General features: G+C 38.5%; 2 protein-coding genes across 5 annotated transcripts in view; one reads left to right on the top strand and one right to left on the bottom strand.

The window, feature by feature from the left end:
* Positions 1–4144, top strand: part of LOC149957326 (sulfotransferase ssu-1-like) — a 6419-nt gene extending 2275 nt beyond the window's left edge. For 2 of the 4 annotated variants that reach the window (XM_090164782.1, XM_090164781.1), the window contains one exon: positions 3470–4144. In XM_090164782.1, coding sequence (XP_090020908.1) covers positions 3470–4071 — 602 coding nt within the window. In that variant the 3' untranslated portion in view covers positions 4072–4144. Of the gene's footprint in view, positions 324–941; positions 1267–3469 lie in introns of all 4 variants that reach the window. The other 2 variants (XM_090164785.1, XM_090164783.1) reach the window with 2 other exon arrangements.
* Positions 4145–19569: 15425 nt separating this feature from the next.
* On the bottom strand, positions 19570–26253 carry LOC149957325 (uncharacterized). Its single transcript, XM_090166969.1, has 7 exons — positions 26218–26253; positions 26027–26136; positions 25517–25622; positions 25036–25339; positions 23806–24017; positions 20818–21107; positions 19570–20302 (listed from the first exon to the last, which is right to left on the bottom strand). The coding sequence occupies exons 1-7, from the start codon at positions 26251–26253 to the stop codon at positions 19894–19896; spliced, it is 1467 nt and encodes a 488-aa protein (XP_090023095.1). The 3' UTR covers positions 19570–19893.
* Positions 26254–72089: the final 45836 nt, after the last annotated feature.

The raw sequence follows: 72089 nt of genomic DNA, 5'->3' as shown, positions 1-72089 counted from the left end.
TAAATCCAGTATATGATACGATGTACGCGAGTACAAAATACACGTAGATGAAACGAGCTAGATGACGGGAGAAAAACATTCATAGATATTTGTAACCTTGCTCTATTGTCAATAGTTAGACCACCTAAATATTTCTAAACTTTAAATCTCAGGTAGCGTTTAACTATAGCCTACCTTGTTTACCTTCGTTTTACGCCAGTGAGTTAATGGGACACACCTTTTTCGCGTATTGGAGCCACAGAACCGGAACGCAAATTTCAACCGTATATTCGCTTACATTCCACGTAGTTTTGACGCGTATATCGCCTAGTTCTTGGCTGTATGTGAGTATATCATCATGTATTAAATTTTATTCGTTAATACCAAGGCTTAGGATATAACGGAATTTCTTATTATTTTGAAATAGATTAATTTATAATAGTACAAATTTAGCTATTGGGCAGCTTTTTTCGAAAACAAAGTAAAAAGCAATTAAAATGTGACCGTTCAAAAAGACCCTTGAAAGAAATTAAATTAAGCGCTTGTTTTTCGTTTAATTTAAGCTAGCTTGACCATAAATTTTTCAATATTGGTCCTTACTGTTAATGTTTCAGCAATACCTTGTTTATTGGTGTTTTTACAATTCAAAATTCGAACAGATGATATACATGAAGATGGAGGAACATTTCCTGCGTCGGATTTTTAAATTCATATTATATTGAATTTTAAACCTTTTGGCGTTTAATTTTTAACATAAATTTAAATGACACTTTCGAACAAGGTAAATAGTAGAAAAATATAAATATTTCCAATATTTTTATTATGTATTTTTACCCCCAATATGGCCGCCCACTCCAAAATCAACTTTAATTAAAAAACAACAGTTCAACCTTAACTTTTGGCAAAATTTTAGTTTCTATTTTAAAATTAATTTAAAAATCTAAATCCGTTGTAATTCCCAGTAAGAGGCGCTATAGACGCGTCAAATAAAAATGTCGGACGATGGGCGATATCCTAAGTACCAAACAGTAGACGGCTTCATCCTGCCGCCACCCTTCCAAGCGGAGGTTTTCCGGGAGGCCCTCAAATACCAGGCCCAGGATGACGACGTGTTCGTAATAACGTTCCCCAAGAATGGAACCACGTGGGTCCAAATGGTTGTCTATTTGATGCACAGAGACGGGCAACCGCCCAATAGCGGCAAAGACTTGTACGAGTCCAGCCCCTTTATGGAATACGTCGGCAAGGAAAGGACGGAACTGAGGGTGCGCCCGGGGGCCATCAAAGGTATTACTTGCAACGATAATTCAATTGCTTCATTGTTTTTTAAATTCGGCCCTTTACTTTATATTTAATTAAATAAATAAATAATATCCTAATTGCATGAATCATTCAAAAATCCTACAACTAATAATTATCTTTATTGAAAATTTAATATAATAATATTAATTAATTGAAAATGAATTTTCGAAATTTTGCCTGTTTTATTTTAAAGTGTTGGTTGCCTGAAAAGTCGATAGTAATAAAATCGAACGAATGAGAGCTTGTTTTGAAGCCCTAGAAGTTCTTCTTCCGAAAATGTCATTGTCGAAACAAATTTCGAAGCTTAAGTGTACTCATTATTATTATTATTATTACCTTTTCGCTCCCCAAAATCCAGAAATATTTACCGAATTTTTCTCCTCCGTAGCACGAGCAAATCGAATCTGTAGAAGAAATGAATTGGAGGGATTCTGTTTACTTGTACATGTACAAGTTTGCAAACCCGAGACTTTTAATCATAAAATAAGGCTTATCATATAAATTTTTTTTTCGCGCCCGCTTGGCGAGGGACCTTCGGTTTCATATCATTTTTCTACTACGTAGCCTTGTCTTCAATTACTACCGCGTTGGATTTTGTCCTAGGTGTTATAACAACCTGCTTTTAATCCCAGATGTAAAGAAATGTATTACAGACAATTATCCAATGATTCGCTTCGCATTTTCTGACGTCACGTTTGCCGAAAATAATAATAATCAGCTAGGCTAATACCCAAGGCACCACCCTAGGCATCAAGCGACTTTTGAAGCCGTTAATTAAGGTGGCCGGGTTACAATGCGTAGGAGGGTGGTGGCAAGCCCTGCATGCCACGCGATCGAGCCAACAGCTCAGTACACTAACTATTACCGTTAACCTTGACAAGTTTTTATGGAAGGGGAAACCGAAGAACTCGGGGGAAACCCCCTTAAATAATTTTAGAAGTCCGGAAACTCGCCGAAAAACTCGATTTCCACCATTTTGACTTATTTTTATAATAATTCAAAGACCGCTTAACCGATTTTGATGTAATTTTCTGTACTTGCTATAAAATGTTTGCTCTTTCTAATGAATCATTTATTAGCCATAGCTAAAATTTCGTCCAACCAACACTTAAATATCCCATTCTTATGTTGTTAGTTTTAAACATTACTTCAAACATACAAGTATACTAAGTTTAAAATAATTTAATTATGTAATCATCAATTATTTCGATAAATTAATAAAGATATTTTGTTAAACATTTTTTAATAAACGACAATAAAAAGGGTTTTAATTAAATACTTTATATTCTTATATTCATTAATTAAAATAAATCAATTTTATTTAAACCTAAAAAACTGTACTCAAGAGCCCTAAGAGGGTGAATGCGATCTTACGATATTAATCATGGCTAATAGTTCACGGGTCTCTATGAGTAAAAAATGTCTAATAAACATGGGTCCTAAAGTGCTTCGTTTCAGAGATATGGGCTCTCAAGACACTACCCCAAACAACCGGACACAGCCTTAAATCTGGCAAACGATATTCTTCCTTGACCCAAATTGTTTTCATTAAACTATCAATTGTTTTTTTATCCGTGAGGCAAGAAACTTTAATAACAAGTGGCAAAAGTTCATTAATGTCCTTTTAGAAGACCAGGCCATTTTAATTTAGTGATACGATTTTAATTATTTAATTTAAAGATACAAATGTCATAAAAATTCTTAAGAAATAGTTTTAAAATTGTCTAATTCGTTTTATTCTTTTAGAAATCTTATGACATTATATCTTTAATTTTGATAATTAAAATCGTTCGTAACGACAAAATGTTTTTATTTTATTTTGAACCACGTGTCAATAAAATTAAAATGGCTTTGTCTTCAAACTGAATTTAATTCTAAAAGGACATTAATGAACTTTTGCCACTTGTTATTAAAGTTTCTCGCCTCACGGATAAAAAACAATTGATAGTTAATTGAAAACAATTTGGTTCAAGGAAGAATATTGTTTGCCAGATTTAAGGCTGTGTCCGCTTTTTGGGGTAGTTTTTGGGGAGCCCATATCTCTTTAGCACTTTAGGACCAATGTTTAGTACACATTTATTACTCATAGAGACCCCTAGAATGCATATAGAAAGTTTCGGTACTTTTATCCATAACACCCTGTATATATAAATCACTGTTATTTACAAATTTATTTATTTACCAACAGCCCATTTGCCTTACAATTTAACACCTCGATCGAACAAGGCCAAGTACATTTTTGTTCTTCGTAATCCAAAGGACACCGTGGTGTCCTTTTTCCATCATACGAAACTACGTCCTTACGGTTTCCAAAATGGCGACTTTAACACTTATTTCGATATCTTTATGAACGGTGAAAATGACGTAGGCGACTACTTTGATTTCATCCTGTCCTGGTACGAACACCGCAACGACCCGAATGTCCTTTGGGTTTACTACGAGGACATGAAAAAGGACGTCCGTAAAGAAATCGCCCGATTGGCTAACTTCATCGACCCCAAAATTGGACGCAAAATCGCGGACAACCCGGAGATACTAGAACGCATTGTACAAAACTCGAGCTTGCAAGCCATGAAATTTCTGAATAAGGGGTTTCAAAGTCCCTTTAAGCCCGAAGAAGGGGCGGGTGAGCAACCGGAAGAAAATAAGGACTTCGTTCGAAAGGGAATCGTGGGCGATTGGAGGAGTACCTTCTCCGACGACCAGAACGAACGAATGAACCAAAAAATTGATACGAAATTGAAAGGTACTGACATGTACACCTTTTGGAAAGATGGCGGTTATTTGTGAATTTTCAAAAAAAAAATTGCAATATGCTGTAAAATCCACTTGAAATTAAACGATTAAATATTTTGAAATCAAATTTATTTTATGAAATATTTATTGAACAGATCAAAAGTTTATGTATTCTTTTGTTAATGGAACCAATGTATATGAGTTATTTACTACAGATGTTCTGGAGTAGCACGTGGCCATCGGATATAAAACCAGGACTTAGACGGTTCTAAAAGAGATAACTTTGGTTGGGTAGCGGAGAACACGATCACCAGATACGAAGTGTCCGAAAGTCTCGAAGCTAAATATGGGACACATACCCAGTCCGGGTCGCACTGAGCGCTTTAAGCAAAAGGCATCAACCTTAGTTAGCGATAAAGAGCCAAAGTTAAATCTATGCGTGAGTGCGTGTCCTCCTTTACACGAGATCGTCAGTTCTGCGTCCGAGAAGCCTGCAGCAACCACTGCATCTTGACCATATCGTAAAACATTTTATCTTCCATATCATTTATTTTTTTTTCGTAATTGGCGCCTTAGGGCTCTTCTTCCCTTAAAACGACGTTATTATGCTTCGGTTATATCAATGTAATCTATTGCTTACTATGCACATAATGGTGCGCAATGGGTGCGTTTGAATGGCACCATTTTCGTGGTGAATAGCGAATGGGGGGGGGGGGGGGCAAGCTGGGGTTAAACTGGCCGTCCATTGAGTATTTTAGTTAATTCTAAAAAAATAAGATAATATTTTGGACCACATTTTTACACATTCGAATTTCTATCATAAAGGTGAATTTTGCGATTAATATTTCCCACGGAAGCAGTATTACAATTCAAATTTAACGAAAGAAAGGTTACTCTGACTTAGCAAGGTAAATGTTATAATTTTAATAGTTTCTTAGGTTGTTTCACCTGTTTGATGGGAACTCCTCCATTTTCCTTCTTTTTGTTTTGCTTTGGAGGCGTTTTCTTCTTCCTCAGTTATTATGGCTTTATTAAGAAACTTGACAGCGTAGCTTTATTTAGTCTATGTGTGGGACACAATAAAAGAATTTTATCGAGTCGATAGTGCAAAAGGTAACCTGAGAAAGTTGTATAAGATATCGGAGAAACATTTAGATGGGAAGAATCGAATGAAAGTAAAATATGCCACGCAAATATATTTTCCAAATACGTGTACGGAACTTATCCGTTTTCTAGAAATGTTCAATAAGTGGTTTGACCTCATGAATGTTGGTCATGTCTTGGAAGGTTACCACACAAGGAATCCAAATGTCAAACCCTTAAGGTCAAAGATTAAATGTAATTATTTAAATTAGTTGCATTAGTAATAAAAGCAAACTTAACCTATATAATTATTTTGATTTAGGGGCTGAAGAATGATTTTTTCCAATAAAAGAACAGGAGAAGAAGGCAATGCTATTACCTCGGTAGACTTTGCCAGTTTGAACACTTAATAATTTATCGTTGTCTAAATCGTGTTATAGCTAAATGCATAGTGGAATTGGTGCCCTTTTTATTAGAGAATGGTGCGGTTTGTTTTGACTAACGATATGAATCAAGACCCACTAGAGCAGTACTTTAGCAAGCAAAGACAAGCCTGCAAAGCGGGTTCCTTCCTACAGTGTATAAATATAGTTGCCTGCGCCCAAATTCCAGACCTTGTTAGAATAAATTAAAGACTGGAAGCGGAGGAAATACACAATACAAACCATTTACTATGGCAAGTTATAAATTTACAAATAAATCACAGCTGTCATGTTGAACGCTATATCATTAAGTTGTGCTTAACGCTCCTATTTTCACTTTCTTCAAAAATTATTTCAGGGTCATATTTTGATCCACTTCTGAGCACAGAAGCAATTCTTGGAGTGCAGCTTCTTTTCCTTTCATGAATGTTTCTTCAAAATGCATTGTGGTTTAATTATTAAAAGATTTACGATTAATGGAAAAAATCTTTATATGTATAATTTGCTAACCATTCACAGCTTTTTGTCTCAGTTGTGTATTTATTTTCGTACACTTCTTTGTATCAGCTTGGCAGATAGATACGTTTCTAGAAACAATAAAACGTAATTTCATTTCATTTACGTTTTTTTGGTCTTTTAATAATTATATAAACTTACTTATCTATATTTCTTAATCCTGTTAACCCTGAGGAACATGGTTTAGAAGGGCTATCTGGAGAAGGACCTTTCGTGGCATTTTCAGAATCTTCATCAGTTATTATACCAGAATATTTTTCCCATAATTCTCTATCACTGTAATCTGTTTATTATTAATGAACAGCTCATTTCCCCAACCGTTCATTTCACCAACTCCCCAAAATTAGCTCGGCAATTCCTACTTCTAGTAGAAAATTACAGAGGTAAAACGACTTCAGAGGAAATATTTAAAATATTACCTTTTCGGGCGGAAGATTTGAAAATATATCATGTGCTCTTTAACATAGGATGGTTAATTATATATCAAAAGATAGGAAATCACATTGCCTCAACAACCTTTGTATTGGTTTACCCACCCGTGTATCCTGAGGGTGGGCGGAACCCACTCTTTAACTTAGGATGGCAATTTATATATCAAACGATAAGAAATCACCTAGCCTCAACAGTTTTTGTATTAGTTTGCCTACCTGTGTCTACTAAGCGTGTATGGGTTTGCCCACTCGAATACACTGATGTGGAACTAATATTACGGGCTGGGCCGACTTGTTTCGTTTGGAAAGACGCTTTGCCCAACTACCTTTTACAAACATTTTAAATAGAGTGTACCTGGAACGTCTCCTGAGTTCTGACCAATTTATGTACAATGGCGCTAGCGATTGCCCCTCTATGGGTTTAACTTTCGGAAATAAGCGACAATAGGGGCACTCCTAGTTTTGCGCCGAATCCCATTAGACCGAATTCCGCCAATGTTTTTGATGAAATTAGCCCAAAGGCGGGTTTTTCAATTTTTCTAATCGACCGACGCAATATTCACAATTGAGCGACCGCAAAAAAAAATAGATTTTCTTTCTACTCCTTTTGATTTTTTATGGAAGCGTTTTAATATATTTTTAAGTCTGCTAGGTTAGGTTAGGTGAGGTTAGGTAACACTGCATGCTGTTCTGACAGATGCTGAAACGGATAAAACCAAATCCTAAACCCGGAGAAGTGCGGCTTTTTCGGTCGAATGGGATTGGGTTCGGTCGAATGGGATTCAGCGCAATGGAACAGATTAAAATATCCCAGGTTTACAACATTATTTACAATAGAAAATATTCGCGCGTTTTTTTAAAGAACTGTTATTTTATACACTTTTTACAGACTTATATTTATATACTTAAAAGTTTGACAAATTTAGTTTTATTTACACAATTATTTTATTTAATTTAGATATAAGATTGATTGATTATATTTTATTTTAATTAAGGTTCTAATGATGTTAAATTTAATAACATGACTTGGGCGCATAATTTTCCTTGCTTTTAGGTTTTCCTTAAAGCTTAAAAGTTTAAGCTCGGAAATGAAGTCCCTCGTAAAGCTGAATAATAGCTACGTCGGTGGTAGTACATATATCAATGAATTGTCGCACCAATAAACAAAGTTATCAATCATGAATTCTACTACATTTCAAGGAGTATTTACTGGACACCTTTAAATCAAAATCGTTACCTGCGTAAACATACTTTTTGCATTTTTAATATATGGGTTTTCTCAATAAGAAATATGTCCCAACAACCTTATACCCCGTTTTCAGTCGAAATTATATCAATAAAATTTGCCTTTGTAGGCCAAAGCGTCAGGGCTATCGGAGCCGTTTTTATAGACAGTGTGAAAAGGGAAAGCAGCGTCCGTGATAGATTGCGAGTTATTTCTCTAAAACCGTAATATCTTATCGCTCCGAATCATTGCCACTTGTTTGAATACCAATGCCTAACATTCATACATCGTGCTTTTGATTTCCATAAACGCGTAATATTAAAAGTATATTATTAGGTGATTCTAAAAAATATAGGTGGTCACATGATTTGGTTACTTTCTGTTGTATGGTTAAAGTATTAAGCGCAAGCTTCCCTTCAACGCACGTTCAAAATCACGTGAGCCACAATCTACAAATATATTAAGAGCGAGCCTAAAAAATTAACTCTTTTGTACATGTATTTTTTACGTTATATTTCAGAATCAGCTATTGTTTTTTACAGATTTAAAATTTGTGTTGAAAAGAATAAGAAGTTTTTGAAATACGTCACTTCAGCCAACATCCAGGTTTTTGACAGAAATTGACATCAAATTAAACCAATTTCAACCATAAGTAATTAAAAAAAATCCAAAATTTGCTTTCTAAGGTAAATTATGGTATGAAAACCATTAGTAATGCTGAAACACTTCTACAAATTTTAAAATATGTAACACAAGGTCACCAAATTTAGAACAATAAATATCACATCGTCACAATTAAAGATTTCTAGTGCTACCAAAAATGCTCTTTATATATGATGTTTCCATATTTTACAGAATAATTAAGGATTTTTAAAAATAATGTTATTCTCTAAATTCCGAGACCGTGTTGTATCAAAGACCATTTACACCTGGACCACAATGCCAACGTTATAACTCCGATTTCAAAGTGTGCGCTACAAAACACCACCAAGTGGAGAAAATCCGCGAAAATAATCCACAAACATGCAGCAACCATCCCCCCTTTTTTATCCCCCTTCTTTAGGAGGCGAACGGTTCGCGATCTCTTCCGCTGTTTTTCTCGGACTCGGGGCTCTTCATTTCTATTTTCTAACGGGTGGACGAGTATGTAACACCATGATAAAAATGATTAAAAACAATTCCTTAAAAATTAGAAAATTCATACTTAAACATACCTTCAACAAGTTCCAAAAACGTTTTAGGTGGAATCAGTGGTGTAGCCCTAAAATTAAAAAGAACCGGGGCGCTACCTGGGTACAGGCCACTTCGATTGCGCGCGAAAGCGAAGTTGGCTGTACCGGCCCCTATGAATGTACGTCCAACTTCGATTTTTAGCGTAATTGAGCTGACTGTACCTAGGTAACGATTTGAAATTGTTATGGTATTTTTCTACGGGCAAAATTTATCATAAATTCACACACCCTTTATTCCGGAAAAATGATATACGAAAAATAGGCAGGGCCCGCCCTGGCAAAATGTAAAAACCAAGGCGGGGCGGGGCCCTGCCTTTGAAAAAAGCACCGGGGCGACGCCCTGCCCCACCCTGGCCCGACTACACCACTGGGTGGAATTTCAGAAAACTTTGCCATGTGGTTTCCACTTAAGCCTCGGGGCGACCGAGTAAAATGTCGGGAGAGGAGGGCGACGCTATGAACGAAAGGAATCAAAGGAGCGCGAAGTGAACGCGTTTATTCAGCCCGAATTCCCTTGTGGACGAGAGTTGCCTCTAAATAACGATGATGGCGTTGGGGTAGCGGCGACACTAGCCTAACAACAACGCCTACCTTCATTGCAGTCCAGGTGTAAAAGGTCTTAGGTTGTATTTCTTAACAAAGTTGTATTTTTTCCCCAATTTGCATCCTGGGTACTTAAGACCCTAAAAACCGGCTATCTCGAAGCTCAACGTGCTGATCCGACGAACCACTAATTACGCCAGTAAATTCCTCAATGGCTTCACTTATTAAAATACACGTCTACATTGCATTAATCCAAGTCGATAGACTGCTATCATTGGTTCCTCTCCCATGAGTTAGCCCGCCTCTAATCTTCATAGGTCTCATTAGTGTTTGTTCAATAGTCATATCCGTCCAAACTCCAGACCAGAAACGGTCAGACCGGCGAACAGTGAAGAAGCCTTTTTGAACAACCTTTTCGAAATCTTCTTTCGACAGTATTTTCGGAAGATTTTCCATTGGTTCCAGTATATTTGGGCTGCTTTTGCATAAGGTATATGTGCGGCCGCATGAAAGTAAGGAAGCATTTCGCGAACACAGATTAAATGAAGCTTACAGTCACTTATACGTTCTGCTCGTACAAACTGCCTCATCAAAGATACGTGATCGTAGTACTGAAGCCAAAGCATAGCTGTTTTATTTCTCTTTTTCAATTCTGATATTACTTTGGCCAGTTGCAACTACGTAAATTGAAGAGATTCGGAATTTTCTGTATCTTCTAAGCTCGTCTTGTTTTCAAGGACATTCCTAAATAAAATTAAAATTTCTTCTTTGTCTTTTTCCGGGAACTGGATTTCTTCGAGAAGGAAAGTCGTAAGGGCGAGTTGAGTGAGGGAATGTGCTCTTAAAGCCCTTGCGTACGCGTGGCCTAAAATAATTCGATCGACACATGATTTAGCATACACCATGCACCAAATGTCGTAAAGACCACTTCCGGCCATAATATTTCCAACGGCTCCCATAAACAACATCAGTAAATGAAATCCCCCTAGTCGTGGCAGAACTTTCCTCAGATGACTATTATTTTCAGCAGCTTTGATAATTTCTACAGCTTTCATGTATAACGGTAAATCAAAAGTTACAATGCAATATGACTGGTTATGGTGTTGTGCTTCCGTGATGGCGTGTGAGCTAAGTATATTGTCGTGAGGTTACTCGGGTCCATAGTTATAAATGGGATTGGTAAAACCTTGGTAGTTTCATATTTATCTTCTAGCTGAAAGGCTTTTTGCATACATCCATTCCATGGTGGAGTGCATTTCACAAGTGTCGAACCTACTCCCCATAGAAGATCCATTTTGTTATTTAATATATTTTCGTCATGGAGAGATCCTTCTTTCTGGAGTAAATTTGCAGCTACTATATTTTTCAAGCCTGATATATTTGGCTTGGTAGAGACAACGGGTGTTATCTTGCCAAAATTTCTATGTAAGTGAATGGATAATCCAACTTGCAACTAACGAACGTGGTCGAACAGCTGTAATAATTGCATGCTCAATAGCAGCGCATTTTTCTCTGTGTAGATTTGGTAACTTTCTCAATGAACAAGCGTAATGTTTCAGGCACACAATTTTGACTTTCATTCAAAATACCGTTTTCGCTGGGATAAACTGTAGTATCATAGATTTGAGACCGTATATCTTCACGAATAATGCTAGCTGCTGCTTCAACGATCCGCTTTCGTTCCTCATTCACGTTCCCTTTCCTTTTTTTTGTACCAAGAGTCTAACAGAATTCTATCAGATCTTTCGATGAACGTTGCTATAGTTGCCTTAGGTGTACGGTTCGTGATGAAAACTTTATCTCCAAAACTTAGAATGAGCTTGCGCTTTAAATACTTCTCGTTATACAACGTTTATGAAAGGATAAAAACTTCGTTAGATTTGCATATTTAATAAAAACAATGATAAAATTTACAATGAGTCCGACTAGTTTCGTTCTGCTTAGCAAAACATCTTCTGTTTTGCTAAGCAGAACGAAATTAGTCGGAAATAAATCAAAATTGCAAAGAAGAATATTCTTAAATCCTCAAACTTTTATACATTATTTAACGAGGTTAGAAATTTCTCAAATATAACAGTTATTACTTAATTAACGTTATATATTTGAATTCCAGATATTTGTATATGCTACATATTAATATAAAAAATATCTTTAGGGTGGCTCGATTTGCTCTGACCAGGCTTTTTGATCAAAACTAATTGAGATATAATTTAGACATTTTCAGGGTATGCGTATTTAGTTAGGAACGCTTTGAATTGCAAATCGAAGAAAACTTGAATAAGTTTTCCCGTTTTCTTGTGTCCTACAGAACTGTACCTCAGCAACCATCTCGTTCAAAATATAATCTGCCTTATAGGAAAAACATAAATTTTAATTAATTTTTTAGAATTTTCCTGTAAAATCCATTAAAAAGTTATATTTTAACTTTTAAAATAAACGTCATTTTATCTTACTCTCGGCCTAAAATTTATTGATCAATTTACATAGGTTCAAGCTATTTCAGCCTAAAATATGATGGCGTGTACTTTTCTAATTGAAACCAACTTTCTAACTCGAACGGTTCTCGAGATAATTTTCGGATGAATTTAAAGACACTAGTCAAGGTCAATTAAATGTTCATAGTCGGTTGTCCCCTGCACGCTCTATGACACCCCAAATTTTAAATTCCTAACTAAAACACATTTTGAGATAATCGCCCTGGTTCGGCTCTTAATTTACACCCTGTATATACAGTACGTTTACTCATACGGTAAGTTCATAAGCTAATACCTAGAAAATGGGCAGTTTCCCGGATTTGTTCGGAGTTAGTCTTCAATACTGTCTTTGGGGAAATTGATTTAATTTATATTTAATTGAAGTTAGAAGTCTAACATTAAGGGAGAATGTGTCTAAGGAATGGTTCTTAATACCCACCCCCCTTGAATTTTTTCCTTTCGTTAGAAATCATTTATGTTATTAAACGATTTGTAAAAAGTGTTCGGAGTTAAAGCATCGCACCCTAGTGTAGCTTATAAACCTCTAATTTTCTCTAGGTTCATGTAAATACCCAGATAAACATATTTGGATTACGATCAGGGTCTGGTACAATTAATGCTCTGGCGTCTACGTATAAGGGAATTATTGACTTGTTGGACAATAGGGAAATGGGAGTGGGCGTATTTTTGTACCTACGAAAGGCTTTCGACAATGTCCCCCACGATCACCTCGTCTCTAAACTATACAACTTAGGTAAAAGGGTAACGCTGGTCAGTGGATTAGTAGCTATCTTTCCAACCGAAAATGCTTCACTCGCGTAAATAAAAGTTTATCTCTCCCAAGGCACAATTTTATACCCCTTGATCTTAATTATGGATGTTTAACATTGTTTTTGAATAAAGCATTATTATTATTATTATTATTATTAACCTATATATTAATTATCTTACGATATTAGTACCATCTGCGCTTCTTTACTAATCTGCGGATGATACCCTCCTGTAAAATGGGGGTAAATATTTAAATTCCATAGTTCAACTTGCCAATTCCTACCTCAATAAACTTCATGACTGGTTAAACAGTATATAATGGCTAAAGATTAAATCTAGATATAAGAGCAGATTTATGATTTTTAATAATAAAGGAAAGGACACTCAGCTATTTGGTAATTCAGTTCACATTAACAACCACCCCTTACACATGGTAAATAGTTATAAATACTTGGGTCTATGGTTTGACTCAAACTTAACATGCAATATGCATATTGATTTTATTTGTAATAAAATACCGCGAGTATGTGGAATTATTTATGTCTGTAAAAACATGCTGCAGCAAAAGGTGAAGCTTGAACTCTCTCACGCTTTATTTAACTCAATATTATCCTATGGTTTAGCTTTTTGGGACAATAATATATAGAGAGTCAAATAATTCTAAAAAATAAGAATTATACGTTCTATATTTAAAGCTCTATATCTTGCCCACTTTATATCCCTCCTTAGAAAGGGAAACTTGCTATCAGTACCACAGCTCTATCGTTTATCGCGTCTGATTATGTTATTTAAAGATATTCAAACTGGATATGTCCTTACTAATAAAAAAACCACACGAATGCACAGTGTTTCAAAATCGACTTTTTTGTGCCAAAATTAAATTTCAACAAAATATAATGAATGTGTATATATTATTGATCACTGTTTTTAGCTCAGTCCGAAAATATAACTTATATTCTGGTAACTGCCACCAGGGGGCCAAACGTTCCCCTTTGGGAATTTTGTGGAATTTCTTTAGTCAATGTGTGTATAGGCTTCTGCTAAACGTAAATTTAAAATTCGATGAAAATCGGTTGTACAGAAGTTCTGTAAAATGCGCTCAAAGGTTCAAATTTGATCAAAATATGGCATATTCAAACGGCCTTTTTCCAAAATGTTGCAAGTAGTTGCAGAAAAAATCATCATAACTTGGTAGAATAAGTTCCGCATTATAACTTGCAAAAAGTCCGAGTGCGAAGTTGCGCGAAGTTTTCAAGATATATACATTTTTATAACTCCGAAAAACATTTTTTGAAAACGCAATTTCGCCAGGTCTCTGTTCATCTTGTTTTCCTTCTTTCCACTACAAAATATTCTACGCCTGATAAACTTCTATTTCATCCTCCTGTTAGTAGGATTTTGCTGTGCGCATGCTCTCGCAGAAATTGATTTAGATTGTCTCACATGTCTTGTCCCTATGTAATTTCATACAATTTAAAATTTTAGATACAGTCGTTTCATGAAGGCAAAAATTAAACTAACAAATCTAATGTCAACAAAATATTATTACAATGGAATTTTTTTTAGTTTATTTCTGTCTGTTATTTTTAACTTATTGACACAATCGAGTCTTTGCGTTTCACAGTTAGTAGAAACTATACTTAAAGCAAATCGTGCTTTTAAACAGTGTATATATTGCAAACCAAGTAAGTGATGTGTGCAGTGGTTACTAGTTTTGTTTCAACTCTTAATTTTGTGTTCGTCATGTACCCATTGAATTTAACTTTTTCGAAATCGCCACTTTCTTTAACTGTTTGTCCAATATAAATTTGTTTTTAAACACCTCCTAAGGTCTGAAAAATTATTTTTTAAATTAAATTCAACGCTGGAATATCAGAATTAAGAACTAATGAGGTTTGTGTTTCTACTTGCGAATCACAAGTGGTTAAGAATAGAGATCTAGTCGAGATTTTCCTGAAGGGAAATGATTTCGCAGAAGAATTACGCCTTTGTTTAGAACTTATCAAGGATCCAGAATATTTAACACTAGATGAAGCAGGATTAACGTTAAAAGTTAAGAAAATAAAAAATTTAAAAACAAAGTTTCTAAACAAGTACAAAAGCAGCCATCGCATCAAAAACCATTTCCTGACAAAGAATGCGGATTGGTTAAGTAAGACGTTCACCAATATTACACTAGAAAAAACCTCGGTTAGCAAAGATATTTGTACCGAACCCAGCACTAGTTCCACTGGAAGGCTAACTAAGGATTTTTCACTGATGCGTCCTCGCACACAAAAAAGGGACATTTCAGTATTATCAAATACCTTGTCTGATCAACCTTTGACAAAGGTTTTGAAGGCTGTACAGTTGTCCGCTAAGCGAGATGGAGAAAAAGACATTTCCACTCTATTGAAAGAGGTGCTAAAAAGTCCTGCACGACCACATAAAATTATTAGTCAAATTAAACAACCTAATATGTTTCGGAAATATACCCCACAAGAAGCTTTCGCTCTGATAATTGATGAGGGCTTAACGGTGAAGACTTATAACTGCTTGAGAGAAGGTGCAAAATCCCATGGTTTCGATTTATACCCAGCGTACCGTGAAGTGCTCGAAATAAAAAAAGAGTCCAGACCCATGAAACCTGTTCAAATATCCGACACATCAGCGGTGATTCCAGTGCAATTCCTTTTAAACCATACGGTTACGCGCATTGTACACCTACAAGCTGAAGTTTTAAGTCAGTATTTCGATATGTTACATATGGAAGAGCAGAAATTCACTCTTACACTTTCTTGGGGATTTGATGGGAGTACAGGGCAATCTCAGTACAAACAGTCGTTTTCGTATGAGAACGCAAATAACGACGACCAGGGATTGTTCGCCACCACCGTTATTCCACTTCAGTTTAAGTCTGAAAATGGTCACGTCGTACGGAATAACCAAACGCCCCAATCTGTTCGATATTGTCGACCTTTACGACTTAGTTTCTGCAAGGAGACGGCGGATGTAATTAAAGAAGAAAAGCGCTGAGTCGATGAAGAAATAAAGGCGCTTTCACCACTAGATTTTTTTTAAAACAGATAAAAAGTTATCGGTCAAATATGATTTAGCCTTTACTATCATTGATGGAAAGGTATTGAGCATCGTCACCGGAACGAAATCTCAACAATCGTGTCCCATTTGTGGAGCTACCCCACCTCAATTCAACAACATTTCTAACTACACGTTCACCCCTAAACCTGAAAACCTCAAATACGGAATAAGTCCACTTCAAGCGTGGATACGATGTCTAGAATTCTGCCTTCACCTTGGCTATCGAAACTGCGACGGTTTAAGATGTTGGCGCGTAGACGGGGACGAGAAAAATCAAATCTTTCAGAAGCGTAAAAGAGAAATTCAAGAGAAACTGTTGTCCCAATTGGCACTTAGGGTTGACTTTCCGAAACCGGGTGGAAGTGGGTCTTCCAATGATGGCAACACAGCACGAAGAGCGTTCAACGAAAGGAACCGTCGAATATTTGCCGAAATTTTAGGATTGGAGCACTGGCTAATAGAACAGCTGCACGTAATTCTCGTCGCAATATCATGCGAATTACCAGTAGACGAAGATAAATTTGGAGAGTATTGTAGAGGTTTACTTCACACATACCTTGAAAGTTACGGCTGGTACTACATGCCTGTAAGCGTGCATAAGCTTCTGGTTCATGGAAAAGACATAACAAAGTCTTCTACTCTACCATTGGGATTGCTGAGCGAACAGGCTGCAGAATCAAAAAACAAGATGTATCGCCAGTATAGAGTTCCATGCTAGAAAAAATAGCAGAAGAGATAACCTACTTGACATCTTCAACCGATCTCTAGATTCGTCTGACCCGGTAATCTCAGATTTTTCGCTTGTTGAAAGAAAGATAAAAAATAAAAACAAACCACTACCTTTGGCTGTTATTCTTTTGTTGAAAGAAAGTGATCAAGTAGAATTTTTGCAACCGCCATGCGCTAATGCTGGTGAAGAGTTCGACATCGATTTGGAAGATTCATTTGATTTACATGCGGATATGCAAGGTCTTGGTCTTATTTTGGAAAATGAGGAACATTTTTAAATAATATTTACTTAATTTTACTTATATCACTTAAAAACTTAACTCGTGCAAATAATGAAAGTGTATTTTTATTTATTATTAATTTTACTTGTTGGTACACGAGTATTTTTTGTTTTCAAAAATGAAGTATACATTTCATTACTTATTACAACGTAATTTGTTCAAAATGCACAATACAAGATAATAAATGTGTGTTTGTTCATTTATATTGATTCTTTATATAATAATCGGCAAATGGTACTTTCAATTTATCGTAGGTTCCTGTTCTAAAGTTGCTAAACAAAGGAAAAGCAAAAATTAAAATGATTTAGTTTTGTTTAATTTAATTTATTTTTTGCCTTCATGAAACGACTGTATCTAAAATTTTAAATTGTATGAAATTACATAGGAACAAGACATGTGAGACAATCTAAATCAATTTCTGCGAGAGCATGCGCACAGCAAAATCCTACTAACAGGAGGATGAAATAGAAGTTTATCAGGCGTAGAATATTTTGTAGTGGAAAGAAGGAAAACAAGATGAACAGAGACCTGGCGAAATTGCGTTTTCAAAAAATGTTTTTCGGAGTTATAATAATGTATATATCTTGAAAACTTCGCGCAACTTCGCACTCGGACTTTTTGCAAGTTATAATGCGAAACTTATTATACCAAATTATGATGATTTTTTCTGCAACATTTTGGAAAAAGGCCGTTTGAATATGCCATATTTTGATTAAATTTGAACCTTTGAGCGCATTTTACAGAACTTCTGTAAAACCGATTTTCACCGAATTTTAAATTTACGTTTAGCAGAAGCCTATACACACATTGACTAAAGAAATTCCACAAAATTCCTAAAGGGGAACGTTTGGCCCCCTGGTGGCAGTTACCAGAATATAAGTTATATTTTCGGACTGAGCTAAAAACAGTGATCAATAATATATACACATTCATTATATTTTGTTGAAATTTAATTTTGGGACGAAAAAGTCGATTTTGAAACACTGTGTAATGGGGTCTGAAACTAGGTCAAATAATATTTTGGATGTCCCAAGATGTGGTTCTAGTAAAAAACTAAACTCAATTTTTTACGCGGGTGTTAAAGACTACAACTCCCTGGATAAAACTCTACAGCTTGCCCCTACGCTGGCTAAATTCCAAAGCCTCTTTAAACCCACGATAATGAGTGAATATTTTTAAATGTTGTTTTAATTATTAGCTCGCCTTTTGTATTTGTTGTTTCCTTATTATTTGATTTTCTTTTTATTTTGTTGGGTTTTTTCCACCTTTTTTTCCTTTTACCGGATTTCTATATTTAAATTTTATTAGAAATACCACTGTTTATAATAAAATTATCATTGTTTTAATATAATGCCCAGGGCTTACAAGTTGCCTGATGACTTAGCCCTCTAGCCTACTATGTACATAACTATGAAGTTATAACAATAAACGTATTTGTATTTAAAAAATTATTTCAACGCTTCTTCAGACAATTGAGTGTGTTATCGTGCTGATCACTTTATTACGTCGAAAGGTTACATTGGATCATTGATAATGTGCATTGCAAATAAATAGTAGTCTCGAACAAAGCCAGTGGCTCTACATCTAATTGATCACTAGTTAATGCAAAACATTTTTTAAATTTTCCAGTGGAAGCCAGTTTAAATAATGAAAATATAATACCATAATTGGTTAACGTTATTACTGAGTTATTAAATAAGCAAAATGTTCCTTTTTTTCCTAGTATTAGCTTAAAGGTCGTTGACATTGGATAAAATTAGTGTAAATAATACCTTATATTCTAAAATGGCCGATTAATTCAAATACTAAATAACTCCATTTATTAATAACTATTTTTACTAATCTTACCTGTACTAGTCTAAATGGTAGCAGCTTTTTTGGAAATGACTAACATTTCTGGTCGCCAAAAGCTTTGCTGAAGGCGTCCTCAACAAACGGTTTATGCTCCAAATTTTGGTTTTTCTGAGGATTATCTTTTTCTTATGAATTTGGTTAAATCAATCGTTAGTTTAATAATTATTCTAAGATTTAAAGAGTAACATCATGACAAGATCGTTACAACTCAGTTTAAACTAATAGTGGAGAGTGGATAATAGGGTCCCTAAACGCTTTATTGAGAAAGAAATGCAATTTTTAATGAAATCTTCATAATATTTAAAGGTGAGTTTGATATAAAATGAAAGTACTATTGAAAATAAGTTCAACGTGATGATATTCCAAAAATTACATATAATTTTCCAAAATAAGAAAGTTTTCCGTGAAGTAAATTTTTTTAACCCATAAAGGTTTTAAGGATTCAGATTTTAAAAGTGCATTAACCCTAAATAAACCTTTTGCAAAGACTATTACCCTGCAATTACAAATCTATTTAATTATGGCCTGAAAGTAAAATTGCATAGATTTAAAGCTTTGGTGTATGTTCTAAAATATACGGTTTCAGGTGTGAACTTTGACCCATGACGAAGTGCCAACTCAACTGTCTCGTTTATTTTACTGTAATTGAATAAAGTTAATAATTACTTGGCAAACTAGTATGTTGTCAAATCAAAAAAATTAGATAAAATGAATTGTATTTTACTAGTGAACAAGCAATATTCATTAAAACATTTAAAAAATTACAAATACCAACATCTTTTGTGAGGTATCTTCGTTAGATTTATAAATACTAGTTTAAAGGTGAAGTTTATTTTTGTAGCTTTACCGTGCTTACGTTAGGAATTGTTTTTAACTATAGTAATTTATTTCGAATTTGATCATTCTTAGTGTATTGTATCATATAAACTAGTTTTGCAGCCTCAGTCCGCGATATGATTTTTTTGGTTTAATCACGAGAAATATTATCATTCATAAAATTAATAAAAAATTAGTGCTTTTTAAGTTATGTGAAATGTTTAATTTCAAATTATTTTTTTTATTTAATTTGACCAAATGCTAAATTTGTGTTTACGTAACTCGCTTTTAAAATTATGAGTTTCACTTATTTAAAGAAAATTAATCGAATGAGTGTCTTGCCTTCCCGTCTTCAGAACTTTTCTTTTGGATGGCCATACGGAAATTCTAGCCTGTAGTTGTTAAGTCATGAATCCCAATTTTACCCGTAATATTCAGTTGTTAACGTCTCGGTGTAATGGCTTTTTTCCAACACCAGATTTCGAACGAGAATCGTTTTCTTAGCTAGTTTTTGTTTTTTGTCTCTTACGATCGAGTTTTTAGAAGTCGCAGTAATTATTGATAAGTTTCGAACTCGTCTTTGAGGGTCCCCTACTGCACCCGGTATACGAGGCTGCTTAAAATCAATGACAACCTCGAGCGTGAGAGCCAAAAGAGACGCGGCTATTCCCCAGATGTACAGACTAAACACGCGTGACAGGAATTTCAGTGTTGAAGGTTTCGCATCTGCTTTTAAAGAACTGTCTTCTGACACCCAGAGTTGCCTTTGATTGAATTTAAGTTTACGAAATCTCAGCTCTTCTTGATTAGTCTCCTTGTACCACAGAACTCTAGAAAATTAAAATATTGGCAAAAACTTTAAAATTTCAGAAATTTGGGATTTGCACAATATCGTGGGCTGCGAAAGTAATTTAAATTTCCTTAAGTGTATCTCTGTTAACTTTGTTCTATATGTTAATTTCACAACGTGGTAAGGTATAATCAAGCAAGCAACTTCGTTTGGGAAACGTCTTCCAAAATAAACCTTTTTCTCTATGGACGTTTTAGAAGTTACGTATTCCATAGTGAAGATCGAAAAGATCATTCTTCAAATATTTATCGTGTTCTCTATTGATACATTATTTATTTATTTCTTCCAAATTGGTCTTTAAAATATTGAACTACATGTAAAAAAAAGGATTGCAAGTAAATAACACGTTAACAGATGAAGTAATAAACGCGTGATATGTTTCATGTTTTTGGGTTTAAAAGATATGTTCAACTCATTTTCAAGCATTAGAAAACCTAACTAATGGAATTCAAAAAAATTATTACTTACGTCATTTTAGAAATTTAAATTTCTTACCGTTGGTCTAAAATTTCAATAAGTTTCCTTTCAATTTTCTTGTTGAAAAAAAAGTGAAGAGAGTGATATTCAAAGGTCTTTTTTCCTTCGTACACTTTCATCTTTCTTTCCTTAAGCCAGTTGTCCACGAATGAAATGGGGTAGTATCGGTAATCTGATTCCCAGAACAAAGCTCCTTTGCCATCGACGAACACATTTTTACTTTCTTCGCTCTTTTCAAATAAATCGAAAACTATTCCTTGTTTTTCCTTTTTTTTTAGAAAATCGTTTTTCCACTTTGAGTCATTGTTCTGAAAAACGAAAAATAAATAATTTTAAATGGTTTAATTAAACAAATCAACAAAAGCTTGTACAAACACAGTTCTCCTAACTGAAAAAAGCTTGTTTATTCTTGGCCAGTAGTCTGTCTGGGATTTTTTTCACCTAACCTTTGGTTTTAAAATAAATTTTTATTAATTTTTCATGCGCCTGCCGTTTCTCAATTTTAGATGCTTAAGTATATTCGTAACGAAAAACTATCGCTGCGCCCCCTTTGGTTCGCTATTGAAAGCTAGATAGGTAGCGGCTAAAGCAGACGCTATTAGTTTTTCCTCGTTATCATTCGTTAGTTTGACATTATAAATAATGGTTCTTGCATTTTAATATAATTTTTACCACGGTGGCTTATATTTTGATAACATTATTTAAGAAGAAACGTTCTTATACCATTTTTATTGGTCTGTAGCAGCCTAGACGCAACATCGGAGAAGCTAGTGCCGCTACGCCATCTAGACTCGTTTTGGTCGAGAATTTCCGTTTAAGATTATTTTTATATATTTTTTTAAAAGCGCTGGCAAATATTAATTTGAAAAGTTTTATTGGCATCGTGACCCCTCTTGACTTTTTATTATTCAATTTAAAATTATATTTTATGAACCATCGGAAGTTCTAAGTTTCATTAATCTGGAGAAAGTAATCCTTTTCACGCTAGTGTCGGAAATAAAATCAATTTAGAGCAGTTCGGAAGAAATGTCAGATCATACAAAGAGTTCCAAACAAAGAAAGGAACAGGAGTTTTTTACGAAGCTGGGTCGACATGAAGGGAAGTACCGAAAACCATCGCAACGCCCCCTTTGGTTCGTCATTAAGACGCTATTTGTTTTTCCTATTCGTAAATTTCCCTTTTTCACTAATGATAATTGCATTTTAATATAATGTTTGCATAATTTGCTTATTTTTTAATAAGTATTTTACGGCTAAGAAGAGACAAATATTAAAGGTCCACAACGGCATTCAAAATTTAGTTCAATTTTCCCAATTGACTAACGCTCAGAGCACCAATGAAGAAACAGTTGTAAAGCCCGCATTTGCATCCGCAAATGTAGGCTTTGTCCCTAACAGTCTTTCCCTTTACTCAGAGAGTTATCTCGTTGTTTTGGGCCAACGCTGCGCGGGAAGGTAGGGATGACTCATCCTCGCTCGCGCCGTCCACCTTCGGAATTCTCCGAAAGTGGCGACCTCTGACCCGAAGGGTTAAGAGCGGGGTAAAGTTACCGGTGCCGCTTACTATTGCACCACAGTGAGTCCGCAAGATTTCTTGGCGGGCTTACTTCTCCAGCCAATTAGGTTGGAGACCGGTAGCGTCATCCGAGGGGCCTGCTATATAAGGGACGTCGGGACAATGGATTACTTCCCCTTGGTTACGGACTCCGACCTAACCAGTCACATCTTGTATATTCTCTCTTCTAGAGAAAGTTTAGTTGTTTGCCATGCCTTGTAATATTTGGTAAATATATATATATTATTAATAATAAAGAGTATTCTATAGTTTAACTCTCGTACATGGTTTAGACATAAGCCAACAATTTCCAGGCTTCACACAGTTTACCAGCATACGCAGAGTGAATCCCATGTTATTTTAGTTGGCGCTAAACAAAAACTCCAACGCCGGTGTGGGCCTTTAAGAGTATTTCTTGATTTCCTGCGAGTGTATTAAGCAATGTCTTATCTTAAACCTTGTGTGGGGAGGCTATCTATTTCTAAATTTCCCCGTGTCTACACACACTGGTCGTGGAAATCACTGTGAAACTTATTTGCAGACTGAAAATGCTTTTAATTTTTGCCTCATTATATGAATATTATTAATGTGTCATTTAATTTTACATTAATAGCTGCCCCTCCTTCGCCGTAATATTAACAAGAATAAACATTTTGGTTTCAGATCTTAGAACTTTTTAATAGCTATGATCGTGTTCTACAAGAATTTAACTAAGTATTTCGTTCACGAATTCTTAATTGCGCGTTAATTAGTTAAAAAAGTACCACCACCTGAATGTTATAATAATCAGCAAGGAAAATACGCAAGGCAAAGGGCTGGATTAACCATCATTAATTGGTTAGGGCAACAAGAGAATTGGGGGAAACGAAAAAGTTTCTATTATAAACAATTCCCAAACTTACATAGTCAAAATTTAAGAAAATAGATGGAATTAGTCTCTCAAACATTTGCAATACTGTCTTCGATGTTGAAATTCGATTAGTGGAAGGTAATCACTGTGTTTTCTTAATTCCTACCCCATCACTCGTTTTTGCTGAGTAACCAAGTCTCACGATTGGAACCCTAGTCTCCATAGAGCCAGCGCAAACGTGTATTGCGCGCCTCAACGGTAGCTTTTCTCAATTTTACTTCTATTTATGGCAGTTCCGATGGCTGCATTATAATGAGTGCGTATAACCCTGTTTCGTTTAGTCGTAATTAGTGGCAAAAACATACTTTGGTTATTTTTAAGTTCTTTTTATTTCCTTTGTTAAAATATTTCATGATTAAGTTATCAACTTTTGTGGATGACTGACGTTAGATTAAAATATAAAAATAATCCTTTCGACATAATCACTTAAAATTAAAATATAGAAATTATCGCTTTTGACATAATCACGCTTAGCTTAATAATTGAAAGCATAACATACTCTTTTGAAGAATGAATGCACAAAATTGACGATGTAACTTACTCCTGTAATAAGATCTATCTTCGAGTTGCTTTTTAGTATAGGTCTCATTTCTAAATTTCGCAAAAGATCATCGACATCGTCTATGTAATCGGAATTTGAAATAATTAATTCTTCCGTTATGAAACTCGTATACCAAATTAAAAAGATGGATGAACTGAGTAGCCAACTGCCTATTACAATCCTGGAAGTCGATGATTTCTTTAATTTATGACCTAAAAGTAAATTAAATACTTCATTCTTTATTTGATTAGATCGTCAGAGCTCATAAGTATGCTACAAAATTAATTTTTACTTATCCGAGGGGACTTTGTACCCTAGAAGGGGGTTATACAACCACCGTGTCTGTCTGTCAGGCCTGCGAACGCGTTCGTATTTTCGGGGCAAAGGGTAATCACTGCGTACGCAGTTTCTTAGAATCAGGGAAAAGGTTTTTCCAAAAGCGACCTCTTTTTGTCATTGGGCGTAGTATAATTTTTTAAACGGTCGGGATTCGAACCCGAGCCCTCTTGCACGACAGGTTAGCGTTCTACCGCAGAACCACGGATAAAGTTACGCTTCATTGAAAATTAAAAACTCTTCCGAGGAGAGGTATATTTTGGCTTGGATGAAAAATTGGTGAATAAGTAGATAAGTCCATAATGAAAAGGGATAATAAAGCTAAACCCTAAACAAATTTGAAGACATTTAAAAACTTACTAATAGCTCGTACCGATAGGTCTTCGAGCGGATGAAAACGCGAAACTCGGACCAAATAGATCTTCGAGTGAATAATTAAATTAAATAAAATGAAATAAAATAAAATAAAATAAAATAAAATAGCCAGAAAATCCAACGGTAGACCGGTTTCGTCCTATTTGGGACTCGTCAGCACCGTGCGGGAAATCTGGCTTGTGACTATAACACCGAATAGAGAAACTAAGCCTAAATATTAAAAATTTCAAAACTAGTTGCATAGCAACGGAAATCCGAATAGGGGGAGAGTGGTGGAGATTATTATATACGTAATGTTAAGTTAAAAGGAACCACCTATGGACTGCATTGTACAGGATGAAAAATTGGTGAATAAGTAGATAAGTCCATAATGAAAAGGGATAATAAAGCTAAACCCTATATTTTGGCTTGCCAACTTGTTTTCTGAAACATTTGTTCGAAGGATTTGGCGTAAGCACACTTAAGTAACAATTAAGTTAAGTAGAACTGTGTTTTTGATTTAAACAGGTTTAAAATTACCATCAAATAGAAAATCCCAAATTTTAGAAAGCAATTTCTTTAAGAGCCTCAAATGATTGTTTGACTTGTTGAGTTCTCTCCGTGAAAGGACACCAAATACGGATAACATCAAGACGGTGAGCGACGTTAAAAGCCAAAGATTTCTCGAAATACCTCCAATGCTAAGATACTCTTCCGAGTGACCTTCTTCTGATTTAACGCAAGTCAGAATAATGTCTCCGAGAAGAGAGGTGGCCGGAGTGTAATGGTAGTTAGAGATATCAACCTCTTCGATGAAGAATTCGAGAAATATTGTGTCAATTACCTACAAAACGAGGAAAATTGTAAACTTGGCTTGAGCACCAAAAATCTTACTTTTCTGAATTCATTCACTGGTATTCACAATATAGGATCTTAAGATGAGGGGACCCGGGCTAAAACACTGGTTGAACCTTATTTATTTAAAAAAAAAGTTCTTCCTGTTTTTAGTAGAAATACATACCCCATGTTTGAGAGCTTTTGCTAAATTCCAGGCTACTTTGTCAGTCACTCCTAAATCTTGTTTACGAATTAATTCCTCGACTTGTTTTGGTTCAATAAACTCTACCCTAAATAAAAACAAATTTAAAAATTTCGTAATTAGTTTATTTGTTAGGAAACAAATTATTTACGTTTTTCAAGATAAAAACATAATAAAATACATAGACAGTGTAAAATATCTAGTAAAATCTAGTTTGATAAGCCACCACTTTAAGAACCAACGGTTTGCGTTGTATAATATTTCTTAGGCATTTCAATTTAAAGTTTGCTGTTTTTCTTAGAAACGAAATTTAATTGACTAATTAATGAATAATTTATTGATAAATTAGTCATAATATTTACTTATCGATATATTTAGCGTTTGAACCCGCTAGAAAAAAGAATGTGATTGCGGAAGTTATATCACGTTGCTAAATTGTATACAAGTCTTATCTTTTGTTTTACTATATATTTCTCTAAAATTGTAACTTACGTTGTATTCGCCAAACGGATAACCACATACTGTATCAAAGTAAATATTTTTGCAGAATAATGAGAAACACGATTCTTCATGGCTTGGTTTAAGAGGACATTTTCAAGACCCTAAATTTAAAATGATTAAAGTCTTGTTTTTATTTTTATGCGTGTGCGCGAAACAGTGAGTTCTTATGAAACCACGCATACCTCTCTTGCTGAAATTTTTAAAACCTGTTGTGTCATTGTGAATTCCAGAATATCTGAAAATTGTTCAAACACTAGATAAAATGTCTAAACTATAAAAACTTCAATTTGTTTCGTAGGTCATTATGATAAAATATTGAGGGGTAAAAATAGTGTGGAAAAATTCGTAACACATTTTTTGTAAACAATACTTTTATGTTAAAATCGAAGGATATGTAGAACTACACTACATCTTATTTTGGAATTTATATGGAATTTTTCATTCACTCCCTCGCTTAATCACTTACAAGACTTACTTAAAATGAAATATTTCTAAATTATAAGAATGCGACTTTTGTTTATTTTTAAGTGGAGCCCAGGGTTTTGATTGTCTACAGGAAGTCCTTAATCCTACACTTCTCTTCTGGATTAAGCACTTTGTCCAAAAATGTTTGAAGTGGTCCAACCACAAATAATCAGCGTATATCAAATCGAATCTGAGTGCTGTTGGCAGTTTCAATTTAAATGGCATTATTTTATTATCAGCACGTGGGTTACTGATTTCTATTTTGAACAGGTTGCTTTGTAATATAGTTTTAAAACGTAATTCCACAAATTTTCCGAGTAACTGAAATGGTTTCCATTGTAATATGTAAACATTCAGATAAATATGGGCCTATTGGGAATCACATTAAACAAGACCTTCTAGTGAGATAACTATGAATTTTATTCATTTTATTTTCTCAATTCGGGAAATTCAAGTAAACAAATGCAACCTTCGAAGTGTTTCATTTTAATCAGAAACTAAATGAAAAGAGACTTAAAATGGTTTTAAAATTCACAATTTATTTATTTAAAAAAATTACATAAAACTCATTTTAATAATGTACGCGAATCTATCGAAATTTAAAAAAATAAATCTGCGCAATGTTTAAACCGTGACGATGGTCCCTCTAACTTATCCACGTTCTCTCCACTTTTTAAATGTTTATATGGTCCTCACCCTCGACCACACAACAAACCAATTCCTCCTCTCGCGGAATCCCCCATTCCGACAATAGTAGCCTCGCGCGAACGAAGATATCGAGCCCGTTGCTCCTATAACCATTCGACGGTCGACTCGCCTTCGGGATAAAACTCTTGCGGCTATAGAACAGAAGCCACTATACATGTATGTATAAAGCGCATAAATGTTTTTTCGTCCCAAAGTTTTACCATTATACTGTCAGACTTGTAAAAATCCGCGAAGAAGGAGGAACAGTTCCTCCGAAACGTTGGATTTTTTAAATAAATAAATTGTGAATTTTAAAACCGTTTTAAGTCTCTTTTCATTCATTTTAATCAGCCAAGGCATTTTTCAGAAAACCAATTGGACTAGAAGTATGGAACTTAGTAGTAATTACTAATTTACAGATCAATATTAATTAGTTTGAAGTATTATTCTTTCAACGGAATGCTGAAATTTCAGTAAGAAACATTTACAGCAATTATAAAAGTTGCAAATAAAGTTCTGTCTAAATATGCAAATTATTTTAATGAATGAAATAACTCTATTATAAGATGGTAACTAATGTATTTCTGTCCTCTGAATAACACCAAACGCTATTGACAATCCACAACATCACAATGTCAATATATTGGTTCACCGTTATGTTGGCTGAAATTGACCTAAACGTTTCGTCCAACGCATTCCCTTCTTCGCATTTGGAAAGTAATTTTCTCATTAGTAGTTTTGGAAAGAAGAAAGCTTATGAAACCTTAGAGAAATGCAAAGAGAACGCAACCCGTCAAAAGTCACGCATTTTCATTGGTAAGACGCTTTAGCGCCTGCTGGAGAAAATTCGGAAAATTTCTAGCCAATTTCGGTAAAAAGTTCAGCGTAAAGATTCGTCCAATTAAAATTGGCACACAACACTGCGTTAGCGTGTTTAAAAGCTAGCAGCGTTATCTTTGTGTTTGTTGCTCCTAGATGAAACGATGCCCATTATGAAGTGCACAGCTTTGACCCTCTAATTAAATAACACTTAATAGTGACGAGAAAATCTCAAAGCAGATTGAAATAACAATATTTTAGCTCAGTTTATAAACCTTTTATGATTATATTCTGACGTCTTTATGAAATTTTTCGCCCATTTTCCACCTTCTACCAAATTAAAGGATATTTCGTAATTGATTATTTTTTGAATACGGAACGAAGCAGTTGAGCTCATTTTGACTAAAGACCTTTTCTACAATTTGGGGTTAATAATTGTTTTTTATTGAACGAATGAAATTAGTTTTGGTGATAATAGAAAGAATATTTTTAATCGGATGCCATAAAACATCCTCTGTATTGAAAAATGCAGTCTTAAAAGACTTGTAAAATAAGAACATTTTTCTGGTTTTTAGTTTTCGGGGTTATATGTCTTTGTCTTGAGTCTCCACAAGATGGTCGAAGAAATATTGTAATAAAATAATGTCAAATAATAATAGTAATAATCAGATAGGCTAAGAACCCCCCTAAGAAACACGCTAATGATATATAGTCATGTTGGAGCTCTAAGGTCCATAATTGAATGCATTAATTTATTAATTGTTACTTACTTCTCCGAAGATGCTGAAATATATGTCCCAAAGTCGACTGCTACTAACAGGAATGAAAAATTCATAAAATTGTTTTACACAGTACTTAAATTACACAGAAAACATTCTACCACAGTAACTTTAAGCATTATAAAACAATAAAACACTTCCAGCAGTCACATATCGAGAAATTAAATATTCCTGTTTAAAACTTGCTATACGTGCTTTTAAATGATTAAATTTTAAATTTTGAATTATGTACGATAACTTTTTTAACAAGCTTTTCCCGTTATGTAAGATGGATCTAGTTGGTTTTTATGCAGTAAAAATTTTAGATTGCTTCGACCTAAAATAATATTAAAACAAAAGTTTTGGAACGGAAAGTTGAGATATCCCTGAACAATGATCACTGCAGTCTGACATGATACTCAAAGTGTGTGTAAAAAGGTTAAGGGGGGAATTGACGATTAATATTTCATTGACCTTAATATGTCTTCAAAGTCATTCAAGGTATATCTTTCGAACCATTTAAGATATAAACATGGTTCCTATTACAAAAGAATTCCCCTCACAATGAAATAAAAAAGCTTAAGCCCAACTCAACGTGATCAATTTCAACCTCATAAATTTAATACCAAACATAAATATATCGTCAAGGAAATAAATAATCAAAAGGACTTAAGGCCTAAGAAATTGCTAACTACTATTTCTAACGCATCAAAATGTTCATGACAAACTAGTTTATAATGTTAAAAAATCTAAAAATTAAGATTTAAAATTTATCTTATTTGACAAATGCGTACCAACTTTTTGAAAGTCAACTTATCTGGAACCCGATGAAAATTGACCAAAAAAATTAAAAGTTAAATTAAAAAACCTTTATTGTCCCAGACTTTAATTGCCTAAATGTTTTCTCTGGAAGCAGATAATAAACTCGCTGTGTTGTCTCGACTTTCCGAATAGCTGCAATTTCTGTTTAATATTGCTTTATGGTTGCAGCAACAACCAATCGTTGTTTTCCCTAACATTATCATTGGCTACCACTGTTAACTCTTCGTTTTCTAAACGCCAATGCCTTTTCAGGAGCTCTAAGATGTTCACAGTGATCGATAAGATATTCTTATCTCTTTTATCTTAGTTATAAAAATAATCCAAAATTTTTAAATATTGATATAAAAGTGTGTGAAAAGTTCAAAATGCTAAACGATGGTTTAATAATTAATTTATAATGAGTCGTTTCTTTGCTGCATAATTCGGAACGATTTTGTTGAACTGTTTTAGTATTACGAGTGCCCCCGGGTTTTGGCGGCTGGTACGGGCCTGAATCCCGCATTAATTTTACTTTTTTATTTATCCGAAGAACATAATTATGAATACCCCAAAATGTTTGAAATCCGACGGGGTGTTTTCTAATCGTAAGCAATACTATCGGAATCGACAATTTAGTGATTTTAGCACCACCCATAATTAACTTCACGAAACAAATAAAAAAAAAGATGTTTTAGCAGATATATTTTATTTTTACAAAAAAAATGGTTTTTTAAGGATTAAAAAATTGTGTTTTTTATCTGCAATTTTATTCTTTTTATCACTCTCCTTTCTGTGGTTTTAAGGCGGATGAATACCATCAGAGAGGAAACTACAATGTACAACATTCCGAGCAAGTAAGACGCATCTTAGCGATGTAAATTGGCCCTTGCTCTAGCTGACGTTTTATACGATGCTTATTATCAGTATTACTTTTACGCAAACACGTTTATTTAGGAATGCTGGGTAGAAATACGAAGTATGCATATGTTTCATTATTGCCAGGTTTACATATATCTCCGTTAACGTTCAATTTTAAAAAAATAAACGTTAATGAGGTTTTAATCGCCAAAAAATCAAAGCCGACCGCTTGGTTTCTTTAAGGCTGGGAAACTGATAGCAGAAAATAACCAGACAGAAAACGTATTTCAAATATACCAACAACTTAATTTTTAAAAAGTTCGGGAATGAAAAAATTGTTCTTTACAATATTTTTTAATTCACTTAAAAGAGGAAGTTTTTTACGTTATCAAATCCGGCGCTGATTTCCCCTAAAGATCGTCGAAGTATCCGTGGACGCGTTATTTAGTTACCTCAGTGACCGACTGTTGGCGTTGCTCTGTCAGCAAAGCGCACCAGTCGATTTTTCCTAAAGTTATCTATGATGGGCTAAGTTCAAATATTGTCGTTATTAATGGTCTCCCCCTTTTGCAAAGCGGATCGCATACCTGCTTGCCCTGGTCGATGCTAAAAATGCGCATTATCCCTTTTTACCCCTGCTTTTTTGTAATTGCGAATGCAATCCTAATTCAATGATTTTTGGTGCTAGTTTGAAAATTTTAATGTTTATTAAATATTGAATTTTATTTATTCCTGCAAATTATAAATAATGTCTTTGCATTTTGATTAACGTTTAAATTAAAACTGTTTGGGACTAATTTCATAAGTGCCAACAAGTGATAAAATTTATGTTTTCAATCATTTAAACGTCGTATTAATTCGCTGTTAATTATTGTGTCACTTAAAACAATTTCTTATTCGATTTTTTGCTGTAGTTATTTCAAATGTGCATAAACCAATAAAATGAACCTAGGTGCTAGCACCCTTTCTCAAAAAAAATTTCCGTATAAAGTAATAAAAACAAAGTGACTGTTAGAATTCTTGTTGCACTATACGACCGGGGTTTCAGCTGGTTGAGTAAATTGGGGTTTAGAAAACGGAAACAACATGCACTATACGACCGGGGTTTAAGCTGGTTGAGTAAATTGGGGTTTAGAAAACGGAAACAACATGCACTATACGGCCGGGGTTTCAGCTAGTTAAGTAAATTGGGGTTTAGAAAACGGAAACAACATGCACTATACGGCCGGGGTTTCAGATAGTTGAGTAAATTGGGGTTTAGAAAACGAAAACAACATGCACTATACGGCCGGGGTTTCAGCTAGTTGAGTAAATTGGGGTTTAGAAAACGGAAACAACATGCACTATACGGCCGGGGTTTCAGCTAGTTGAGTAAATTGGGGGTTAGAAAACGGTAACAAAATGCACTATACGGCCGGGGTTTCAGCTAGTTGAGTAAATTGGGGTTTAGAAAACGGAAACAACATGCACTATACGGCCGGGGTTTCAGATAGTGGAGTAAATTGGGGTTTAGAAAACGGAAACAAAATGCACTATACGGCCGGGGTTTCAGCTAGTTGAGTAAATTGGGGTTTAGAAAACGGAAACAACATGCACTATACGGCCGGGGTTTCAGCTAGTTGAGTAAATTGGGGGTTAGAAAACGGAAACAACATGCACTATACGACCGGGGTTTCAGCTAGTTGAGTAAATTGGGGTTTAGAAAACGGAAACAACATGCACTATACGGCCGGGGTTTCAGCTAGTTGAGTAAATTGGGGTTTAGAAAACGGAAACAACATGCACTATACGGCCGGGGTTTCAGATAGTTGAGTAAATTGGGGTTTAGGAAACGTAAACAACATGCACTATACGGCCGGGGTTTCAGCTAGTTGAGTAAATTGGGGTTTAGAAAACGGAAACAACATGCACTATACGGCCGGGGTTTCAGCTAGTTGAGTAAATTGGGGTTTAGAAAACGGAAACAACATGCACTATACGGCCGGGGTTTCAGCTATTTGAGTAAATTGGGGTTTAGAAAACGGAAACTACATGCACTATACGGCCGGGGTTTCAGCTAGTTGAGTAAATTGGGGTTTAGAAAACGGAAACAACATGCACTATACGGCCGGGGTTTCAGCTAGTTGAGTAAATTGGGGTTTATAAAACGGAAACAACATGCACTATACGACCGGGGTTTCAGCTATTTGAGTAAATTGTGGTTTAGAAAACGGAAACAACATGCACTATACGGCCGGACTTTTCGCTATTTGAGTAAATTGGGGTTTAAAAAACGGAAACAACATGCACTATACGGCCGGGGTTTCAGCTAGTTGAGTAAATTGGGGTTAAGAAAACGGAAACAACATGCACTATGCGGCCGGGGTTTTAGCTAGTTGAGTAAATTGGGGTTTAGAAAACGGAAACAACATGCACTATACGGTCGAGGTTTCAGCTATTTGAGTAAATTAGGGTTTAGAAAACGGAAACAAAATGCACTATACGGCCGGGGTTTCAGCTAGTTGAGTAAATTGGGGTGTAGAAAACGGAAACAACATGCACTATACGGCCGGGGTTTCAGCTAATTGAGTAAATTGGAGTTTAGAAAACGGAAACAACATGCGCTATACGGCCGGGGTTTCAGCTAGTTGAGTAAATTGGGGTTTAGAAAACGGAAACAACATGCACTATACGGCCGGACTTTCAGATAGTTGAGTAAATTGGGGTTTAGAAAACGGAAAAAACATGCACTATACGACCGGACTTTCAGATAGTTGAGTAAATTGGGGTTTAGAAAACGGAAAAAACATGCACTATACGACCGGAGTTTCAGCCAGTTGAGAAAATTGGGGTTTAGAAAACGGAAACAACATGCACTATACGCCCGAGATTTCAGCTAGTTGAGTAAATTGGGGTTTAGAAAACGGAAACAACATGCACTATACGGCCGGGGTTTCAGCTAGTTGAGTAAATTGGGGTTTAAAAAACGGAAACAAAATGCACTATACGGCCGGGGTTTCAGCTAGTTGAGTAAATTGGGGTTTAGAAAACGGAAACAACATGCACTATACGGTCGAGGTTTCAGCTATTTGAGTAAATTGGGGTTAAGAAAACGGAAACAAAATGCACTATACGGCCGGGGTTTCAGCTAGTTGAGTAAATTGGGCTTTAAAAAACGGAAACAAAATGCACTATACGGCCGGGGTTTCAGCTAGTTGAGTAAATTGGGGTTTAGAAAACGGAAACAACATGCACTATACGGCCGGGGTTTCAGCTAGTTGAGTAAATTGGGGTTTAAAAAACGGAAACAAAATGCACTATACGGCCGGGGTTTCAGCTAGTTGAGTAAATTGGGGTTAAGAAAACGGAAACAACATGCACTATACGGCCGGACTTTCAGCTATTTGAGTAAATTGGGGTTTAAAAAACGGAAACAACATGCACTATACGGCCGGGGTTTCGACTAGTTGAGTAAATTGGGGTTTAGAAAACGGAAACAACATGCACTATACGGCCGGGGTTTCAGCTAGTTGAGTAAATTGGGGTTTAAAAAACGGAAACAAAATGCACTATACGGCCGGGGTTTCAGCTAGTTGAGTAAATTGGGGTTAAGAAAACGGAAACAACGTGCACTATACGGCCGGACTTTCAGCTATTTGAGTAAATTGGGGTTTAAAAAACGGAAACAACATGCACTATACGGCCGGGGTTTCAGCTAGTTGAGTAAATTGGGGTTTAGAAAACGGAAACAACATGCACTATACGGCCGAGGTTTCAGCTATTTGAGTAAATTGGGGTTAAGAAAACGGGAACAAAATGAACTATACGGCCGGGGTTTCAGCTAGTTGAGTAAATTGGGGTTTAGAAAACGGAAACAACATGCACTATACGGCCGGGGTTTCAGCTAGTTGAGTAAATTGGGGTTTAGAAAACGGAAACAACATGCGCTATACGGCCGGGGTTTCAGCTTTATGAGTAAATTGGGGTTTAGAAAACGGAAACAACATGCACTATACGGCCGGACTTTCAGATAGTTGAGTAAATTGGGGTTTAGAAAACGGAAAAAACATGCACTATACGACCGGAGTTTCAGCCAGTTGAGTAAATTGGGGTTTAGAAAACGGAAACAACATGCACTATATGGCCGGGGTTTCAGCTAGTTGAGTAAATTGGGGTTTAGAAAACGGAAACAACATGCACTATACGCCCGAGATTTCAGCTAGTTGAGTAAATTGGGGTTTAGAAAACGGAAACAACATGCACTATACGGTCGAGGTTTCAGCTATTTGAGTAAATTGGGGTTTAGAAAACGGAAACAACATGCACTATACGGCTGAAGTTTCAGCTAGTTGAGTAAATTGGGTTTTAGAAAACGGAAACAACATGCACTATACGGCCGGACTTTCAGATAGTTGAGTAAATTGGGGTTTAGAAAACGAAAAAAACATGCACTATACGACCGGAGTTTCAGCCAGTTGAGTAAATTGGGGTTTAAAAAACGGAAAGAACATGCACTATACGGTTGAGGTTTCAGCTATTTGAGTAAATTGGGGTTTAGAAAACGGAAACAACATGCACTATACGGCCGGGGTTTCAGCTAGTTGAGTAAATTGGGGTTTAGGAAACGGAAGCAACATGCACTATACGGCCGGGGTTTCAGCTAGTTGAGTAAATTGGGGTTTAGAAAACGGAAACAACATGCACTATACGGCCGGGGTTTCAGCTAGTTGAGTAAATTGCGGTTTAGAAAACGGAAACAACATGCACTATACGGCCGGACTTTCAGCTAGTTGAGTAAATTGGGGTTTAGAAAACGGAAACAACATGCACTATACGGCCGGACTTTCAGCTAGTTGAGTAAATTGGGGTTTAGAAAACGGAAACAACATGCGCTATACGGCCGGGGTTTCAGCTTTATGAGTAAATTGGGGTTTAGAAAACGGAAACAACATGCACTATACGGCCGGACTTTCAGATAGTTGAGTAAATTGGGGTTTAGAAAACGGAAAAAACATGCACTATACGACCGGAGTTTCAGCCAGTTGAGTAAATTGGGGTTTAGAAAACGGAAACAACATGCACTATATGGCCGGGGTTTCAGCTAGTTGAGTAAATTGGGGTTTAGAAAACGGAAACAACATGCACTATACGCCCGAGATTTCAGCTAGTTGAGTAAATTGGGGTTTAGAAAACGGAAACAACATGCACTATACGGTCGAGGTTTCAGCTATTTGAGTAAATTGGGGTTTAGAAAACGGAAACAACATGCACTATACGGCTGGGGTTTCAGCTAGTTGAGTAAATTGGGTTTTAGAAAACGGAAACAACATGCACTATACGGCCGGACTTTCAGATAGTTGAGTAAATTGGGGTTTAGAAAACGAAAAAAACATGCACTATACGACCGGAGTTTCAGCCAGTTGAGTAAATTGGGGTTTAAAAAACGGAAAGAACATGCACTATACGGTCGAGGTTTCAGCTATTTGAGTAAATTGGGGTTTAGAAAACGGAAACAACATGCACTATACGGCCGGGGTTTCAGCTAGTTGAGTAAATTGGGGTTTAGGAAACGGAAGCAACATGCACTATACGGCCGGGGTTTCAGCTAGTTGAGTAAATTGGGGTTTAGAAAACGGAAACAACATGCACTATACGGCCGGGGTTTCAGCTAGTTGAGTAAATTGCGGTTTAGAAAACGGAAACAACATGCACTATACGGCCGGACTTTCAGCTAGTTGAGTAAATTGGGGTTTAGAAAACGGAAACAACATGCACTATACGGTCGAGGTTTCAGCTATTTGAGTAAATTGGGGTTTAGAAAACGGAAACAAAATGCACTAAACGGCCGGGGTTTCAGCTAGTTGAGAAAATTGGGGTTTAAAAAACGGAAACAAAATGAACTATACGGCCGGGGTTTCAGCTAGTTGAGTAAATTGGGGTTTTAAAAACGGAAACAATATGCACTATACGGCCGGGGTTTCAGCTAGTTGAGTAAATTGGGGTTTAGAAAACGGAAACAACATGCACTATACGGCCAGGGTTTCAGCTAGTTGAGTAAATTGGGGTTTAGAAAACGGAAACAACATGCACTATACGGCCGGACTTTCAGCTATTTGAGTAAATTGGGGTTTAAAAAACGGAAACAACATGCACTATACGGCCGGGGTTTCAGCTAGTTGAGAAAATTGGGGTTTAGAATACGGAAACAACATGCACTATACGGCCGGGGTTTCAGCTATTTGAGTAAATTGGGGTTAAGAAAACGGAAACAACATGCACTATACGGCCGGGGTTTCAGCTAGTTGAGTAAATTGGGGTTAAGAAAACGGAAACAACATGCACTATACGGCCGGGGTTTCAGCTAGTTGAGTAAATTGGGGTTAAGAAAACGGAAACAACATGCACTATACGGCCGGGGTTTCAGCTAGTTGAGTAAATTGGGGTTAAGAAAACGGAAACAACATGCACTATACGGCCGGACTTTCAGCTATTTGAGTAAATTGGGGTTTAGAAAACGGAAACAAAATGCACTAAACGGCCGGGGTTTCAGCTAGTTGAGTAAATTGGGGTTTAGAAAACGGAAACAACATGCACTATACGGCTGGGGTTTCAGCTAGTTGAGAAAATTGGGGTTAAGAAAACGGAAACAACATGCACTATACGGCCGGACTTTCAGATAGTTGAGTAAATTGGGGTTTAGAAAACAGAAAAAACATGCACTATACGACCGGAGTTTCAGCCAGTTGAGTAAATTGGGGTTAAGAAAACGGAAACAACATGCACTATACGGCCCGGGTTTCAGCTAGTTGAGTAAATTGGGGTTTAGAAAACAGAAACAAAATGCACTATACGGCCGGGGTTTCAGCTAGTTGAGTAAATTGGGGTTTAGAAAACGGAAAGAACATGAACTATACGGCCGGGTTTTCAGCTAGTTGAGTAAATTGGGGTTTAGAAAACGGAAACAACATGCACTATACGGCTGGGGTTTCAGCTAGTTGAGTAAATTGGGGTTAAGAAAACGGAAACAACATGCACTATACGGCCGGGGTTTCAGCTAGTTGAGTAAATTGGGGTTTAGAAAACGGAAACAAAATGCACTATACGGCCGGGGTTTCAGCTAGTTGAGTAAATTGGGGTTTAGAAAACGGAAACAACATGCACTATACGGCCGGACTTTCAGATAAATGAGTAAATTGGGGTTTAAAAAACAGAAACAAAATGCACTATACGGCCGGGGTTTCAGCTAGTTGAGTAAATTGGGGTTTAGAAAACGAAAACAACATGCACTATACGGCCGGGGTTTCAGCTAGTTGAGTAAATTGGGGTTTAGAAAACGGAAACAACATGCACTATACGGCCGGGGTTTCAGCTAGTTGAGTAAATTGGGGGTTAGAAAACGGTAACAAAATGCACTATACGGCCGGGGTTTCAGCTAGTTGAGTAAATTGGGGTTTAGAAAACGGAAACAACATGCACTATACGGCCGGGGTTTCAGATAGTGGAGTAAATTGGGGTTTAGAAAACGGAAACAAAATGCACTATACGGCCGGGGTTTCAGCTAGTTGAGTAAATTGGGGTTTAGAAAACGGAAACAACATGCACTATACGGCTGGGGTTTCAGCTAGTTGAGTAAATTGGGGGTTAGAAAACGGAAACAACATGCACTATACGACCGGGGATTCAGCTAGTTGAGTAAATTGGGGTTTAGAAAACGGAAACAACATGCACTATACGGCCGGGGTTTCAGCTAATTGAGTAAATTGGAGTTTAGAAAACGGAAACAACATGCGCTATACGGCCGGGGTTTCAGCTAGTTGAGTAAATTGGGGTTTAGAAAACGGAAACAACATGCACTATACGGCCGGACTTTCAGATAGTTGAGTAAATTGGGGTTTAGAAAACGGAAAAAACATGCACTATACGACCGGAGTTTCAGCCAGTTGAGAAAATTGGGGTTTAGAAAACGGAAACAACATGCACTATACGGCCGGGGTTTCAGCTAGTTGAGTAAATTGGGGTTTAGAAAACGGAAACAACATGCACTATACGGCCGAGGTTTCAGCTATTTGAGTAAATTGGGGTTAAGAAAACGGAAACAAAATGCACTATACGGCCGGGATTTCAGCTAGTTGAGTAAATTGGGGTTTAGAAAACGGAAACAACATGCACTATACGGCCGGGGTTTCAGCTAGTTGAGTAAATTGGGGTTTAGAAAAAGGAAACAACATGCGCTATACGGCCGGGGTTTCAGCTAGTTGAGTAAATTGGGGTTTAGAAAACGGAAACAACATGCACTATACGGCCGGACTTTCAGATAGTTGAGTAAATTGGGGTTTAGAAAACGAAAAAAACATGCACTATACGACCGGAGTTTCAGCCAGTTGAGTAAATTGGGGTTTAGAAAACGGAAACAACATGCACTATATGGCCGTGGTTTCAGCTAGTTGAGTAAATTGGGGTTTAGAAAACTGAAACAACATGCACTATACGCCCGAGATTTCAGCTAGTTGAGTAAATTGGGGTTTAGAAAACGGAAACAACATGCACTATACGGCCGGGGTTTCAGCTAGTTGAGTAAATTGGGGTTTAAAAAACGGAAACAAAATGCACTATACGGCCGGGGTTTCAGCTAGTTGAGTAAATTGGGGTTTAGAAAACGGAAACAACATGCACTATACGGTCGAGGTTTCAGCTATTTGAGTAAATTGGGGTTTAGAAAACGGAAACAAAATGCACTATACGGCCGGGGTTTCAGCTAGTTGAGTAAATTGGGCTTTAAAAAACGGAAACAAAATGCACTATACGGCCGGGGTTTCAGCTAGTTGAGTAAATTGGGGTTTAGAAAACGGAAACAACATGCACTATACGGCCGGGGTTTCAGCTAGTTGAGTAAATTGGGGTTTAAAAAACGGAAACAAAATGCACTATACGGCCGGACTTTCAGCTATTTGAGTAAATTGGGGTTTAAAAAACGGAAACAACATGCACTATACGGCCGGGGTTTCAGCTAGTTGAGTAAATTGGGGTTTAGAAAACGGAAACAACATGCACTATACGGCCGAGGTTTCAGCTATTTGAGTAAATTGGGGTTAAGAAAACGGAAACAAAATGAACTATACGGCCGGGGTTTCAGCTAGTTGAGTAAATTGGGGTTTAGAAAACGGAAACAACATGCACTATACGGCCTGGGTTTCAGCTAGTTGAGTAAATTGGGGTTTAGAAAACGGAAACAACATGCGCTATACGGCCGAAGTTTCAGCTTTATGAGTAAATTGGGGTTTAGAAAACGGAAACAACATGCACTATACGGCCGGACTTTCAGATAGTTGAGTAAATTGGGGTTTAGAAAACGGAAAAAACATGCACTATACGACCGGAGTTTCAGCCAGTTGAGTAAATTGGGGTTTAGAAAACGGAAACAACATGCACTATATGGCCGGGGTTTCAGCTAGTTGAGTAAATTGGGGTTTAGAAAACGGAAACAACATGCACTATACGCCCGAGATTTCAGCTAGTTGAGTAAATTGGGGTTTAGAAAACGGAAACAACATGCACTATACGGTCGAGGTTTCAGCTATTTGAGTAAATTGGGGTTTAGAAAACGGAAACAAAATGAACTATACGGCCGGGGTTTCAGCTAGTTGAGTAAATTGGGGTTTTAAAAACGGAAACAATATGCACTATACGGCCGGGGTTTCAGCTAGTTGAGTAAATTGGGGTTTAGAAAACGGAAACAACATGCACTATACGGCCAGGGTTTCAGCTAGTTGAGTAAATTGGGGTTTAGAAAACGGAAACAACATGCACTATACGGCCGGACTTTCAGCTATTTGAGTAAATTGGGGTTTAAAAAACGGAAACAACATGCACTATACGGCCGGGGTTTCAGCTAGTTGAGAAAATTGGGGTTTAGAATACGGAAACAACATGCACTATACGGCCGGGGTTTCAGCTAGTTGAGTAAATTGGGGTTAAGAAAACGGAAACAACATGCACTATACGGCCGGGGTTTCAGCTAGTTGAGTAAATTGGGGTTAAGAAAACGGAAACAACATGCACTATACGGCCGGGGTTTCAGCTAGTTGAGTAAATTGGGGTTAAGAAAACGGAAACAACATGCACTATACGGCCGGACTTTCAGCTATTTGAGTAAATTGGGGTTTAGAAAACGGAAACAAAATGCACTAAACGGCCGGGGTTTCAGCTCGTTGAGTAAATTGGGGTTTAGAAAACGGAAACAACATGCACTATACGGCTGGGGTTTCAGCTAGTTGAGAAAATTGGGGTTAAGAAAACGGAAACAACATGCACTATACGGCCGGACTTTCAGATAGTTGAGTAAATTGGGGTTTAGAAAACGGAAAAAACATGCACTATACGACCGGAGTTTCAGCCAGTTGAGTAAATTGGGGTTAAGAAAACGGAAACAACATGCACTATACGGCCGGGGTTTCAGCTAGTTGAGTAAATTGGGGTTTAGAAAACAGAAACAAAATGCACTATACGGCCGGGGTTTCAGCTAGTTGAGTAAATTGGGGTTTAGAAAACGGAAAGAACATGAACTATACGGCCGGGTTTTCAGCTAGTTGAGTAAATTGGGGTTTAGAAAACGGAAACAACATGCATTATACGGCTGGGGTTTCAGCTAGTTGAGTAAATTGGGGTTAAGAAAACGGAAACAACATGCACTATACGGCCGGGGTTTCAGCTAGTTGAGTAAATTGGGGTTTAGAAAACGGAAACAAAATGCACTATACGGCCGGGGTTTCAGCTAGTTGAGTAAATTGGGGTTTAGAAAACGGAAACAACATGCACTATACGGCCGGACTTTCAGATAAATGAGTAAATTGGGGTTTAAAAAACAGAAACAAAATGCACTATACGGCCGGGGTTTCAGCTAGTTGAGTAAATTGGGGTTTAGAAAACGGAAACAACATGCACTATACGGCCGGGGTTTCAGCTAGTTGAGTAAATTGCGGTTTAGAAAACGGAAACAACATGCACTATACGGCCGGGGTTTCAGCTAGTTGAGTAAATTGCGGTTTAGAAAACGGAAACAACATGCACTATACGGCCGGACTTTCAGATAGTTGAGTAAATTGGGGTTTAGAAAACGGAAACAACATGCACTATACGGTCGAGGTTTCAGCTATTTGAGTAAATTGGGGTTTAGAAAACGGAAACAAAATGCACTAAACGGCCGGGGTTTCAGCTAGTTGAGAAAATTGGGGTTTAAAAAACGGAAACAAAATGCACTATATGGCCGGGGTTTCAGCTAGTTGAGTAAATTGGGGTTTAAAAGAACGGAAACAAAATGCACTATACGGCCGGGGTTTCAGCTAGTTGAGTAAATTGGGGTTTAGAAAACGGAAACAACATGCACTATACGGCCAGGGTTTCAGATAGTTGAGTAAATTGGGGTTTAGAAAACGGAAACAAAATGCATTATACGGCCGGACTTTCAGCTATTTGAGTAAATTGGGGTTTAAAAAACGGACACAACATGCACTATACGGCCTGGGTTTCAGCTAGTTGAGAAAATTGGGGTTTAGAAAACGGAAACAATATGCACTATACGGCCGGACTTTCAGCTATTTGAGTAAATTGGGGTTTAAAAAACGGAAACAACATGCACTATACGGCCGGGGTTTCAGCTATTTGAGTAAATTGGGGTTTAGAAAACGGAAACAACATGCACTATACGGTCGAGGTTTCAGCTATTTGAGTAAATTGGGGTTTAGAAAACGGAAACAAAATGCACTAAACGGCCGGAGTTTCAGCTAGTTGAGTAAATTGGGGTTTAGAAAACGGAAACAACATGCACTATACGGCTGGGGTTTCAGCTAGTTGAGTAAATTGGGGTTAAGAAAACGGAAACAACATGCACTATACGGCCGGACTTTCAGATAGTTGAGTAAATTGGGGTTTAGAAAACGGAAAAAACATGCACTATACGACCGGAGTTTCAGCCAGTTGAGTAAATTGGGGATTAAAAAACGGAAAGAACATGCACTATACGGCCGGGGTTTCAGCTATTTGAGTAAATTGGGGTTTAAAAAACGGAAACAACATGCACTATACGGTCGAGGTTTCAGCTATTTGAGTAAATTGGGGTTTAGAAAACGGAAACAAAATGCACTATACGGCCGGACTTTCAGATAAATGAGTAAATTGGGGTTTAAAAAACAGAAACAAAATGCACTATACGGCCGGGGTTTCAGCTAGTTGAGTAAATTGGGGTTTAGAAAACGGAAACAACATGCACTATACGGCCGGGGTTTCAGCTAGTTGAGTAAATTGCGGTTTAGAAAACGGAAACAACATGCACTATACGGCCGGGGTTTCAGCTAGTTGAGTAAATTGCGGTTTAGAAAACGGAAACAACATGCACTATACGGCCGGACTTTCAGATAGTTGAGTAAATTGGGGTTTAGAAAACGGAAACAACATGCACTATACGGTCGAGGTTTCAGCTATTTGAGTAAATTGGGGTTTAGAAAACGGAAACAAAATGCACTAAACGGCCGGGGTTTCAGCTAGTTGAGAAAATTGGGGTTTAAAAAACGGAAACAAAATGCACTATATGGCCGGGGTTTCAGCTAGTTGAGTAAATTGGGGTTTAAAAGAACGGAAACAAAATGCACTATACGGCCGGGGTTTCAGCTAGTTGAGTAAATTGGGGTTTAGAAAACGGAAACAACATGCACTATACGGCCAGGGTTTCAGATAGTTGAGTAAATTGGGGTTTAGAAAACGGAAACAAAATGCATTATACGGCCGGACTTTCAGCTATTTGAGTAAATTGGGGTTTAAAAAACGGAAACAACATGCACTATACGGCCTGGGTTTCAGCTAGTTGAGAAAATTGGGGTTTAGAAAACGGAAACAATATGCACTATACGGCCGGACTTTCAGCTATTTGAGTAAATTGGGGTTTAAAAAACGGAAACAACATGCACTATACGGCCGGGGTTTCAGCTATTTGAGTAAATTGGGGTTTAGAAAACGGAAACAACATGCACTATACGGTCGAGGTTTCAGCTATTTGAGTAAATTGGGGTTTAGAAAACGGAAACAAAATGCACTAAACGGCCGGAGTTTCAGCTAGTTGAGTAAATTGGGGTTTAGAAAACGGAAACAACATGCACTATACGGCTGGGGTTTCAGCTAGTTGAGTAAATTGGGGTTAAGAAAATGGAAACAACATGCACTATACGGCCGGACTTTCAGATAGTTGAGTAAATTGGGGTTTAGAAAACGGAAAAAACATGCACTATACGACCGGAGTTTCAGCCAGTTGAGTAAATTGGGGATTAAAAAACGGAAAGAACATGCACTATACGGCCGGGGTTTCAGCTATTTGAGTAAATTGGGGTTTAAAAAACGGAAACAACATGCACTATACGGTCGAGGTTTCAGCTATTTGAGTAAATTGGGGTTTAGAAAACGGAAACAAAATGCACTAAACGGCCGGAGTTTCAGCCAGTTGAGTAAATTGGGGTTTAGAAAACGGAAACAACATGCACTATACGGCCGGGGTTTCAGCTAGTTGAGTAAATTGGGGTTTAGAAAACAGAAACAAAATGCACTATACGGCCGGGGTTTCAGCTAGTTGAGTAAATTGGGGTTTAGAAAACGGAAAGAACATGAACTATACGGCCGGGTTTTCAGCTAGTTGAGTAAATTGGGGTTTAGAAAACGGAAACAACATGCACTATACGGCTGGGGTTTCAGCTAGTTGAATAAATTGGGGTTAAGAAAACGGAAACAACATGCACTATACGGCCGGGGTTTCAGCTAGTTGAGTAAATTGGGGTTTAGAAAACGGAAACAACATGCACTATACGGCTGGGGTTTCAGCTAGTTGAGTAAATTGGGGTTAAGAAAACGGAAACAACATGCACTATACGGCCGGACTTTCAGATAGTTGAGTAAATTGGGGTTTAGAAAACGGAAACAACATGCACTATACGGCTGGGGTTTCAGCTAGTTGAGTAAATTGGGGTTAAGAAAACGGAAAAAACATGCACTATACGACCGGAGTTTCAGCCAGTTGAGTAAATTGGGGTTAAGAAAACGGAAACAACATGCACTATACGGCCGGGGTTTCAGCTAGTTGAGTAAATTGGGGTTTAGAAAACAGAAACAAAATGCACTATACGGCCGGGGTTTCAGCTAGTTGAGTAAATTGGGGTTTAGAAAACGGAAAGAACATGAACTATACGGCCGGGTTTTCAGCTAGTTGAGTAAATTGGGGTTTAGAAAACGGAAACAACATACACTATACGGCTGGGGTTTCAGCTAGTTGAGTAAATTGGGGTTAAGAAAACGGAAACAACATGCACTATACGGCCGGGGTTTCAGCTAGTTGAGTAAATTGGGGTTTAGAAAACGGAAACAAAATGCACTATACGGCCGGGGTTTCAGCTAGTTGAGTAAATTGGGGTTTAGAAAACGGAAACAACATGCACTATACGGCCGGACTTTCAGATAAATGAGTAAATTGGGGTTTAAAAAACAAAAACAAAATGCACTATACGGCCGGGGTTTCAGCTAGTTGAGTAAATTGCGGTTTAGAAAACGGAAACAACATGCACTATACGGCCGGGGTTTCAGCTAGTTGAGTAAATTGCGGTTTAGAAAACGGAAACAACATGCACTATACGGCCGGACTTTCAGCTAGTTGAGTAAATTGGGGTTTAGAAAACGGAAACAACATGCACTATACGGTCGAGGTTACAGATATTTGAGTAAATTGGGGTTTAGAAAACGGAAACAAAATGCACTATATGGCCGGGGTTTCAGCTAGTTGAGTAAATTGGGGTTTAAAAGAACGGAAACAAAATGCACTATACGGCCGGGATTTCAGCTAGTTGAGTAAATTGGGGTTTAGAAAACGGAAACAACATGCACTATACGGCCAGGGTTTCAGCTAGTTGAGTAAATTGGGGTTTAGAAAACGGAAACAAAATGCATTATACGGCCGGACTTTCAGCTATTTGAGTAAATTGGGGTTTAAAAAACGGAAACAACATGCACTATACGGCCTGGGTTTCAGCTAGTTGAGAAAATTGGGGTTTAGAAAACGGAAACAACATGCACTATACGGCCGGACTTTCAGCTATTTGAGTAAATTGGGGTTTAAAAAACGGAAACAACATGCACTATACGGCCGGGGTTTCAGCTATTTGAGTAAATTGGGGTTTAGAAAACGGAAACAACATGCACTATACGGTCGAGGTTTCAGCTATTTGAGTAAATTGGGGTTTAGAAAACGGAAACAAAATGCACTAAACGGCCGGAGTTTCAGCTAGTTGAGTAAATTGGGGTTTAGAAAACGGAAACAACATGCACTATACGGCTGGGGTTTCAGCTAGTTGAGTAAATTGGGGTTAAGAAAACGGAAACAACATGCACTATACGGCCGGACTTTCAGATAGTTGAGTAAATTGGGGTTTAGAAAACGGAAAAAACATGCACTATACGACCGGAGTTTCAGCCAGTTGAGTAAATTGGGGATTAAAAAACGGAATGAACATGCACTATACGGCCGGGGTTTCAGCTATTTGAGTAAATTGGGGTTTAAAAAACGGAAACAACATACACTATACGGTCGAGGTTTCAGCTATTTGAGTAAATTGGGGTTTAGAAAACGGAAACAAAATGCACTAAACGGCCGGGGTTTCAGCTAGTTGAGTAAATTGGGGTTTAGAAAACGGAAACAACATGCACTATACGGCTGGGGTTTCAGCTAGTTGAGTAAATTGGGGTTAAGAAAACGGAAACAACATGCACTATACGGCCGGAGTTTCAGCCAGTTGAGTAAATTGGGGTTTAGAAAACGGAAACAACATGCACTATACGGCCGGGGTTTCAGCTAGTTGAGTAAATTGGGGTTTAGAAAACAGAAACAAAATGCACTATACGGCCGGGGTTTCAGCTAGTTGAGTAAATTGGGGTTTAGAAAACGGAAAGAACATGAACTATACGGCCGGGTTTTCAGCTAGTTGAGTAAATTGGGGTTTAGAAAACGGAAACAACATGCACTATACGGCTGGGGTTTCAGCTAGTTGAGTAAATTGGGGTTAAGAAAACGGAAACAACATGCACTATACGGCCGGGGTTTCAGCTAGTTGAGTAAATTGGGGTTTAGAAAACGGAAACAACATGCACTATACGGCTGGGGTTTCAGCTAGTTGAGTAAATTGGGGTTAAGAAAACGGAAACAACATGCACTATACGGCCGGACTTTCAGATAGTTGAGTAAATTGGGAATTAGAAAACGGAAAAAACATGCACTATACGACCGGAGTTTCAGCCAGTTGAGTAAATTGGGGATTAAAAAACGGAAAGAACATGCACTATACGGCCGGGGTTTCAGCTATTTGAGTAAATTGGGGTTTAAAAAACGGAAACAACATGCACTATACGGTCGAGGTTTCAGCTATTTGAGTAAATTGGGGTTTAGAAAACGGAAACAAAATGCACTAAACGGCCAGGGTTTCAGCTAGTTGAGTAAATTGGGGTTTAGAAAACGGAAACAACATGCACTATACGGCTGGGGTTTCAGCTAGTTGAGTAAATTGGGGTTAAGAAAACGGAAACAACATGCACTATACGGCCGGACTATCAGATAGTTGAGTAAATTGGGGTTTAGAAAACGGAAAAAACATGCACTATACGACCGGAGTTTCAGCCAGTTGAGTAAATTGGGGTTTAGAAAACGGAAGCAACATGCACTATACGGCCGGGGTTTCAGCTATTTGAGTAAATTGGGGTTTAGAAAACGGAAACAACATGCACTATACGGTCGAGGTTTCAGCTATTTGAGTAAATTGGGGTTTAGAAAACGGAAACAAAATGCACTAAACGGCCGGAGTTTCAGCTAGTTGAGTAAATTGGGGTTTAGAAAACGGAAACAACATGCACTATACGGCTGGGGTTTCAGCTAGTTGAGTAAATTGGGGTTAAGAAAACGGAAACAACATGCACTATACGCCCGGACGTTCAGATAGTTGAGTATATTGGGGTTTAGAAAACGGAAAAAACATGCACTATACGACCGGAGTTTCAGCCAGTTGAGTAAATTGGGGATTAAAAAACGGAAAGAACATGCACTATACGGCCGGGGTTTCAGCTATTTGAGTAAATTGGGGTTTAAAAAACGGAAACAACATGCACTATACGGCTGGGGTTTCAGCTAGTTGAGTAAATTGGGGTTAAGAAAACGGAAACAACATGCACTATACGGCCGGACTTTCAGATAGTTGAGTAAATTGGGGTTTAGAAAACGGAAAAAACATGCACTATACGACCGGAGTTTCAGCCAGTTGAGTAAATTGGGGATTAAAAAACGGAAAGAACATGCACTATACGGCCGGGGTTTCAGCTATTTGAGTAAATTGGGGTTTAAAAAACGGAAACAACATGCACTATACGGTCGAGGTTTCAGCTATTTGAGTAAATTGGGGTTTAGAAAACGGAAACAAAATGCACTAAACGGCCGGAGTTTCAGCTAGTTGAGTAAATTGGGGTTTAGAAAACGGAAACAACATGCACTATACGGCTGGGGTTTCAGCTAGTTGAGTAAATTGGGGTTAAGAAAACGGAAACAACATGCACTATACGGCCGGACTTTCAGATAGTTGAGTAAATTGGGGTTTAGAAAACGGAAAAAACATGCACTATACGACCGGAGTTTCAGCCAGTTGAGTAAATTGGGGATTAAAAAACGGAAAGAACATGCACTATACGGCCGGGGTTTCAGCTATTTGAGTAAATTGGGGTTTAAAAAACGGAAGCAACATGCACTATACGGCCGGGGTTTCAGCTATTTGAGTAAATTGGGGTTTAGAAAACGGAAACAAAATGCACTAAACGGCCGGGGTTTCAGCTAGTTGAGTAAATTGGGGTTTAGAAAACGGAAACAACATGCACTATACGGCTGGGGTTTCAGCTAGTTGAGTAAATTGGGGTTAAGAAAACGGAAACAACATGCACTATACGGCCGAAGTTTCAGCCAGTTGAGTAAATTGGGGTTTAGAAAACGGAAACAACATGCACTATACGGCCGGGGTTTCAGCTAGTTGAGTAAATTGGGGTTTAGAAAACAGAAACAAAATGCACTATACGGCCGGGGTTTCAGCTAGTTGAGTAAATTGGGGTTTAGAAAACGGAAAGAACATGAACTATACGGCCGGGTTTTCAGCTAGTTGAGTAAATTGGGGTTTAGAAAACGGAAACAACATGCACTATACGGCTGGGGTTTCAGCTAGTTGAGTAAATTGGGGTTTAGAAAACGGAAACAACATGCACTATACGGCCGGGGTTTCAGCTAGTTGAGTAAATTGGGGTTTAAAAAACGGAAACAAAATGCACTATACGGCCGGGGTTTTAGCTAGTTGAGTAAATTGGGGTTAAGAAAACGGAAACAACATGCACTATACGGCCGGACTTTCAGCTATTTGAGTAAATTGGGGTTTAAAAAACGGAAACAACATGCACTATACGGCCGGGGTTTCAGCTAGTTGAGTAAATTGGGGTTTAGAAAACGGAAACAACATGCACTATACGGCCGAGGTTTCAGCTATTTGAGTAAATTGGGGTTAAGAAAACGGAAACAAAATGAACTATAGGGCCGGGGTTTCAGCTAGTTGAGTAAATTGGGGTTTAGAAAACGGAAACAACATGCACTATACGGCCTGGGTTTCAGCTAGTTGAGTAAATTGGGGTTTAGAAAACGGAAACAACATGCGCTATACGGCCGAAGTTTCAGCTTTATGAGTAAATTGGGGTTTAGAAAACGGAAACAACATGCACTATACGGCCGGACTTTCAGATAGTTGAGTAAATTGGGGTTTAGAAAACGGAAAAAACATGCACTATACGACCGGAGTTTCAGCCAGTTGAGTAAATTGGGGTTTAGAAAACGGAAACAACATGCACTATATGGCCGGGGTTTCAGCTAGTTGAGTAAATTGGGGTTTAGAAAACGGAAACAACATGCACTATACGCCCGAGATTTCAGCTAGTTGAGTAAATTGGGGTTTAGAAAACGGAAACAACATGCACTATACGGTCGAGGTTTCAGCTATTTGAGTAAATTGGGGTTTAGAAAACGGAAACAAAATGAACTATACGGCCGGGGTTTCAGCTAGTTGAGTAAATTGGGGTTTTAAAAACGGAAACAATATGCACTATACGGCCGGGGTTTCAGCTAGTTGAGTAAATTGGGGTTTAGAAAACGGAAACAACATGCACTATACGGCCAGGGTTTCAGCTAGTTGAGTAAATTGGGGTTTAGAAAACGGAAACAACATGCACTATACGGCCGGACTTTCAGCTATTTGAGTAAATTGGGGTTTAGAAAACGGAAACAACATGCACTATACGGCTGGGGTTTCAGCTAGTTGAGAAAATTGGGGTTAAGAAAACGGAAACAACATGCACTATACGGCCGGGGTTTCAGCTAGTTGAGTAAATTGGGGTTAAGAAAACGGAAACAACATGCACTATACGGCCGGGGTTTCAGCTAGTTGAGTAAATTGGGGTTAAGAAAACGGAAACAACATGCACTATACGGCCGGACTTTCAGCTATTTGAGTAAATTGGGGTTTAGAAAACGGAAACAACATGCACTATACGGCTGGGGTTTCAGCTAGTTGAGAAAATTGGGGTTAAGAAAACGGAAACAACATGCACTATACGGCCGGACTTTCAGATAGTTGAGTAAATTGGGGTTTAGAAAACGGAAAAAACATGCACTATACGACCGGAGTTTCAGCCAGTTGAGTAAATTGGGGTTAAGAAAACGGAAACAACATGCACTATACGGCCGGGGTTTCAGCTAGTTGAGTAAATTGGGGTTTAGAAAACAGAAACAAAATGCACTATACGGCCGGGGTTTCAGCTAGTTGAGTAAATTGGGGTTTAGAAAACGGAAAGAACATGAACTATACGGCCGGGTTTTCAGCTAGTTGAGTAAATTGGGGTTTAGAAAACGGAAACAACATGCATTATACGGCTGGGGTTTCAGCTAGTTGAGTAAATTGGGGTTAAGAAAACGGAAACAACATGCACTATACGGCCGGGGTTTCAGCTAGTTGAGTAAATTGGGGTTTAGAAAACGGAAACAAAATGCACTATACGGCCAGGGTTTCAGCTAGTTGAGTAAATTGGGGTTTAGAAAACGGAAACAACATGCACTATACGGCCGGACTTTCAGATAAATGAGTAAATTGGGGTTTAAAAAACAGAAACAAAATGCACTATACGGCCGTGGTTTCAGCTAGTTGAGTAAATTGGGGTTTAGAAAACGGAAACAACATGCACTATACGGCCGGGGTTTCAGCTAGTTGAGTAAATTGCGGTTTAGAAAACGGAAACAACATGCACTATACGGCCGGACTTTCAGATAAATGAGTAAATTGGGGTTTAAAAAACAGAAACAAAATGCACTATACGGCCGGGGTTTCAGCTAGTTGAGTAAATTGGGGTTTAGAAAACGGAAACAACATGCACTATACGGCCGGGGTTTCAGCTAGTTGAGTAAATTGCGGTTTAGAAAACGGAAACAACATGCATTATACGGCTGGGGTTTCAGCTAGTTGAGTAAATTGGGGTTAAGAAAACGGAAACAACATGCACTATACGGCCGGGGTTTCAGCTAGTTGAGTAAATTGGGGTTTAGAAAACGGAAACAAAATGCACTATACGGCCGGGGTTTCAGCTAGTTGAGTAAATTGGGGTTTAGAAAACGGAAACAACATGCACTATACGGCCGGACTTTCAGATAAATGAGTAAATTGGGGTTTAAAAAACAGAAACAAAATGCACTATACGGCCGGGGTTTCAGCTAGTTGAGTAAATTGGGGTTTAGAAAACGGAAACAACATGGACTATACGGCCGGGGTTTCAGCTAGTTGAGTAAATTGGGGTTTAGAAAACGGAAACAACATGCACTATACGGCCGGGGTTTCAGCTAGTTGAGTAAATTGGGGTTTAGAAAACGGAAACAACATGCACTATACGGTCGAGGTTTCAGCTATTTGAGTAAATTGGGGTTTAGAAAACGGAAACAAAATGCACTAAACGGCCGGGGTTTCAGCTAGTTGAGAAAATTGGGGTTTAAAAAACGGAAACAAAATGCACTATATGGCCGGGGTTTCAGCTAGTTGAGTAAATTGGGGTTTAAAAGAACGGAAACAAAATGCACTATACGGCCGGGGTTTCAGCTAGTTGAGTAAATTGGGGTTTAGAAAACGGAAACAACATGCACTATACGGCCAGGGTTTCAGATAGTTGAGTAAATTGGGGTTTAGAAAACGGAAACAAAATGCATTATACGGCCGGACTTTCAGCTATTTGAGTAAATTGGGGTTTAAAAAACGGAAACAACATGCACTATACGGCCTGGGTTTCAGCTAGTTGAGAAAATTGGGGTTTAGAAAACGGAAACAACATGCACTATACGGCCGGACTTTCAGCTATTTGAGTAAATTGGGGTTTAAAAAACGGAAACAACATGCACTATACGGCCGGGGTTTCAGCTATTTGAGTAAATTGGGGTTTAGAAAACGGAAACAACATGCACTATACGGTCGAGGTTTCAGCTATTTGAGTAAATTGGGGTTTAGAAAACGGAAACAAAATGCACTAAACGGCCGGAGTTTCAGCTAGTTGAGTAAATTGGGGTTAAGAAAACGGAAACAACATGCACTATACGGCCGGACTTTCAGATAGTTGAGTAAATTGGGGTTTAGAAAACGGAAAAAACATGCACTATACGACCGGAGTTTCAGCCAGTTGAGTAAATTGGGGATTAAAAAACGGAAAGAACATGCACTATACGGCCGGGGTTTCAGCTATTTGAGTAAATTGGGGTTTAAAAAACGGAAACAACATGCACTATACGGTCGAGGTTTCAGCTATTTGAGTAAATTGGGGTTTAGAAAACGGAAACAAAATGCACTAAACGGCCGGGGTTTCAGCTAGTTGAGTAAATTGGGGTTTAGAAAACGGAAACAACATGCACTATACGGCTGGGGTTTCAGCTAGTTGAGTAAATTGGGGTTAAGAAAACGGAAACAACATGCACTATACGGCCGGACTTTCAGATAGTTGAGTAAATTGGGGTTTAGAAAACGGAAACAACATGCACTATACGGCCGGGGTTTCAGCTAGTTGAGTAAATTGGGGTTTAGAAAACAGAAACAAAATGCACTATACGGCCGGGGTTTCAGCTAGTTGAGTAAATTGGGGTTTAGAAAACGGAAAGAACATGAACTATACGGCCGGGTTTTCAGCTAGTTGAGTAAATTGGGGTTTAGAAAACGGAAACAACATGCACTATACGGCTGGGGTTTCAGCTAGTTGAATAAATTGGGGTTAAGAAAACGGAAACAACATGCACTATACGGCCGGGGTTTCAGCTAGTTGAGTAAATTGGGGTTTAGAAAACGGAAACAACATGCACTATACGGCTGGGGTTTCAGCTAGTTGAGTAAATTGGGGTTAAGAAAACGGAAACAACATGCACTATACGGCCGGACTTTCAGATAGTTGAGTAAATTGGGGTTTAGAAAACGGAAACAACATGCACTATACGGCTGGGGTTTCAGCTAGTTGAGTAAATTGGGGTTAAGAAAACGGAAAAAACATGCACTATACGACCGGAGTTTCAGCCAGTTGAGTAAATTGGGGTTAAGAAAACGGAAACAACATGCACTATACGGCCGGGGTTTCAGCTAGTTGAGTAAATTGGGGTTTAGAAAACAGAAACAAAATGCACTATACGGCCGGGGTTTCAGCTAGTTGAGTAAATTGGGGTTTAGAAAACGGAAAGAACATGAACTATACGGCCGGGTTTTCAGCTAGTTGAGTAAATTGGGGTTTAGAAAACGGAAACAACATGCACTATACGGCTGGGGTTTCAGCTAGTTGAGTAAATTGGGGTTAAGAAAACGGAAACAACATGCACTATACGGCCGGGGTTTCAGCTAGTTGAGTAAATTGGGGTTTAGAAAACGGAAACAAAATGCACTATACGGCCGGGGTTTCAGCTAGTTGAGTAAATTGGGGTTTAGAAAACGGAAACAACATGCACTATACGGCCGGGGTTTCAGCTAGTTGAGTAAATTGCGGTTTAGAAAACGTAAACAACATGCACTATACGGCCGGGGTTTCAGCTAGTTGAGTAAATTGCGGTTTAGAAAACGGAAACAACATGCACTATACGGCCGGACTTTCAGCTAGTTGAGTAAATTGGGGTTTAGAAAACGGAAACAACATGCACTATACGGTCGAGGTTTCAGATATTTGAGTAAATTGGGGTTTAGAAAACGGAAACAAAATGCACTATATGGCCGGGGTTTCAGCTAGTTGAGTAAATTGGGGTTTAAAAGAACGGAAACAAAATGCACTATACGGCCGGGATTTCAGCTAGTTGAGTAAATTGGGGTTTAGAAAACGGAAACAAAATGCATTATACGGCCGGACTTTCAGCTATTTGAGTAAATTGGGGTTTAAAAAACGGAAACAACATGCACTATACGGCCTGGGTTTCAGCTAGTTGAGAAAATTGGGGTTTAGAAAACGGAAACAACATGCACTATACGGCCGGACTTTCAGCTATTTGAGTAAATTGGGGTTTAAAAAACGGAAACAACATGCACTATACGGCCGGGGTTTCAGCTATTTGAGTAAATTGGGGTTTAGAAAACGGAAACAACATGCACTATACGGTCGAGGTTTCAGCTATTTGAGTAAATTGGGGTTTAGAAAACGGAAACAAAATGCACTAAACGGCCGGAGTTTCAGCTAGTTGAGTAAATTGGGGTTTAGAAAACGGAAACAACATGCACTATACGGCTGGGGTTTCAGCTAGTTGAGTAAATTGGGGTTAAGAAAACGGAAACAACATGCACTATACGGCCGGACTTTCAGATAGTTGAGTAAATTGGGGTTTAGAAAACGGAAAAAACATGCACTATACGACCGGAGTTTCAGCCAGTTGAGTAAATTGGGCATTAAAAAACGGAAAGAACATGCACTATACGGCCGGGGTTTCAGCTATTTGAGTAAATTGGGGTTTAAAAAACGGAAACAACATACACTATACGGTCGAGGTTTCAGCTATTTGAGTAAATTGGGGTTTAGAAAACGGAAACAAAATGCACTAAACGGCCGGGGTTTCAGCTAGTTGAGTAAATTGGGGTTTAAAAGAACGGAAACAAAATGCACTATACAACCAGGGTTTCAGCTAGTTGAGTAAATTGGGGTTTAGAAAACGGAAACAAAATGCATTATACGGCCGGACTTTCAGCTATTTGAGTAAATTGGGGTTTAAAAAACGGAAACAACATGCACTATACGGCCTGGGTTTCAGCTAGTTGAGAAAATTGGGGTTTAGAAAACGGAAACAACATGCACTATACGGCCGGACTTTCAGCTATTTGAGTAAATTGGGGTTTAAAAAACGGAAACAACATGCACTATACGGCCGGGGTTTCAGCTATTTGAGTAAATTGGGGTTTAGAAAACGGAAACAACATGCACTATACGGTCGAGGTTTCAGCTATTTGAGTAAATTGGGGTTTAGAAAACGGAAACAAAATGCACTAAACGGCCGGAGTTTCAGCTAGTTTAGTAAATTGGGGTTTAGAAAACGGAAACAACATGCACTATACGGCTGGGGTTTCAGCTAGTTGAGTAAATAGGGGTTAAGAAAACGGAAACAACATGCACTATACGGCCGGACTTTCAGATAGTTGAGTAAATTGGGGTTTAGAAAACGGAAAAAAACATGCACTATACGACCGGAGTTTCAGCCAGTTGAGTAAATTGGGGATTAAAAAACGGAAAGAACATGCACTATACGGCCGGGGTTTCAGCTATTTGAGTAAATTGGGGTTTAAAAAACGGAAACAACATACACTATACGGTCGAGGTTTCAGCTATTTGAGTAAATTGGGGTTTAGAAAACGGAAACAAAATGCACTAAACGGCCGGGGTTTCAGCTAGTTGAGTAAATTGGGGTTTAGAAAACGGAAACAACATGCACTATACGGCTGGGGTTTCAGCTAGTTGAGTAAATTGGGGTTAAGAAAACGGAAACAACATGCACTATACGGCCGGGGTTTCAGCTAGTTGAGTAAATTGGGGTTTAGAAAACAGAAACAAAATGCACTATACGGCCGGGGTTTCAGCTAGTTGAGTAAATTGGGGTTTAGAAAACGGAAAGAACATGAACTTTACGGCCGGGTTTTCAGCTAGTTGAGTAAATTGGGGTTTAGAAAACGGAAACAACATGCACTATACGGCTGGGGTTTCAGCTAGTTGAGTAAATTGGGGTTAAGAAAACGGAAACAACATGCACTATACGGCCGGGGTTTCAGCTAGTTGAGTAAATTGGGGTTTAGAAAACGGAAACAAAATGCACTATACGGCCGGGGTTTCAGCTAGTTGAGTAAATTGGGGTTTAGAAAACGGAAACAACATGCACTATACGGCCGGGGTTTCAGCTAGTTGAGTAAATTGCGGTTTAGAAAACGTAAACAACATGCACTATACGGCCGGGGTTTCAGCTAGTTGAGTAAATTGCGGTTTAGAAAACGGAAACAACATGCACTATACGGCCGGACTTTCAGCTAGTTGAGTAAATTGGGGTTTAGAAAACGGAAACAACATGCACTATACGGTCGAGGTTTCAGATATTTGAGTAAATTGGGGTTTAGAAAACGGAAACAAAATGCACTATATGGCCGGGGTTTCAGCTAGTTGAGTAAATTGGGGTTTAAAAGAACGGAAACAAAATGCACTATACGGCCGGGATTTCAGCTAGTTGAGTAAATTGGGGTTTAGAAAACGGAAACAAAATGCATTATACGGCCGGACTTTCAGCTATTTGAGTAAATTGGGGTTTAAAAAACGGAAACAACATGCACTATACGGCCTGGGTTTCAGCTAGTTGAGAAAATTGGGGTTTAGAAAACGGAAACAACATGCACTATACGGCCGGACTTTCAGCTATTTGAGTAAATTGGGGTTTAAAAAACGGAAACAACATGCACTATACGGCCGGGGTTTCAGCTATTTGAGTAAATTGGGGTTTAGAAAACGGAAACAACATGCACTATACGGTCGAGGTTTCAGCTATTTGAGTAAATTGGGGTTTAGAAAACGGAAACAAAATGCACTAAACGGCCGGAGTTTCAGCTAGTTGAGTAAATTGGGGTTTAGAAAACGGAAACAACATGCACTATACGGCTGGGGTTTCAGCTAGTTGAGTAAATTGGGGTTAAGAAAACGGAAACAACATGCACTATACGGCCGGACTTTCAGATAGTTGAGTAAATTGGGGTTTAGAAAACGGAAAAAACATGCACTATACGACCGGAGTTTCAGCCAGTTGAGTAAATTGGGGATTAAAAAACGGAAAGAACATGCACTATACGGCCGGGGTTTCAGCTATTTGAGTAAATTGGGGTTTAAAAAACGGAAACAACATACACTATACGGTCGAGGTTTCAGCTATTTGAGTAAATTGGGGTTTAGAAAACGGAAACAAAATGCACTAAACGGCCGGGGTTTCAGCTAGTTGAGTAAATTGGGGTTTAAAAGAACGGAAACAAAATGCACTATACGGCCAGGGTTTCAGCTAGTTGAGTAAATTGGGGTTTAGAAAACGGAAACAAAATGCATTATACGGCCGGACTTTCAGCTATTTGAGTAAATTGGGGTTTAAAAAACGGAAACAACATGCACTATACGGCCTGGGTTTCAGCTAGTTGAGAAAATTGGGGTTTAGAAAACGGAAACAACATGCACTATACGGCCGGACTTTCAGCTATTTGAGTAAATTGGGGTTTAAAAAACGGAAACAACATGCACTATACGGCCGGGGTTTCAGCTATTTGAGTAAATTGGGGTTTAGAAAACGGAAACAACATGCACTATACGGTCGAGGTTTCAGCTATTTGAGTAAATTGGGGTTTAGAAAACGGAAACAAAATGCACTAAACGGCCGGAGTTTCAGCTAGTTTAGTAAATTGGGGTTTAGAAAACGGAAACAACATGCACTATACGGCTGGGGTTTCAGCTAGTTGAGTAAATAGGGGTTAAGAAAACGGAAACAACATGCACTATACGGCCGGACTTTCAGATAGTTGAGTAAATTGGGGTTTAGAAAACGGAAAAAAACATGCACTATACGACCGGAGTTTCAGCCAGTTGAGTAAATTGGGGATTAAAAAACGGAAAGAACATGCACTATACGGCCGGGGTTTCAGCTATTTGAGTAAATTGGGGTTTAAAAAACGGAAACAACATACACTATACGGTCGAGGTTTCAGCTATTTGAGTAAATTGGGGTTTAGAAAACGGAAACAAAATGCACTAAACGGCCGGGGTTTCAGCTAGTTGAGTAAATTGGGGTTTAGAAAACGGAAACAACATGCACTATACGGCTGGGGTTTCAGCTAGTTGAGTAAATTGGGGTTAAGAAAACGGAAACAACATGCACTATACGGCCGGACTTTCAGATAGTTGAGTAAATTGGGGTTTAGAAAACGGAAAAAACATGCACTATACGACCGGAGTTTCAGCCAGTTGAGTAAATTGGGGTTTAGAAAACGGAAGCAGCATGCACTATACGGCCGGGGTTTCAGCTATTTGAGTAAATTGGGGTTTAGAAAACGGAAACAACATGCACTATACGGTCGAGGTTTCAGCTATTTGAGTAAATTGGGGTTTAGAAAACGGAAACAAAATGCACTAAACGGCCGGAGTTTCAGCTAGTTGAGTAAATTGGGGTTTAGAAAACGGAAACAACATGCACTATACGGCTGGGGTTTCAGCTAGTTGAGTAAATTGGGGTTAAGAAAACGGAAACAACATGCACTATACGGCCGGACGTTCAGATAGTTGAGTAAATTGGGGTTTAGAAAACGGAAAAAACATGCACTATACGACCGGAGTTTCAGCCAGTTGAGTAAATTGGGGATTAAAAAACGGAAAGAACATGCACTATACGGCCGGGGTTTCAGCTATTTGAGTAAATTGGGGTTTAAAAAACGGAAACAACATGCACTATACGGTCGAGGTTTCAGCTATTTGATTAAATTGGGGTTTAGAAAACGGAAACAACATGCACTATACGGCTGGGGTTTCAGCTAGTTGAGTAAATTGGGGTTAAGAAAACGGAAACAACATGCACTATACGGCCGGACTTTCAGATAGTTGAGTAAATTGGGGTTTAGAAAACGGAAAAAACATGCACTATACGACCGGAGTTTCAGCCAGTTGAGTAAATTGGGGATTAAAAAACGGAAAGAACATGCACTTACGGCCGGGGTTTCAGCTATTTGAGTAAATTGGGGTTTAAAAAACGGAAACAACATGCACTATACGGTCGAGGTTTCAGCTATTTGAGTAAATTGGGGTTTAGAAAACGGAAACAAAATGCACTAAACGGCCGGAGTTTCAGCTAGTTGAGTAAATTGGGGTTTAGAAAACGGAAACAACATGCACTATACGGCTGGGGTTTCAGCTAGTTGAGTAAATTGGGGTTAAGAAAACGGAAACAACATGCACTATACGGCCGGACTTTCAGATAGTTGAGTAAATTGGGGTTTAGAAAACGGAAAGAACATGCACTATACGACCGGAGTTTCAGCCAGTTGAGTAAATTGGGGATTAAAAAACGGAAAGAACATGCACTATACGGCCGGGGTTTCAGCTATTTGAGTAAATTGGGGTTTAAAAAACGGAAACAACATGCACTATACGGTCGAGGTTTCAGCTATTTGAGTAAATTGGGGTTTAGAAAACGGAAACAAAATGCACTAAACGGCCGGGGTTTCAGCTAGTTGAGTAAATTGGGGTTTAGAAAACGGAAACAACATGCACTATACGGCTGGGGTTTCAGCTAGTTGAGTAAATTGGGGTTAAGAAAACGGAAACAACATGCACTATACGGCCGGACTTTCAGATAGTTGAGTAAATTGGGGTTTAGAAAACGGAAAAAACATGCACTATACGACCGGAGTTTCAGCCAGTTGAGTAAATTGGGGTTTAGAAAACGGAAGCAACATGCACTATACGGCCGGGGTTTCAGCTATTTGAGTAAATTGGGGTTTAGAAAACGGAAACAACATGCACTATACGGTCGAGGTTTCAGCTATTTGAGTAAATTGGGGTTTAGAAAACGGAAACAAAATGCACTAAACGGCCGGAGTTTCAGCTAGTTGAGTAAATTGGGGTTTAGAAAACGGAAACAACATGCACTATACGGCTGGGGTTTCAGCTAGTTGAGTAAATTGGGGTTTAGAAAACGGAAACAACATGCACTATACGGCCGGGGTTTCAGCTAGTTGAGTAAATTGGGGTTTAGAAAACGGAAAAAACATGCACTATACGACCGGAGTTTCAGCCAGTTGAGTAAATTGGGGATTAAAAAACGGAAAGAACATGCACTATACGGCCGGAGTTTCAGCTATTTGAGTAAATTGGGGTTTAAAAAACGGAAACAACATGCACTATACGGTCGAGGTTTCAGCTATTTGAGTAAATTGGGGTTTAGAAAACGGAAACAAAATGCACTAAACGGCCGGGGTTTCAGCTAGTTGAGTAAATTGGGGTTTAGAAAACGGAAACAACATGCACTATACGGCTGGGGTTTCAGCTAGTTGAGTAAATTGGGGTTAAGAAAACGGAAACAACATGCACTATACGGCTGGACTTTCAGAGAGTTGAGTAAATTGGGGTTTAGAAAACGAAAAAAACATGCACTATACGACCGGAGTTTCAGCCAGTTGAGTAAATTGGGGTTTAGAAAACGGAAACAACATGCACTATACGGCCGGGGTTTCAGCTAGTTGAGTAAATTGGGGTTTAGAAAACAGAAACAAAATGCACTATACGGCCGGGGTTTCAGCTAGTTGAGTAAATTGGGGTTTAGAAAACGGAAAGAACATGAACTATACGGCCGGGTTTTCAGCTAGTTGAGTAAATTGGCGTTTAGAAAACGGAAACAACATGCACTATACGGCTGGGGTTTCAGCTAGTTGAGTAAATTGGGGTTAAGAAAACGGAAACAACATGCACTATACGGCCGGGGTTTCAGCTAGTTGAGTAAATTGGGGTTTAGAAAACGGAAACAAAATGCACTATACGGCCGGGGTTTCAGCTAGTTGAGTAAATTGGGGTTTAGAAAACCGAAACAACATGCACTATACGGCCGGACTTTCAGATAAATGAGTAAATTGGGGTTTAAAAAACAGAAACAAAATGCACTATACGGCCGGGGTTTCAGCTAGTTGAGTAAATTGGGGTTTAGAAAACGGAAACAACATGCACTATACGGCCGGGGTTTCAGCTAGTTGAGTAAATTGGGGTTAAGAAAACGGAAACAACATGCACTATACGGCCAGGGTTTCAGCTAGTTGAGTAAATTGGGGTTTAGAAAACGGAAACAAAATGCATTATACGGCCGGACTTTCAGCTATTTGAGTAAATTGGGGTTTAAAAAACGGAAACAACATGCACTATACGGCCGGGGTTTCAGCTAGTTGAGAAAATTGGGGTTTAGAAAACGGAAACAAAATGCACTAAACGGCCGGGGTTTCAGCTAGTTGAGTAAATTGGGGTTTAGAAAACGGAAACAACATGCACTATACGGCTGGGGTTTCAGCTAGTTGAGTAAATTGGGGTTTAGAAAACGGAAACAACATGCACTATACGGTCGAGGTTTCAGCTATTTGAGTAAATTGGGGTTTAGAAAACGGAAACAAAATGCACTAAACGGCCGGGGTTTCAGCTAGTTGAGAAAATTGGGGTTTAAAAAACGGAAACAAAATGCACTATATGGCCGGGGTTTCAGCTAGTTGAGTAAATTGGGGTTTAAAAGAACGGAAACAAAATGCACTATACGGCCGGGGTTTCAGCTAGTTGAGTAAATTGGGGTTTAGAAAACGGAAACAACATGCACTATACGGCAAGGGTTTCAGCTAGTTGAGTAAATTGGGGTTTAAAAGAACGGAAACAAAATGCACTATACGGCCGGGGTTTCAGCTAGTTGAGTAAATTGGGGTTAAGAAAACGGAAACAACATGCACTATACGGCCGGGGTTTCAGCTATTTGAGTAAATTGGGGTTTAAAAAACGGAAACAACATGCACTATACGGTCGAGGTTTCAGCTATTTGAGTAAATTGGGGTTTAGAAAACGGAAACAAAATGCACTAAACGGCCGGGGTTTCAGCTAGTTGAGTAAATTGGGGTTTAGAAAACGGAAACAACATGCACTATACGGCTGGGGTTTCAGCTAGTTGAGTAAATTGGGGTTAAGAAAACGGAAACAACATGCACTATACGGCCGGACTTTCAGATAGTTGAGTAAATTGGGGTTTAGAAAACGGAAAAAACATGCACTATACGACCGGAGTTTCAGCCAGTTGAGTAAATTGGGGTTTAGAAAACGGAAGCAACATGCACTATACGGCCGGGGTTTCAGCTATTTGAGTAAATTGGGGTTTAGAAAACGGAAACAACATGCACTATACGGTCGAGGTTTCAGCTATTTGAGTAAATTGGGGTTTAGAAAACGGAAACAAAATGCACTAAACGGCCGGAGTTTCAGCTAGTTGAGTAAATTGGGGTTTAGAAAACGGAAACAACATGCACTATACGGCTGGGGTTTCAGCTAGTTGAGTAAATTGGGGTTAAGAAAACGGAAACAACATGCACTATACGGCCGGACTTTCAGATAGTTGAGTAAATTGGGGTTTAGAAAACGGAAAAAACATGCACTATACGACCGGAGTTTCAGCCAGTTGAGTAAATTGGGGATTAAAAAACGGAAAGAACATGCACTATACGGCCGGAGTTTCAGCTATTTGAGTAAATTGGGGTTTAAAAAACGGAAACAACATGCACTATACGGTCGAGGTTTCAGCTATTTGAGTAAATTGGGGTTTAGAAAACGGAAACAAAATGCACTAAACGGCCGGGGTTTCAGCTAGTTGAGTAAATTGGGGTTTAGAAAACGGAAACAACATGCACTATACGGCTGGGGTTTCAGCTAGTTGAGTAAATTGGGGTTAAGAAAACGGAAACAACATGCACTATACGGCCGGATTTTCAGAGAGTTGAGTAAATTGGGGTTTAGAAAACGAAAAAAACATGCACTATACGACCGGAGTTTCAGCCAGTTGAGTAAATTGGGGTTTAGAAAACGGAAACAACATGCACTATACGGCCGGGGTTTCAGCTAGTTGAGTAAATTGGGGTTTAGAAAACAGAAACAAAATGCACTATACGGCCGGGGTTTCAGCTAGTTGAGTAAATTGGGGTTTAGAAAACGGAAAGAACATGAACTATACGGCCGGGTTTTCAGCTAGTTGAGTAAATTGGGGTTTAGAAAACGGAAACAACATGCACTATACGGCTGGGGTTTCAGCTAGTTGAGTAAATTGGGGTTAAGAAAACGGAAACAACATGCACTATACGGCCGGGGTTTCAGCTAGTTGAGTAAATTGGGGTTTAGAAAACGGAAACAAAATGCACTATACGGCCGGGGTTTCAGCTAGTTGAGTAAATTGGGGTTTAGAAAACCGAAACAACATGCACTATACGGCCGGACTTTCAGATAAATGAGTAAATTGGGGTTTAAAAAACAGAAACAAAATGCACTATACGGCCGGGGTTTCAGCTAGTTGAGTAAATTGGGGTTTAGAAAACGGAAACAACATGCACTATACGGCCGGGGTTTCAGCTAGTTGAGTAAATTGGGGTTAAGAAAACGGAAACAACATGCACTATACGGCCAGGGTTTCAGCTAGTTGAGTAAATTGGGGTTTAGAAAACGGAAACAAAATGCATTATACGGCCGGACTTTCAGCTATTTGAGTAAATTGGGGATTAAAAAACGGAAACAACATGCACTATACGGCCGGGGTTTCAGCTAGTTGAGAAAATTGGGGTTTAGAAAACGGAAACAAAATGCACTAAACGGCCGGGGTTTCAGCTAGTTGAGTAAATTGGGGTTTAGAAAACGGAAACAACATGCACTATACGGCTGGGGTTTCAGCTAGTTGAGTAAATTGGGGTTTAGAAAACGGAAACAACATGCACTATACGGTCGAGGTTTCAGCTATTTGAGTAAATTGGGGTTTAGAAAACGGAAACAAAATGCACTAAACGGCCGGGGTTTCAGCTAGTTGAGAAAATTGGGGTTTAAAAAACGGAAACAAAATGCACTATATGGCCGGGGTTTCAGCTAGTTGAGTAAATTGGGGTTTAAAAGAACGGAAACAAAATGCACTATACGGCCGGGGTTTCAGCTAGTTGAGTAAATTGGGGTTTAGAAAACGGAAACAACATGCACTATACGGCAAGGGTTTCAGCTAGTTGAGTAAATTGGGGTTTAAAAGAACGGAAACAAAATGCACTATACGGCCGGGGTTTCAGCTAGTTGAGTAAATTGGGGTTAAGAAAACGGAAACAACATGCACTATACGGCCGGACTTTCAGAGAGTTGAGTAAATTGGGGTTTAGAAAACGGAAACAACATGCACTATACGGCCGGGGTTTCAGCTAGTTGAGTAAATTGGGGTTTAGAAAACGGAAACAAAATGCACTATACGGCCGGGGTTTCAGCTAGTTGAGTAAATTGGGGTTTAGAAAACCGAAACAACATGCACTATACGGCCGGACTTTCAGATAAATGAGTAAATTGGGGTTTAAAAAACAGAAACAAAATGCACTATACGGCCGGGGTTTCAGCTAGTTGAGTAAATTGGGGTTTAGAAAACGGAAACAACATGCACTATACGGCCGGAGTTTCAGCTAGTTGAGTAAATTGGGGTTAAGAAAACGGAAACAACATGCACTATACGGCCAGGGTTTCAGCTAGTTGAGTAAATTGGGGTTTAGAAAACGGAAACAAAATGCATTATACGGCCGGACTTTCAGCTATTTGAGTAAATTGGGGTTTAAAAAACGGAAACAACATGCACTATACGGCCGGGGTTTCAGCTAGTTGAGTAAATTGGGGTTTAGAAAACGGAAACAAAATGCACTATACGGCCGGGGTTTCAGCTAGTTGAGTAAATTGGGGTTTAGAAAACCGAAACAACATGCACTATACGGCCGGACTTTCAGATAAATGAGTAAATTGGGGTTTAAAAAACAGAAACAAAATGCACTATACGGCCGGGGTTTCAGCTAGTTGAGTAAATTGGGGTTTAGAAAACGGAAACAACATGCACTATACGGCCGGGGTTTCAGCTAGCTGAGTAAATTGGGGTTAAGAAAACGGAAACAACATGCACTATACGGCCAGGGTTTCAGCTAGTTGAGTAAATTGGGGTTTAGAAAACGGAAACAAAATGCATTATACGGCCGGACTTTCAGCTATTTGAGTAAATTGGGGTTTAAAAAACGGAAACAACATGCACTATACGGCCGGGGTTTCAGCTAGTTGAGAAAATTGGGGTTTAGAAAACGGAAACAAAATGCACTAAACGGCCGGGGTTTCAGCTAGTTGAGTAAATTGGGGTTTAGAAAACGGAAACAACATGCACTATACGGCTGGGGTTTCAGCTAGTTGAGTAAATTGGGGTTTAGAAAACGGAAACAACATGCACTATACGGTCGAGGTTTCAGCTATTTGAGTAAATTGGGGTTTAGAAAACGGAAACAAAATGCACTAAACGGCCGGGGTTTCAGCTAGTTGAGAAAATTGGGGTTTAAAAAACGGAAACAAAATGCACTATATGGCCGGGGTTTCAGCTAGTTGAGTAAATTGGGGTTTAAAAGAACGGAAACAAAATGCACTATACGGCCGGGGTTTCAGCTAGTTGAGTAAATTGGGGTTTAGAAAACGGAAACAACATGCACTATACGGCAAGGGTTTCAGCTAGTTGAGTAAATTGGGGTTTAAAAGAACGGAAACAAAATGCACTATACGGCCGGGGTTTCAGCTAGTTGAGTAAATTGGGGTTAAGAAAACGGAAACAACATGCACTATACGGCCGGACTTTCAGAGAGTTGAGTAAATTGGGGTTTAGAAAACGAAAAAAACATGCACTATACGACCGGAGTTTCAGCCAATTGAGTAAATTGGGGTTTAGAAAACGGAAACAACATGCACTATACGGCCGGGGTTTCAGCTAGTTGAGTAAATTGGGGTTTAGAAAACAGAAACAAAATGCACTATACGGCCGGGATTTCAGCTAGTTGAGTAAATTGGGGTTTAGAAAACGGAAAGAACATGAACTATACGGCCGGGTTTTCAGCTAGTTGAGTAAATTGGGGTTTAGAAAACGGAAACAACATGCACTATACGGCTGGGGTTTCAGCTAGTTGAGTAAATTGGGGTTAAGAAAACGGAAACAACATGCACTATACGGCCGGGGTTTCAGCTAGTTGAGTAAATTGGGGTTTAGAAAACGGAAACAAAAAGCACTATACGGCCGGGTTTTCAGCTAGTTGAGTAAATTGGGGTTTAGAAAACGGAAACAACATGCACTATACGGCCGGGGTTTCAGCTAGTTGAGTAAATTGGGGTTAAGAAAACGGAAACAACATGCACTATACGGCCAGGGTTTCAGCTAGTTGAGTAAATTGGGGTTTAGAAAACGGAAACAAAATGCATTATACGGCCGGACTTTCAGCTATTTGAGTAAATTGGGGTTTAAAAAACGGAAACAACATGCACTATACGGCCGGGGTTTCAGCTAGTTGAGTAAATTGGGGTTTAGAAAACGGAAACAACATGCACTATACGGCTGGGGTTTCAGCTAGTTGAGTAAATTGGGGTTTAGAAAACGGAAACAACATGCACTATACGGCCGGGGTTTCAGCTAGTTGAGTAAATTGGGGTTAAGAAAACGGAAACAACATGCACTATACGGCCAGGGTTTCAGCTAGTTGAGTAAATTGGGGTTTAGAAAACGGAAACAAAATGCATTATACGGCCGGACTTTCAGCTAGTTGAGAAAATTGGGGTTTAGAAAACGGAAACAAAATGCACTAAACGGCCGGGGTTTCAGCTAGTTGAGTAAATTGGGGTTTAGAAAACGGAAACAACATGCACTATACGGCTGGGGTTTCAGCTAGTTGAGTAAATTGGGGTTTAGAAAACGGAAACAACATGCACTATACGGTCGAGGTTTCAGCTATTTGAGTAAATTGGGGTTTAGAAAACGGAAACAAAATGCACTAAACGGCCGGGGTTTCAGCTAGTTGAGAAAATTGGGGTTTAAAAAACGGAAACAAAATGCACTATATGGCCGGGGTTTCAGCTAGTTGAGTAAATTGGGGTTTAAAAGAACGGAAACAAAATGCACTATACGGCCGGGGTTTCAGCTAGTTGAGTAAATTGGGGTTTAGAAAACGGAAACAACATGCACTATACGGCAAGGGTTTCAGCTAGTTGAGTAAATTGGGGTTTAAAAGAACGGAAACAAAATGCACTATACGGCCGGGGTTTCAGCTAGTTGAGTAAATTGGGGTTAAGAAAACGGAAACAACATGCACTATACGGCCGGACTTTCAGAGAGTTGAGTAAATTGGGGTTTAGAAAACGAAAAAAACATGCACTATACGACCGGAGTTTCAGCCAATTGAGTAAATTGGGGTTTAGAAAACGGAAACAACATGCACTATACGGCCGGGGTTTCAGCTTGTTGAGTAAATTGGGGTTTAGAAAACAGAAACAAAATGCACTATACGGCCGGGATTTCAGCTAGTTGAGTAAATTGGGGTTTAAAAAACGGAAACAACATGCACTATACGGCCGGGGTTTCAGCTAGTTGAGAAAATTGGGGTTTAGAAAACGGAAACAAATTGCACTAAACGGCCGGGGTTTCAGCTAGTTGAGTAAATTGGGGTTTAGAAAACGGAAACAACATGGACTATACGGCTGGGGTTTCAGCTAGTTGAGTAAATTGGGGTTTAGAAAACGGAAACAACATGCACTATACGGCCGGACTTTCAGCTATTTGAGTAAATTGGGGTTTAAAAAACGGAAACAACATGCACTATACGGCCGGGGTTTCAGCTATTTGAGTAAATTGGGGTTTAGAAAACGGAAACAACATGCACTATACGGTCGAGGTTTCAGCTATTTGAGTAAATTGGGGTTTAGAAAACGGAAACAAAATGCACTAAACGGCCGGAGTTTCAGCTAGTTGAGTAAATTGGGGTTTAGAAAACGGAAACAACATGCACTATACGGCTGGGGTTTCAGCTAGTTGAGTAAATTGGGGTTTAGAAAACGGAAACAAAATGCATTATACGGCCGGACTTTCAGCTATTTGAGTAAATTGGGGTTTAAAAAACGGAAACAACATGCACTATACGGCCGGGGTTTCAGCTAGTTGAGAAAATTGGGGTTTAGAAAACGGAAACAAATTGCACTAAACGGCCGGGGTTTCAGCTAGTTGAGTAAATTGGGGTTTAGAAAACGGAAACAACATGGACTATACGGCTGGGGTTTCAGCTAGTTGAGTAAATTGGGGTTTAGAAAACGGAAACAACATGCACTATACCGTCGAGGTTTCAGCTATTTGAGTAAATTGGGGTTTAGAAAACGGAAACAAAATGCACTAAACGGCCGGGGTTTCAGCTAGTTGAGAAAATTGGGGTTTAAAAAACGGAAACAAAATGCACTATATGGCCGGGGTTTCAGCTAGTTGAGTAAATTGGGGTTTAAAAGAACGGAAACAAAATGCACTATACGGCCAGGGTTTCAGCTAGTTGAGTAAATTGGGGTTTAGAAAACGGAAACAACATGCACTATACGGCCAGGGTTTCAGCTAGTTGAGTAAATTGGGGTTTAGAAAACGGAAACAAAATGCATTATACGGCCGGACTTTCAGCTATTTGAGTAAATTGGGGTTTAAAAAACGGAAACAACATGCACTATACGGCCGGGGTTTCAGCTAGTTGAGAAAATTGGCGTTTAGAAAACGGAAACAACATGCACTATACGGCCGGACTTTCAGCTATTTGAGTAAATTGGGGTTTAAAAAACGGAAACAACATGCACTATACGGCCGGGGTTTCAGCTATTTGAGTAAATTGGGGTTTAGAAAACGGAAACAACATGCACTATACGGTCGAGGTTTCAGCTATTTGAGTAAATTGGGGTTTAGAAAACGGAAACAAAATGCACTAAACGGCCGGAGTTTCAGCTAGTTGAGTAAATTGGGGTTTAGAAAACGGAAACAACATGCACTATACGGCTGGGGTTTCAGCTAGTTGAGTTAATTGGGGTTAAGAAAACGGAAACAAAATGCACTATACAGCCGGACTTTCAGATAGTTGAGTAAATTGGGGTTTAGAAAACGGAAAAAACATGCACTATACGACCGGAGTTTCAGCCAGTTGAGTAAATTGGGGATTAAAAAACGGAAAGAACATGCACTATACGGCCGGGGTTTCAGCTATTTGAGTAAATTGGGGTTTAAAAAACGGAAACAACATGCACTATACGGTCGAGGTTTCAGCTATTTGAGTAAATTGGGGTTTAGAAAACGGAAACAAAATGCACTAAACGGCCGGGGTTTCAGCTAGTTGAGTAAATTGGGGTTTAGAAAACGGAAACAACATGCACTATACGGCTGGGGTTTCAGCTAGTTGAGTAAATTGGGGTTAAGAAAACGGAAACAACATGCACTATACGGCCGGACTTTCAGATAGTTGAGTAAATTGGGGTTTAGAAAACGGAAAAAACATGCACTATTCGACCGGAGTTTCAGCCAGTTGAGTAAATTGGGGTTTAGAAAACGGAAACAACATGCACTATACGGCCGGGGTTTCAGCTAGTTGAGTAAATTGGGGTTTAGAAAACAGAAACAAAATGCACTATATGGCCGGGGTTTCAGCTAGTTGAGTAAATTGGGGTTTTGAAAACGGAAAGAACATGAACTATACGGCCGGGTTTTCAGCTAGTTGAGTAAATTGGGGTTTAGAAAACGGAAACAACATGCACTATACGGCTGGGGTTTCAGCTAGTTGAGTAAATTGGGGTTAAGAAAACGGAAACAACATGCACTATACGGCCGGGGTTTCAGCTAGTTGAGTAAATTGGGGTTTAGAAAACGGAAACAACATGCACTATACGGCTGGGGTTTCAGCTAGTTGAGTAAATTGGGGTAAAGAAAACGGAAACAACATGCACTATACGGCCGGACTTTCAGATAGTTGAGTAAATTGGGGTTTAGAAAACAGAAAAAACATGCACTATACGACCGGAGTTTCAGCCAGTTGAGTAAATTGGGGATGAAAAAACGGAAAGAACATGCACTATACGGCCGGGGTTTCAGCTATTTGAGTAAATTGGGGTTTAAAAAACGGAAACAACATGCACTATACGGTCGAGGTTTCAGCTATTTGAGTAAATTGGGGTTTAGAAAACGGAAACAAAATGCACTAAACGGCCGGGGTTTCAGCTAGTTGAGTAAATTGGGGTTTAGAAAACGGAAACAACATGCACTATACGGCTGGGGTTTCAGCTAGTTGAGTAAATTGGGGTTAAGAAAACGGAAACAACATGCACTATACGGCCGGACTTTCAGATAGTTGAGTAAATTGGGGTTTAGAAAACGGAAAAAACATGCACTATACGACCGGAGTTTCAGCCAGTTGAGTAAATTGGGGTTTAGAAAACGGAAGCAACATGCACTATACGGCCGGGGTTTTAGCTATTTGAGTAAATTGGGGTTTAGAAAACGGAAACAACATGCACTATACGGTCGAGGTTTCAGCTATTTGAGTAAATTGGGGTTTAGAAAACGGAAACAAAATGCACTAAACGGCCGGAGTTTCAGCTAGTTGAGTAAATTGGGGTTTAGAAAACGGAAACAACATGCACTATACGGCTGGGGTTTCAGCTAGTTGAGTAAATTGGGGTTAAGAAAACGGAAACAACATGCACTATACGGCCGGACTTTCAGATAGTTGAGTAAATTAAGGTTTAGAAAACGGAAAAAACATGCACTATACGACCGGAGTTTCAGCCAGTTGAGTAAATTGGGGATTAAAAAACGGAAAGAACATGCACTATACGGCCGGGGTTTCAGCTATTTGAGTAAATTGGGGTTTAAAAAACGGAAACAACATGCACTATACGGTCGAGGTTTCAGCTATTTGAGTAAATTGGGGTTTAGAAAACGGAAACAAAATGCACTAAACGGCCGGGGTTTCAGCTAGTTGAGTAAATTGGGGTTTAGAAAACGGAAACAACATGCACTATACGGCTGGGGTTTCAGCTAGTTGAGTAAATTGGGGTTAAGAAAACGGAAACAACATGCACTATACGGCCGGACTTTCAGAGAGTTGAGTAAATTGGGGTTTAGAAAACGAAAAAAACATGCACTATACGACCGGAGTTTCAGCCAGTTGAGTAAATTGGGGTTTAGAAAACGGAAACAACATGCACTATACGGCCGGGGTTTCAGCTAGTTGAGTAAATTGGGGTTTAGAAAACAGAAACAAAATGCACTATACGGCCGGGGTTTCAGCTAGTTGAGTAAATTGGGGTTTAGAAAACGGAAACAAAATGCACTATACGGCCGGGGTTTCAGCTAGTTGAGTAAATTGGGGTTTAGAAAACGGAAACAAAATGCACTATACGGCCGGGGTTTCAGCTAGTTGAGTAAATTGGGGTTTAGAAAACAGAAACAAAATGCACTATACGGCCGGGGTTTCAGCTAGTTGAGTAAATTGGGGTTTAGAAAACGGAAACAAAATGCACTATACGGCCGGGGTTTCAGCTAGTTGAGTAAATTGGGGTGTAGAAAACGGAAACAACATGCACTATACGGCCGGACTTTCAGATAAATGAGTAAATTGGGGTTTAAAAAACAGAAACAAAATGCACTATACGGCCGGGGTTTCAGCTAGTTGAGTAAATTGGGGTTTAGAAAACGGAAACAACATGCACTATACGGTCGAGGTTTCAGCTATTTGAGTAAATTGGGGTTTAGAAAACGGAAACAAAATGCACTAAACGGCCGGGGTTTCAGCTAGTTGAGAAAATTGGGGTTTAAAAAACGGAAACAAAATGCACTATATGGCCGGGGTTTCAGCTAGTTGAGTAAATTGGGGTTTAAAAGAACGGAAACAAAATGCACTATACGGCCAGGGTTTCAGCTAGTTGAGTAAATTGGGGTTTAGAAAACGGAAACAACATGCACTATACGGCCAGGGTTTCAGCTAGTTGAGTAAATTGGGGTTTAGAAAACGGAAACAAAATGCATTATACGGCCGGACTTTCAGCTATTTGAGTAAATTGGGGTTTAAAAAACGGAAACAACATGCACTATACGGCCGGGGTTTCAGCTAGTTGAGAAAATTGGCGTTTAGAAAACGGAAACAACATGCACTATACGGCCGGACTTTCAGCTATTTGAGTAAATTGGGGTTTAAAAAACGGAAACAACATGCACTATACGGCCGGGGTTTCAGCTATTTGAGTAAATTGGGGTTTAGAAAACGGAAACAACATGCACTATACGGTCGAGGTTTCAGCTATTTGAGTAAATTGGGGTTTAGAAAACGGAAACAAAATGCACTAAACGGCCGGAGTTTCAGCTAGTTGAGTAAATTGGGGTTTAGAAAACGGAAACAACATGCACTATACGGCTGGGGTTTCAGCTAGTTGAGTTAATTGGGGTTAAGAAA

Source organism: Leiobunum rupestre, chromosome 2 (genome assembly GCF_980474605.1).
Source record: "Leiobunum rupestre chromosome 2, qqLeiRupe1.1.hap1, whole genome shotgun sequence".
Lineage (NCBI taxonomy): Eukaryota > Metazoa > Arthropoda > Arachnida > Opiliones > Sclerosomatidae > Leiobunum > Leiobunum rupestre.
Note: the sequence above shows the minus strand (reverse complement) of the source record. Positions and strands in the feature narration are given on the sequence as shown.

Coding starts and splice junctions, on each gene's coding strand:
- LOC149957325 (XM_090166969.1), bottom strand. CDS start 26,253: ATGACACAACAGGTTTTAAAAATTTCAGCAAGAGAG. Junction 24,018..25,035: donor TTGGGATTTTCTATTTGATG/GTAATTTTAAAC, acceptor ATTTACTTTTAG/GTCATAAATTAAAGAAATCA. Junction 21,108..23,805: donor AGATAGATCTTATTACAGGA/GTAAGTTACATC, acceptor TTCGTTTTTCAG/AACAATGACTCAAAGTGGAA.